A 60,948-nucleotide genomic window follows, 5' to 3' on the forward strand; every position below is an offset into this window, starting at 1 on the left:
ATCCCTGCCCTTTGTAGGTCTTCTACTACTCCACCAGCATCTTCGAGAAGTCAGGTGTGGAGCAGCCTGTCTATGCCACCATTGGCTCTGGCGTGGTGAATACGGCTTTCACAGTCGTTTCGGTGAGTTTTGGCCCAGCAAGCTCTCACTGGGGAAGGTGGAGAGAAGGGGGGTTTCCTCCAGGCTGGGGAGGTGCTGATGGACGCATGTCTCCATCCAACAGCTCTTCGTGGTGGAACGAGCCGGACGCAGGACCCTCCACCTCATCGGCCTGGCGGGGATGGCAGGGTGTGCAGTGCTCATGACCATTGCCCTGACACTGCTGGTGAGCAATGGGCGTTGAGGCGATGGGCGGGCTGGGACGAGGTCCTGCACGCTGCCCCTTGCTGTGGTGGCTTGGAGGAGGAGGTCTGGCTGGGGAGGAGGAAGGACTTGTCCTCCTAGAAGTGATGGCTGAGTGGTCCCCGCTGCCTCTCTCGAGGTCCCAGAAATCCAGTCTCCAGTCTGGAGAAACTTCACGTTTGTGAAGCCAGCACCACACGTGCTGGCACTACACGTGCTGGCACCACGCCAGCACCATGTGTGTTTGAGTCTCATCATCTGGGGTGGCCAGATGCTTTGTCCCCCTTCACCGAACCGACCTTCTCTCTCTCCCTTGGACTAGGACCAAATGCCCTGGATGTCCTACCTCAGCATTGTGGCCATCTTCGGGTTCGTGGCCTTCTTTGAGATCGGTCCAGGCCCCATCCCTTGGTTTATCGTGGCGGAACTGTTCAGCCAAGGCCCTCGTCCCGCTGCCTTCGCTGTGGCAGGGCTGTCCAACTGGACCTCGAACTTCATCGTGGGCATGGGCTTCCAGTACATCGCGGTAATCCTCTCCCAATGCTGGCGGTGGGGACCGGGTTGGGGGCACGAGCCTCACCTTGCACCCGTCGGGTTTGCGCCTTCTCTGGAGCCCCGAAGCCTGGACTGGCTTCTAGGGAAGAGGGATGGGGCCAGGATCTCGGGAGGGAGCGGGGAGTCAGACTCAATGATCCTGGTGGGTCCCTTCCAACTGGAGATACTCTGAAAGGGAAGGAAGACCCAGGCCTTGGGCTGTGGCGGCAGGTACGGGCCGGACGGTCGCTGGATGGTCCTTCAGCCTCAGTCTGTTGCTCCACTCGGGGCCACGGCGATGGAGCAGCGTCTCCATCCGCACGCTTACCCCTTCCTCCTCTCTCCTTCCCAGCAACTCTGCGGCTCCTACGTCTTCATCATCTTCACAGTGCTGCTAGTCCTCTTCTTCATCTTCACCTACTTCAAGGTGCCAGAGACGAAGGGTCGGACCTTCGATGAAATCGCCTCTGGTTTCCGTCAGGGGGGAGCGAGCCAGAGCGACAAAACCCCGGATGAGTTTCACAGCTTGGGTGCTGACTCCCAGGTGTAACCTGCCGGCAGCTCCTCCCGGCCGCCCACCTTCTCTCCTGAGTTCGCTGGGGTGGAATTTTTTAAAAACGCTTTGTACAGAAACCAGGAAGGAGGGAGCAGGGGGTCCGGCTCTTGTGCATACACCCCTTTTCCAGACTCCCCCACTGGTTTATCGGGGACAGACTGACCTATTTTATTATTTTTATTTTATTTTATTTTTTTTCTGCTAGAAACGATTTTTTTTTTTATTATTATTTTATTAGCTGGTTTCGCGTCCAGGATTTCAAAGCCAATAGATGGTTTAAAAACCAACCACGCAGCCTCCGCCAGCGGGAGGGCGGCTCCCTTTTTTTAATGACGCGATAGGTTATTTAATGAGAAATCACGTAGCGGAAGTTTTTAAAGGAAAACTTTTAAAGGAAAACTTTTAAAGGAAGCTTTTTTTTTTTTAATGTTCTAATCATAGAAAAATCAAATTGACTAAATCTAAACCAACGATTTTTTTAAAAGGAAAAAAAGCCAAACCCAACGAGTTATTTTTGAAAACAGTTGAATTTGATTTGAAGCCCCCAGTGGGTTCGCGGGCGGGCGTTTTCCCCGCGCCGGGGGAGCGCTGAGGATGGAGCGGTCCGGACCCGAGCAGCTGGAGAGGTCGATGGCCTGTCACCGGTTGCGGAGCGTTGTCTCCGCCAGCGGCTTTTCGTCTCCCTTCGCCCGAATTTCAGCTGGGAGGGGACAAGGGGAGAGGGGGTGTCTCTCTCTCTCTCTCTCTCTCTCTTTTTTTTGGTTTAATCTCGGCAATATTTGCCTGACGGTGAAGCGCCAGCAGCCACACCCTACAGCAACACCCCCCCTCTCCATCGCTACCCCCCGCCCCAAATCCCAGACTCACCAAAATCCACCATCACGCGGATACATCCATTTCCTGCTCTGTGTATAGACTGGAAGATATTTATATTATATATATTTTTGTTCAATGGTTGTTAATAGTAGACATTTAAGTTATAGCGTTTCTGATTTGACAAGCAAAGTACTGTAAATATTCTCGGAGTATATTCACACTGTATAATGTATACAAAAAGGTACAGACGCAAAGGTATAGTTTCTATAGCGACTAAGATAAAGCTTGTACATGGTTAGGATGACTTTTGTATAGTTCATTACCTGCACTGTAGTTGTATCTATTGCACTGAATTCCAGGCTGTAGTATATTAAAGAAGAAAAGAAAAAAAAAAAAAAAAAAAAAGAAGAGAAATACTGTCCGTTTCAAAAAAAAGTGAAAAGAAAGGAAAAAGGAAAATAAATAAAGCCTCCCCTCTCCCCGCAGGCAGCTGCTGGGGGAGCTACTGGCACATTCCCAAAGCCACAGGCAGGTTTTTTTAAATAGTACTTTTTTTTTAATTTATTTCTCTCTTTTGGAAGTGACCACACTTGCAAAAAAATAAAGGTGGGGGGAAAAAAAGTATATATATATATATATATAAAAAAATACCCTGTGATAAACTTGTTGCGTCTCTGCGCAGCATGGCGCCTGAGGAACGTGTGTGTGGTGGGGTTTTTGGGTTTTTTGTTTTTTTAAAACGACTACAGACAACTAAGTGCCAAGAGGAAGGTGTGCGGTGGTGGTGTGCTCACAATAAATGAGAATGGATGCAGCGACCCGGCCGGCCGTGTCCTGTGCCTTTATTTCAGCTTCGCCAGGCTTTCCCCTTTGCTTTGAGGGTGGGGTGGGGGGGGTTGTGCTTGGTCCTGGGATGGAGCATCGCAGCCTTCCTCCATCACTGCGTCCTCCTCATCCTCCTGGCTGTGTTCGTGCTTAAACCCGACTCCCTTTTAACTCCCCGGCAGGGCTGGGAAGAGCGAAAGCCTCAATGGGAAATTCGCTCCCCTCCACCTTGGCAACTGGTTTAGAGCCCCGGTTTTGGGTGGATGTGGCTCGCACCAGCTTTCCTAAATTTGGGGTTTGCTGGGACAGGAGCAACCCCACTCCCTCTGGAACTCCTCACTCCAGACTGGAGCCGTCCATGGAGCAAGACATGGCCAAACAGGCGGCCCGCGGTGCCTGCAGACATGCTGGTGGCCGTGGGGCTAGCGCAAGCGCAGCTCGGTGGGTCTCTCTGGCTTGGCTGGTGAGCGCATGTCCCTGCCAAGGTTTCCCTCCATGGGAACAACTTCTGGTTGTAAACCAACCCCCCGGGGTGTAGGACTGGGTTTTAATTGCCCTGAGCAGCCCCACCTCGGACCCACCGCCCTGGAGCTGGTGCCAAGGCTGGAGCCTTGACCTCCTCTGTCCCCTCGCCGGACCCCAAACCTGCCCGCCACCCCCGGCTCTGCCCATGGGGCTGTGAAGATCGTCTGCTTTGGGAGGGAGCTCCCACCTCTTGCTGCCAGCACCAGAGCAAGGCAGGGAGGGAGGTTGCTGCTTCTTGGCGGATTTTCTTTCTCCTTGAACTGACGAGGTGCCAAGAGCTGCAAGTCTGAACACTTTCGGGCAAAGAAACGCTGATCTTGGTCACTTCGGGCTTTTTTCTATTTATTGAAATGTCTCTTTGCCCTGAAGGGCAGGCGCTGGAAACGGCTGTTGCAGCGTGTCGTGTCATAGGAAATAGCTCTTGTAAAATCTTTCTAAAGCTCCCAAAAATGTTTCTTATTTGCCCGGGGCTTTCTCATTGCCCAGGCTAATGTTTCCACTCCCAGCCCTCGCCCAGCCCCGCTCCTGGAGATGCTCAGCCCTATGCAAAGTTAATTTTGACGCCATCTTTTATGGCACTAAACAGCCAGGAGCAGTGACACCAAGCCGCCGGCCTGGCACATCACACAGGCTCAAGCCTGGCTGAGGAGCATCCCGAGGGATTACTGCCACGATCGACCCCGCAGCTCCAAATCCCCACGGTGACCCAAATCCTCCGTGCCCCGAGGCACTGTGCCAGCAGGCACAGTCCCCCCCGCCCCGGCTCCCGGCATCCCCCATCCCAGGGAGGTGGTTGTTCCAGCCATGGAGAGACCCAGTGAGGGTGGACATGTCCGCCAGCATCTCCCCTTGGAGTACCGGGAGGTCTCCCACCCGTCCCCCAAGCCTGTCTGCCATGGGGCCCCTCGTGCACTCCCACCAGCGCTATCCCACGCCCTGCAATGGAACATCAGCTGAAGCAGAGGCTTTCCCTTTACCAGCAGCATCAATCCCTTCTAATTGCTCAGGTCCCAGCTTGACAAAGCATTCAAAAAGCGTACTTGACTCCATCCCAATTCAGCAAGGCAATTAAATGCACTCATAAATCCTCCTGAAGTAAATGAGACTTAATCGTAGGCTTAAAGCTCAGCTGCATTCAGACTTTAGCAGCAGGGCAAGTTTCCCTTAACCTCTTTCCCAGATGTGCGAGGCTGTCACATGCTTTGGCCTCTGAACAGAGCTCACCGCACTGACTGTGTCCTGTGTCGCTCTCCCAGGGTCTCCTCCAGCCCTTCTCCAACGTCCCTTTACCTTCACACCGAGGGTCACGTGTACCCTCTGCCCTGCCAGTCTTTGCTCTCCAGGGCAGAAGCCCGTGAGAGCTGCAGGTTGGGGGTGCGCTCGGTGGAGGTCCGTGGACAGAAGCGCATGGTGACACAAGGGACTTCCTCCTCTTGAGGTTGGCATCAGAGTTAGCGGGATGCCTACGTGCTGGCGAGCTCTCAGCTGTGAGGAAACCACATCTCCTTTGGGTTGGAAGTTCTGACTGGAGCTAGCTGGCCTTTTAATCCTTTCCCCCCCAAGACTGCTTCTAGTCCCTCATGCTGTTCTCGTGGTCCCTCCTGGATGCAAGTTCTTCCTTAAGTGGAACAAATGAGTCCCTCGGTGCCCAGAGCTACAAGACTCCTCTAAAGCTCTGCAGAGAGAACATAGATTTGGAGGTGGAGGGGCACTGCAGGGAGGTGCGGCACCTGACTGAGCCCAATCAGGTCCTGAGGAGGAGACGACAACCACCCAAGTTAGGTACACAGTGAAGACCTTCTCCATGCCCCTCCCGTATCCCTCCCTGGTATCTCCCTCATCAAACTGAAAGGCAAATAGAGGAAACAGGTAACAAACACACCTCAGCTGGTCTTAGCTTCTGGACAGACAATGTGAGGACGTAAGAGGCTGTTTGCTTATTCATAAATCATTAGATAAGGATTTATGCATCATGTGTTGGTTGTGCTTTTGTTTCCCACCCTCACGCTGTTATTCCGTAACAGGCTACAGAGGTTGAGCAGCACATCAAAATTAACTCTGTATACCAAAACGTTTAATTTTCAAACACCTTGAGACAGAAAGGAACACATCTGGAAAGATGGCAGCAGCGGGAAGGACCTACGGCTTGTAATGCTTTTTGTTTTCAGCAACCTAATTAAACAGATAACCTAGCCAAACACCTGGCTCTGGTAGAAAGAGTTCTTTATTTTGTGTAGGAAGGCTTGGAGTTAATCAACTTTAACAAACGACCGATGGCTTCTAGAGACTCTTGTTGGGGCAGTTGTGTCACCAGCTCAAAGGCTTTCATCCCCACCTCACGAGCCTAGAATGAAACAGAAAAGACCAACTAATTGTCAGGAATTTGCCTTTTCTCAAGGGGTAGTTAAAATACCTGCGGAGGCTCACTGGAATAGCTGCACCGGAGCAGATCCAGGCTCCAGCCACTCAACTGCCTGCTTCAGAGGGTGACCTGTACAAGCTGCTTTACAGGAAAGAGTAAAGCTGCCAGGTATCATGTTCAGGATCCATTGGTGCAGACAAGAGATTACTAACCCCAGCCCCCCCGCGCTGGAAATCATTGCCTCCCGTCTAATACAGCAGCTCATCTGAACATTCCCAAAGCTATTTCAGGAAAAAAAACTAGCTGTATTGACTCAGTCTGAACTAAATCCCTCATTTCCCTTGGTAGCTCTTCCAGGGATTAGACATTCTCACAATTATAAAGCTTTGCTTTTTTTCTAATTTGAATTTGTTTCTTTGTGTCTTCCAAACACTGACTCACATCATTACGGCCTTCTCTGATCCAATGAAGAGACCATTAGTAATCTGTATTTTCACCCTCCAAAACACAGGCAGAAGAAACTCGGGCTTTCGAGCACTTAGCCCAGACAAAGAGGCCTGATTTCCAGATGGCTACTGCTCAGCACTTCCTCAAAATAAATTATTTTTAAAGCAGAGAATTGGGCACTCTAACGTTAGCAGTCACATCTGAAATTTTTAGCCTTAAAAATACAGGGGTGCAAATTCAAAACTGAATTACAGGCCCCAATAGAGTGAATCTACATTAACATCATGGTCATTACAGGGAGTCTGGCTCACAGACACGTGCAAGGCCCACGTCTTGCTCACTGCATAACATCTGACCCCACGTCTAAATACAGCTTGTGACAGGCAGCTCCACTGCCAGCATATCCCAGATAAAGGATGAGCCCAGAAAACGTGGATAACTACAGGATCCACTGTGGACGGCCTGGCAGAGAACAAAACAGATCCAGGGGTCTTTATTTGCCTTGACAGGGTGCAGATAGCGAGCTGCAGAGCTACTGAGGCAGCTTTGTCCTTGCTCATCCAGTGCTGCGAGGCTGTTGCGGATTCAGGAGAGGTGCCAGGTGAACAGAGGCAACTGGCCTCACGGGATGGGGCGAGCACTGAAACAGATTTAGGCAACCCTCCTGGACCCTTTCACCAGACAAAACCTACCTTTGATAAGTCCATGATCAGGTAATAAAGCATGGCAAGAGCATGCAAAACTCTGGCAGTTTCCCCAGGTCGTTGCTTTGGTGCCTGTTCTCTGACATCTAACACTGCATTCAGTACTCGGATTGCTTCTGCTTGCTGGGCTTCAGCTGCACCGAGAATGAAATAATCTTGTTGGATGTATGCATGCATGCAAGATAATATATTCAAAACTGTCCAATTATCTCTTCTAGACATCAAAGCATTTCTACTACAAGCATCAACGCAGTATCCCAGCTCCATGCAAATTCCATACCCATTAACAGATATCTTTTCATCCAGTCAGTAATTGTGTTGATTAGCCTTTAGTAAGGATGTGGAGTCATAACAGCTGCATGAAAAGGGCAACTTTCATACTCCTGTCATAACTGAAGATGGTATCGTGCAGCCCTGTCTTGGTGTGGTTCCTACTGCAGCAACTGCTGGTGGAGACGATGCCAGGTAATGGGATTTACAGAAATGTTTCTCTTCTCCGACAATATTCTCATTAGCAGAGATGGTAGAAAGAAGACAAGGACCAGAGTCCAGTCTGCCTTCAGAGGAGCATAGGGTAGTACCATGCACACGAGCCTATTTCCTAATGCTTTATGCACCTTTATGTCCCAGTGAGAGATTCCTCAGCTTCTCTCCCAAGAGTATTCTCCAGATTAATACATCCAATTATCAGTACACGCTATGCCACTGTATCCTACTGCTTCAGAAGATAGAGTTGTAAACCTGCCTAAGTGAGATGAAATGTCAGTTTCACATAATTAAATGGAGACAAAGAAGCTGCAGAGAAATGAGAACGTTGAAGTGGAATTGAATCGTGAAAGGCAAAATCTTATAGTGTTAAAGTCACTGCCAAGGGTGCTGTGAAAAGGAGCATGTAAACAAAAAGGGCAAAGCTGTGTTTCCACTTGAACACCCTCATTCCTAAAGCGGCCCCGTTTGTTTCATCCAGTGCGATCTGCTGAGCATGAACATCAGAAATACCTGTGATTCCAACTAAATTTGGTCTACGGAAATGCCACGCAAAACCCAATGCTGTAAATATGAACCGTAGGATGTATGGATTCTTTAAAACCCCGTCTTCCAAATGATTCTGCGCAATAGTGGTGCTTACTCATACGGTCTTTGCTGACTTCCTTGTCCTCCGTGAATGGAGACATTTCCGGTTGTGACTTGAGAATTTGCTCCTGTGCTTGAACTGACTTCAGAAGAAAGGCATGCCAGATATCGGTTACCTGTCAGGAAGCAAATGAATTATTTCACTTGTATGAATACATGGGATTTAGCAACTAGTTGTTCTATAAACAATGTGCCCTGCAATGCACGTCCCTACCACAATAACCGGAGTGCCTGCTGGTTAGTGAGCTGGCTGCTGCCAAGCTGGATGTTTTACGTAGAGATCTGACCGCTCCTCTCCCAGTGGTGGCCCTAGTTGGAAGCTCACTTCTCTATCTGACTATTAATTTTCATCAAACTTCAACAAATCTAACTAAATTGTTAACCAAAAGCAGATTTGGTTGAAGTTTGCGAGGGGAATGGAGGCAGACTGCAGCTCTGCCACAAAGCCTCCTTTCAACAGAAAATCAAGCTAAACAAATGAAAGCTCATTTTTTCAGTTATTGGAGGGATTAGGTAATTGTTACCTCCCTTGCTTGATCATTCTGTTCTGACAATCTTTTATCAGGGTGACCTTTCATTGATTCTCAGCATCAATTTTACATGGCTCGTTTGTATCCCACTGCTGCTCAGCAACTCTTCCCTGGCCATGGAAACTCCTTGGTGACCCTCTCTACTTGTGGGACTCTCTTTAACCTCTGGCACAGGGTATTTGGTAGCAAAGCTATTTTTTTAACAAGGTTTGGCTGCCCAAGTTGAAGACAACTTGAACAACAATCTGTAACCAAGTACAGAATTTCTATCCTGGTCTTAACTCAGAGAAATATTTAAGTATGAAAAGGGTTTCTGAGATTGATCCTAAAAGGCAATGCTGGCACTTGGTATGATCGCCATCATATTAAAGGCAGTCAGAAGCAGGAAAAACATTGGAAAGAGCACAGAAAAAACCCTGAGAAATATAGAGAGGATGGCCATTGGTTTTACCAACCTCAGCATAGAGTGAGTTTGCTATGTCCATTTTGTTCTGGCGAAAGAAAACATTAGCCATGTGGAAATACCCTCCAGAGGTCTCAATAGATTTTAGTCCAAACGTAGAACTAGCAAGATAAATCTGAAACCAAGATTAAAAAAAAAAAAAGTTTAATGCTCACATCAAACCTGGGAAATTTTTCATTATGGATTAATAATATTGCAAGTATTCCCTTTTTTTTTTCCTATGTAACTATAGCATTAGTTATACCTGATTACGACTGTAAAATGTGGTCCTAAAAAAGCTGTATTTGGTGTTTTATGCAGCAGAATGCAATTGCCCCTAAATCCCCTGCTCACTGGGGCAGTGGAACCCTTATCACAACGTGTTACCCCACTGAAGCATGGGGTAGGTTTCCCACATCTCCTCCTCTCACTGTGCAACCTGTATGTTTCATGTCTTCAAAAGCACAACCTGCTGCCACTTTTCAGCTCTCCAGTCCTGCCCGTGGCGCCTGTTTCTCCCCCCGAAGCCCCAGCCAAAGCCAGGGGAGTGGGAAGGCAGTGGAGCATTCCAGCTATTCTGAGCCGGCGTGTGACTCTCAGCAGATCTCAGACACGCAGCCAAAGTTCAGGCAGGTCTTGGGCTGCTCTGACGTAGACCAGTGACTTGCTAATAGCAAAAAACCTATTACCTGACGCCCTTTCAGGCATGAGATTTAAGGTACCTAAAAAAACAATTGCACAGCAGGGAATCTCCCGAAAGGTTTACAGACTAAGCAAAGACAGGGCTGTATATATTATAATAGAAAGGATCTCACTCTCCTCAACCGTATGTCATCATTTACACCCACACAAAGCTACTATCAAATTCAACAGTGGTGGGCATACATCACTCTGCACTGGATAAATTTAGTCTATGTGGGACATAAATAGGATGTCGCGGAGTTCATCTGCCTTTGGGAGATCAAATGACAGGCAAAGCATCCTCAGGAACACAGCTGGCAATAACCACTTCAAATCTGACAAACTGCTCTTGTGGCTAAACAGATTGAATCGAGGAAAACGCTATTGAACTAGACATTTAAAGAGTTAAATAAGGCATTCACTAAATAACGGCTGACAGAGGACTGCTATCTAACAGAAAAGTATGGAGGAAAATGACAGCCAAAATATAAAGTAACTTATCTGTTGAATAAAAGGCAACTACACCAATTTGGGATAGGAATGTCTGTTCATCTCAGGACCGTAACCAAGCTGATAGATAGATAAATTTATAAGCAGATGCAGTAAGGACAAGGTTTGCGTCACTTCAAGGGAATAAGGATAACTGGTAAAACACAACTTTGGCTAACACATGGATACACAGGTGTCTTAGACCTAGACAGTTCAGGTGTTCATAACATGTATCCTCTCGGTACCTCAAACCAGGATTACAAACCTGTCTGCTGGGGTTTTCGTATCGATTTGTAAGTGTTAGAGAAGGAAGAAAAATTGAAGTGTTTCTGTATTTGAGTTGCCTTACATCATTCGCCAGGTGATATAAAGCCTGTTCAAAGTTTCCTTCAGCGGCACAGAAAAGCCCCAGACTACGATGTAATTTACACTGCACAGCAACGCTGCAGTCTGGAGTTCTGAGGACAATCCACTGGGCTTGGGAGAGATACTTAGATGCCTGCGGAAGATGGCCAACACCTGAAACGACACGTAGAAATAAGCAGGATAAAGACCATTTTTTTATTTAGAAATTTAGACAATACTGCCTGCTATCCCTTTGCAGTAGTTTGATACGGAGACCCAGCTTGTGGATTCCTCACTTCTCTCCCAAGTGCTCCTTAGTCGAGCAGGTGTTCAAAATCTAATTTACAGACAGGCTGAATGTCTAGAGCTACAAGAGAAGCCAGAAACTGTCTATTGCATTCAGTATCTCTGAAACACGTGTTCAAAACAGGTTAGCTACAGGCAGCCACTAATGACTCGTGTATTATCACACTAGAATTACTCATAGGATTTTTTTTTCCCTTCTCTTGCCACACTATTTACGACAATCCTTGAGATAGCTCAATTCTGCCAGCAGAGCACTGTGTGTACTCCAGTAATGGCAATGATTTACAGTGATTTTTCAGTCCTTTACGTCTGCAGCTGAGGAGAGCAGTTCTCCACATGCAGAGTCCTAATTTGACAGTTTTTATAAAGCATACAGTCAATGAGAAAAAGCTCTGCTTCAGGCAGAGCGCGCTTTTGTGAATGAACTGAGGCATTCCTCTGATGCAATGGCCTCAGAAATGTTTGCTGGTTCCCTGAGATAAGAGCGCAACCAACCACCCTTGGGAATTTAATGCTTTTGAGAGTCATATGAAGCCACAGAGGTAAAGAATAGATCTTCATACTGCTTCTCTTGTGGGAATCGGTGGAGATGGAGAAAACATTTCATTTGCTTTCATTGATCTCTCATCACCGATGAGCGATTCTTTTTCCCCAGACCCACACAGAAAAGGGGGGCGTGTGTGACTTCTCAAATCTCTCTGAAATGCCCTTGAGGCAGGGCAGAGACATGGCACAACGTTGAAACGAAGAGCTGGTCCTTCCCTGATAAATGGTAAAAGGAAACCAGAAACCTGACCCAAGGGAGGTCTTGCCCTTGCCAGTGTTACTATTTAGACAATACTTACCGGTGGAGGCTTCAGCCAAGAGGAGATAAGCAGGCACCAATTGCACAGAACTCGAGCCGTACACTTCAGTACTGAAACGCAGTGCCTGCAAAGCTGCAGGTATCGCTTCTTTATGCTTTCCATCCAAAACAAACTCCTGGGCTGTGCTGTATGCAAGATCAATGATGTATTTCTGCAGGGAAACATAGTAATGGGACAGAGCGAGCAAAGGGTAAGAAGAAATGAAATGCACAGTTTCTTTTTACATTCAAGTTTGCAAACTGTAAAACAGTGATTGTAATGTTCTTCGTGTCTGTAATTAATGGATGGAAATTAAAGCTGTCATATTAGAGCCTGGCTTTCATTCCTACTTCTAGCAGGAACAGCTTTGGACATCCTCTTAGGTCATGTGGTGTCTTATGAGACGAAGAATCCTTTACGCCTACGAAAAAGGGCTAATAAGGCTGCAGCAATAAAAGCTGTGAAGCACAGAAAATGATCATCACAAGACCGTAGAAAAGATTAGACAAAGAGGCTACGGCGGGGTTTTGCTGACGGTAATAACGGTGACTCATAGCAGGCAGTGGAGCGTATGGTTTGCCAAGCTGGTGCCAGCATGGCACACCTCCAGCTGCAGGAGACGCAGTCTGGAAGCAAGGGGAGCGCTCCTTACATGGAGCTGCAGCTTCCTCCCACCCTATCCTGGCCAGTTCTGGGCCTGGCATTTTGGGTGCGGAGTCTGGAAAGCCGGTCAAAATCAGAACACCCTAATGCGCTGCATTACACTTCCGTATATCCATCACCCAAGCCCGGTTTGTTGGTCAAGCAGCTTCTGCAGCATTGCTGTTTGTTGTCAGAATCCATAATATTTCCTGTACGTATAGTTGCTCCCTGCCTTTTACTACTCCTAGCAGTCCACACCACATTTGGTCTTTTCACCCTTCGCAGCATCTGATCTATTCACCAGCTCCACAAACGCGTCCCCGTTTGAATGCCTGTTCATAGCCAAGAGCTCTACAGCAACTGTAGATGCTGTGCCCTTACAATGCGGTGAGGGATGCCAGTAAAAAAGAGCCAGTGTGCTTATTTACCTATTTCTCTTTGCTTTCAGCGTAATCGTTGCCAACTCCCAATGCTTCTGCATCTGCTTTTTGCACAAGTGGTGCAGTGGGAAAGCTGCCTGGAAAGAAATCTTGTTGCTGGTATGCCTAGCAGTGCTGCCATGGTAAGTCAGCAAGGCACTCGCTCTTCTCTTGCTAGGAGGCACGGGCAGGCCTGTGCAGTGAGTGCCGGCAGAAAATACCATTTTACCTCTTTATTGCCTTCTGTTTTCCAGCTGTGGCTGAGCAGAGGGCTGAAAAAACAAATCCCAGTGCTTTTGGAGGCCAGGCTTTGGCATTTTGTTGAGCTTTAAGTGCTTAGAGAGAGGCAGAGAGAGTCATGCTGTGGGTGAAGGAATAGCTCAGGGATGGGGAACCTTAAGGACAACCTGCTTTTCCTGGAGATCCTGGCTGAGATAAAGGGACATCCTTTCTGGATAAACGAGAGCTTCGAACAACACACCCCAGAGTGATAGCACCCTGCTACAGCAAGGAGAGCCAAGAGCTAGAAAACACAGCAGTCATCCCCTCTCTAGCCCCTGAGCTACCCCCATATAGTGAGTGAAAAAGGGACGCACCAAAACCAAGCCGTGTTGGGGGAGCATGTCGTGCCCAGGAGAAAGTCAGCACACGCTCAGGGCAAGGAGCAAGAAAAGCTGTTATTTATCAGGCTGTCTTTTCTGTCCATGCCACTCTTTCTCTGTTGCAACCGGCACTGTTTTTGGTACGTGGGTATCAGGTGCTGGAGATCAGCATCATTCTTTTTTTACTCCTTGTCTATAGGATCATCGCTGCTTCCCATGATGTAAGCTATCTTAAAACATCTGCAGTGAGGACAAGCTACAGGTTACACTCTTGCAGAGCTCCCAGGAGAAGAAAGGGCAGGAGACAACAGAAGCCCTGCAGCACTGAATATTTAAGACTGTGCAGTTACAAGCCTTGGGGGGATCGTTAGCTTTGGCCCTGCACTGTTTTTCATCTTGCCCGTAGCCCCACGCCCCCGGACCCGCACACTTTGGGCTCTTTTCATGTGTGTTGTAATTACAGAGGTTTCTCTGAAGATGCCCCCACGCAGTTTTCCCCCAGTTGGGGTTTGAGGAGGCTGAGGACCCCAGCTCTGCTCCAGGTGGGAGCAGGGGGTGGGGAACCCACTTGGGGTTCGTTGCGAAGTTCATTTACTCACTCACAGGCACCAAAACTGATGGCGCACTTGAAGAAATGATGATTTAAAGAGGAAGGCAGGCTTCCAGTTAGTTTGAGTTGAAACCTGCAGTCGGTGGGGCTAGCATTGGTGCTGGAGGACTGCTGTAGCTGACTGAGGCATGGATCTTTTCCCATACCCAGGGGCTGCAGTAAGCTGACATCACGCAGGCAGGTGAGGCTATTCTACAAACAGAAACTTGGAGTTTTGTCAGTTTGGAGGTACTGTCTGCAGGCACCCCCCCGGCTATGTTGACAAAAGCAGATTTCTATCAACAAAGCTTTGGAGCACAGACGAGGTATGAAACTCATAACCTCCTGGCTCTCAGCTTCATGCACTTTCCCTTAAGCCACAGGGCATTTTGATGTGCACAAGCTTCCCTGCGTCCTGACTAAGGCTCAAGCTGTGTGTTTTCTAAACAAACACCATGCAGGAGTTTGTGAAGTAAAGCAGAAATGTTCGAAAAATAATAAACCTATGGGCAGGCTTTGAGCAGAAGGTTTTTTCTCTGATCGTCATGAGACTATGTAGCTTTTCCCTGAGCTCCAAAGGCCTTCTTTAAAGCATTTTTGTTGGCTCTGTGGCTAGGAAAAGGATGAAGCCACCAAGACGGGGCAGTAAATAATCTCACCCTCTCCACGCTGCTCTTCCAATGCTTGTCAGCCAGTCTAGGCCCGACGCTGTCTACCCTATACCTTGCTGTACATAAAGGCAGACTTCATTTGTGGCTAGTCTTGCAGTGAAAGCAAGCAGGTAACCAACAAGATGTTTCTGCTTTTTCACTCCTTTCTTAGGAGAGAAGGAAGACAAAGTGTCCCAGCACATACCGTTCCCAGAATCTATTTTATTTAAATAGTCTGGAGACAAAGGTCAAAGAACAAATGCAATAGGGTTGTTAAAGATCCTATAAAAATCTCTACTTAAAAAAAAAAAAAATTGGAGTCTGCTCTCTATGACTTTTCACATGAGGTCACTCTAAGCCTCGGGTCAAGCTGCAGGTTTGCAGTTGCCGTCTCTAACCTAGGTGTGCACTCCAATCAAGAGGAGTGACTTGCCTTTCTCCACCAGCCCTGTCCTCCTGCTGTCTTCTCCCGGAATCCAATAAAAACAAATGATTACCTTCCAGCTAATCAAGGAGTACTTCCTTGATCTGGCAGTCACGTGGTCTTTTGTAATGTATATACCATAATTTTAGCTGCTATGAAATCAATGATGCAATAACAGATGTTTTCAACATCAGCGTTCAATATGTAGGTGAAGTTTCTTGGAAAAGCTTTAAGCAGTTAAGGATGCAAAAAAACCCCTGCCGCCACCACCCCCAATGAGACCAATTTTAACTTGGCTTCTTTGCAGACTTTGTAAAAGATCAACTTAAACGTAACCTGGAACAAAGGAGCTTTTGCATTTTTCCTGATGCTTCTGGGACACACTGTTCCAACAGACCTTCTTCGGATTCTGGTCAACAATCTTGCCTGTGATTTTCAAACAGATGGGATTTTCAAAACCAAACTGGGTTGTCAGCGCCCAATTCCTACAAAGCCTAAAGGAATCTGCTGCCTAAAGCCTGTCGCAAGCTTTCACCAAGCAGGACTTCTGGCTACGCAGGTCCTGCCCCTTTTAGACTTTCTTTTTCTGGATGCTCCCAGGAAAGACCGCAGCAATGAGCCAGTCACCAAAGCACTAGCACCTGGCCCAGAAACAACCTTAAAAATAATACGTGATGTGAAATCCAGATGATTAATGATATTCTTCTCAGTGGCACCGTTTGATTGTTACCAGCTCACTTTCAGCTGTTCTGTTGTCCTATTATTCTGCGATTAGGAGTTATGCAACGATAGAAGGATAATTTATTTTTACAGGCAAGATTTTAAGTAGCAGATGCATTTGGGTGGGTTATTTTTTATTTTATCAACATTGTGGAAAAGCAGATCCTGCCACTCCACAAACAAACAACAACAACAAAAAAAGAGTTGAAAACCACTCGGGCTGGAAAGGAGCTGCACATCTGCACCACCCACGAGGCCAAAAAGTGGAGATAAAAGACCGTACTTAGTGGGAAAGGGCGTTTAAAGTTGGCCAGGTAAACAAAGGGAAGGGACTTTATTCCTTTGCTCCCTTGCTTTGAGAAAGGGGAATCCCTCTCATCAGCGAAGGATGAAGACAGCCCGTAAGAAGCAAAACTCAGCTGGATCCCAGACTAACTGGGGAGATGGACTAACTACCTGCCAAGGCGGGAGATCCAGGATTGCCACTGCCCGAGGAAGCTCAGGACTTCAAGTAAGGACCACAAAAAAGGCAAGTGGCTCATAGAATCAGAGAGAGGATATTCCCACTCCCCTTATTATAGAGGTTTTTTTTAAAAAAAAAAAAATTAAAGCTCTGCAACTGAGTGCCAATCAAGCAAAAGGGTGCCCTCCCAACACTACATACATCAAAGTATAGGAAGAATAGATCTAATTGAATCTCACTGGCAGCACTTTGAAGTGGTATTCATTTTTCTTGTACATACCTGCCTCTTCACCAGCTGTTCCATGCCATGTTTTCTTTCCTTTTCAGAAAGGAGACAAGGGAGGGATGTACGGATTGGAATCAGCAGTGGGCATATTCGCTCGTGGATACTAACCCAGTCAGCTTTTTGATGATCTACATTACTAACAAAATAAAGAAAGAACAATATTTTTGTTTGCTTGGACATGATGTAAGGAAAGATTATTGCCTGTTGTGTCCTCTGGACTTTCACTGCAAGAATTACCCACAACAGCCACCAGTCCTTAGGCCGCTCACAGAGCACCTAATCAAGTACATACTTGATATTCCCTGAGGGGAACACAGTGCTGTCCTGGCAAGTCACCATGATTCTGTATGTTAAAACCTTATTTAAATCACTCACAAAACCCCCGATACAGTTGGGTTTGAGCAAACGCCCAGCTTTCAACACTGTGGTACACAAAAAAAAAAAGCCCCAAAGCCAAACAAACCCCAAGTCAGGGTGAAACCAGTGAAACTTATCGTTAACATACGACCTCACTGAGGCCCCCCGCGTACGTGAAGGTATTTGTGTAAACATCTAGAAAGCTCACTGCACTGCACTCTATTTGATGTGGGCACTGTTGGAAGTGAGGAGGAACGCTCTGGCCGAGCAATTGCCAAGCGCGTCCGCTCCAGCTCCAGTTCCTGCTACCCTGCCTGCTGAGCTTCGCCCTAGGCCTTCTCCCAGTCTCCACCCTGGCCCTCATCCCTGCTTGCTGAGCTTTGTCCCAGGCCTCGTCCCTGCCACCCGGGCTTCCTCCTACGCATCATCCCTGTGTCCTAAGCCTTATCCTGGGGGCTTGCCCCTGTGTCCTGAGCCTCATCCCGGGGCTACTCCCTGCCTCTTGCCCTGTCCCCGCGTCCCAGCCCGCTTCCCAGGCTCTGTCCCTGTCTCTCAGCCCTTGCCCTGGGCCTGCCCCTGTATCCTAGGCCTGGCGCTGCCTCCTGGGCCTCGCCCCGGGCCTCCTCCCTGCACCCTGAGCCTCGCTCCGGGCCCGTTCCTGCCTCCTGCGCCTCATCCCGGGCCTCCTCCGTGCCCGTGCGTCCCGAGTCTTGTCCCGGGCCTTCCCCCCTGCCTCTTGCCTTGTCCCGGCTCTCCTCCCGGGCGCCCTGCACCCCATCCCTGCCTCCCGGGCCTACACCCGGGGCCTGGCCCCTGCTCCCCCCGCAGCCAGCGGGGCTCTCACCAGTAGTGCGTGAGGCGGCAGCGGCGGCAGCGGAGCTGCCCCGCCGCCCCGCACAGCTCGCAGCGGCGAGACCCCTCCAGCGCCTACCCAGCCCGCCCTCCCTCGCCGCGCCGCCGCGTTGCCGCGTTGCCAAGGCGACACTTCCGGGTAATGGCGGCGGCGGGTGGGCGGGGCGCCGCACTTCCGGCGGAAGGGGCGGGGCGGGCATGGCGGCGGCGGCGGGCGGCGGGGATGAAGCGGCGGCGGAGGCGCGCGTGCGGGCCTGGGCGGCGGGGCAGGCGGCGCGCGGGCGGCGCGTGGCGCTGGTGACGTCGGGGGGGACGCAGGTGCCGCTGGAGGCGCGCGCCGTCCGCTTCCTGGAGAACTTCAGCAGCGGGCGGCGCGGCGCCGCCTCGGCCGAGCGGCTGGTGGCGGCCGGTTACGGCGTCTGCTTCCTGCACCGGGCCCGCTCCGCCTTCCCCTGGGCGAGAGCCCTCCCGCCGCCCGGGCCCGCCCTGCTCGACGCCCTCCGCCTCACTCCCGGGCCGCCGCCCGGCGTGGCCGCCGACCCCTCCGCTCTCCCCGCCTTCCTTCCCGCCCTCCGCGACTACCGCCGCGCTACCGAGGCCGGGGCGCTGCTGGCCATCGAGTTCACCGGCCTGGCCGAGTACCTGGCGCTGCTGCGGGCCGCCGCCCGCGCCTTGGCGCCCTTCGGTACGGGGAGGGGACGGGGCGGCCCCGGGAAGGGGGGGGATCCGTGAGGGGACGGGGCGGCCCTGGAGAGGGGGTGGGGGGCCATGAGGGAACAGGGTGGTCCCGGGGAGGGGTGGCCAGGGTGAGAGGGGTCGGGGCGACCTCCCCCCCCCCCCCCCGCCCCGGGGTGTCGCCCTGTGTGAGGGGATGGGGCAGCCCCGGGGCCCAGGCGGTCCCAGGGCCCGTGGGGCTCTGGCGTGAGGGGACAAGGGGGGCTCCAGCACCCCAGTATGAGGGTCTGAGTCATCCCTGGGGGCAGTGGGGGCTTGGTGTGAGGGGATGAGGTGGCTCTGGTGGGTGACAGTGTGTCTGAGGGGACCCCGGTGTGGGGGGGTCAGCACTGCTCTGCTCAGGACGGCACTCGTAGGTGATGGGGGGACTCTGAGGGGGGGCCCTGGGCTCCCCTAGTTGTTGTTGTTGTTGGGGTTGGCAGCCCAACCGGCTCTGGTCCGTTCTGGGTGTCCCTGGGGTGAGAGGAACAGGCCGGCAGTGGTGGGTGATCGCAGTTGTGTTTCTCACAGGCTCCAGCGTCATGTTTTACCTGGCAGCTGCCGTGTCGGATTTCTACATCCCCGCCTCGGAGATGCCTGAGCACAAGATCCAGTCCTCGGAGGGGCCCCTGCAGGTGAGGCTCCTGTGGGCACCGGCCCCCTCCACCGCCCCTTCCTCCCCTCCTGACATCCGGGCCGTCCCAGTGTCCTGCTGGGGTCACGGCTGCCTGGGGACTGGCTGTGAATAAGACCTGGGAAAAGTTGCAAAGCAGCGGCTCGCTGGCCTAAGAAGCGTGTGTTTTCACTGGCAATGGGATGGAGAATTTCCACGGGAGCAGAATCCTATGGAAATATCCCTTTAAAGCTGTATATGCTGACAATGTGGAGATGAGTAGATGGTGGGTCTCAGCGGAAGAACGGTTGCTGCTGGAGTACTTGCCTTGCCTTCTTTCTGCTTAATGCTGGCAACACCCTGAAGGTGCAGCGTGTGTCTCTGGTGCCCAGGTCCCTTTCAGCTATGGGAGCAGGTGGATCTACAGCTCTGTATATAACAAATATAAATTTGTTTAGTTTAGTTAGCTTTTAACAAGTTGCTAGCCTTAATTCTTTATCCTTAGCGTAGGAAGAATGAGACCCTCCCTGATTTCCAGTGGCAGACCCAGAGGTTAAGAAGCCGGAGAACAGAGACTCCTACTTTTTTCTCTCCATGCTTTGGCATATTTATGCTTCGTGTGCCCTAAAGAGTTGATGGAAAGAAGGGTTAAGATTTGATAAGCTGCTTGGATTTTGGAGAGCTGAAAACTCGGACTTCTGCAGTTGTAATTCTTTTTTTAATCTTCCTCTGCTTAGGTTTATATTCCCAGAGTGGTTTTAGCACTTAAATAACAAAACGTTTATGCAGTTACTGTGGGCCTGCTTCATTGCTTAAGAACACCCTGCTTATTGTTAATACCAGACCGATAACTTAATTTAGTTTTACAGTGCATGCCAGTGACATTTTAACCTTGTTTGGTGAGATCTGACCAAGTACCGCCTTGGAAAACTTCCCAGTGTAAATATAATACGAACTGAAGCTGGAATGTCCCTATCCCTCCTCCCCCATCTCTTCCTAATGTTGTAATTAGGAATAGTAATGTTTTTACTGAAACTTTTCTCTACTGTCTTTTCCCAATGTAGATCACAATGAAGATGGTGCCAAAAATGCTGTCTCCTCTGGTCAAAGAATGGGCCCCAGAGGCATTTGTTATTTCCTTTAAACTGGAGACGGATCCCTTGATCTTAATCGATAAATCACGGCAGGCTCTGGAGAAATATCGTCACCAGGTGGTGGTAGCAAATATCCTGGAGTCGAGGAGAACCTCTGTTATTATTGTAACCAAAGACTCACAGACTCCATTATCTCTTTCTGATGAGGAAATAGCGCAAGGCATGGAGATAGAGGAGAAGATAGTGAGCTATCTTCAGGGCCAACATACTGCATTTATAGAGAATGAAAGTCTGAGGACCGTCTCTGAATGAAACAAGTGAAATTGTACTAGAGAGGGAGTGGAGCTGGAGCCATTCTCTATCCCAGGTAAATAAAACAATCCTCAGTGAAACACTGTGGGAAAGGCTGCCGTCCAAAACAGTGTAACTTTTCTACAGCTCAGTAATGGTTATTGTTGCTTGCTTTGAAAAAGAAAAATACACTGAAGTGAAAACATTCCAAAGGATGATATTTGTTCTGGTGTCTAAGGAAGGAAAAGATATGTTGCTTTATTTCTGTCCCGTGGGCTGGGAGAACCGGGAGGTGGAGAAATGGTATGTATGTCTGTATATAAAAGACTTTCTTGAGTCTGCCTCTTCAAAGTTTCTTTTTGAATTGTTGGACGGAAGGAATGGCGCTTTGCAGAAAATAAGATGTGTTTTTATGACTGGAGTGGAGTGACAGAGCTGGCAATCATCTGGTATTGAAAGTGGATGGTGAAACAAGTGGGGCAAAAGGTGAAGGCGAATGAGGTGGTAACAACTTTGGAGAGCTTCTGTTGCTCCAGGGGAGATCCAGTGGACCTACGCTTCAGGAACTCCGCTCAGAAACACGGTTCAAAAAATAGGTATTGTAGCAGTGTCCCTAAAGCAGCTGTTTCACAAAGGTTTTCCTTCCATCTTGGGTGTTCGTAGGTTGCTGGTGGGGGATAAAGGCAAGGAGGTGTGTGGCATGGAGCACAAGCGGTGGGTGGTCTCTGAGCGTGGCTTGAGGACAAGAGGTTGGAGAAAAGGAGTAGGCGGTGAGGGTGGGGAGAAGAAAGCGGATGGGGTAGTGGTGATCAGCCTTGGGAGGAGAAGTGCCTCTTGGCTGTTTGCATGGAGTTAGAACCGGGATGTTCCTGGTTTTCTCTAAAGCCTGCTTCCATACGATTACCAACTTCTAAGCATATATTCTCGTGCTTGCAGGAAGCAAAGTGTGTAATTTTGTGGTAAAAAAACTTAACTGCAGCTCTCCCGCTGTCCATTGTATGCCTATTTACACGCTTTCTTTGAAATAAATTTGCTGGAAGTCTGTAAAGACAGACAGTAACGCACAAGAACGCTGTTCTTGCACTTGAAGCCTCTCCAGAGGTGAGACTGTGCTCTATTTAAAACTACCGACCATTCAAGAAGACAGCGGTACTTTTGTAGTGATTACGATCACCTGAAAATGAGGTATGCTCATAAAATGAGGAAGAGAAACCCAGCAGAGCGAGGAAAGAGCATGAGGATGGGCTCAGCGGATCAGGAGGGAGCATTGGAACACTAAAGGAGTATGATATGTTTAGTGATGGGAGAAACAGTCCAGATGAGTCAGGAGGGCTGAGATCCAGCTAGTAACTGAGTCAGGAGAAGGAGCTAATGACTTCTACATGGCTGGGACTGACACCTGCAGAAGGTGGAGAGAGAAGTGCAGCGGAGACTGTTGTCCGTAGATGTGGGAAGTGCCTGTCGGATACGTGCAAATAAGGGAAGGAGAAGATGGTGGAATGTCCTGCGCATGTTTGATGCGCTCACGGGCTCCGAGAGCTGCCTGTCTCGTCTTCCAGTATGTAATTGATGTGCACGCAGAGTCCTGCTAGTTTAGGGGTTTCTGTTGTCTTTATTTGGAGTCTCGCACTTCCAAACAGGGGTGGGCCAGCAAAGATGAGAGTATAAAAACTTGTGTAAATTGAACGTGCCCTTGCAGGAGTGTTGGCAGAAGGGGTGGGAGAAGTGCAAAAACTGCTGTCTGGAGTATTTGGGACTTCCTCTGTCAGGTAATTGTGAAGGAGAGAAATAATCTGGACTTTTTGTGGAGAAGACTCGGGCATCGGACCCTGCAGGAGTCTCAAGGGGCTGCACCATGCGACTCAGGAACAGGGCTGCGGGCTTCCCTGCGTAACATCTGCCCCTCCGTCTTCAGGAGGGTGCTGAAGCCCAGGCTGGGGAGACTTTCAAAGCTCAAACTAAGCCACAGCCATCCCAATCCGGTGTTGGTGATGGTCCTGTTTGGGAGGATGGGAGCTCCCATCCCACCAACATCTCTAGCGCTGGCAGTGTTTGGGCACCAGCCCTTCCCTTTGGGGATGTCTGGCATAGTACCATGAGGAGGAATTGGCTCCTGCAGGTCCAGGACCATCTCTACGTCGCTTTCTGAGGATCCCAGGCTCTGCTCCGTCGAAGGTCCTCACTGTGCCTCCTCTCCATGTCTTGGTCTTTGCCTACCGTCCTCCTGCGCAGCGCCTTCAGCTGGTGAGTCAGCTCTGCAGGACGAAGCCTGGACAGTTTCTCCATCTCAGTTTCATGTAGGTGCTCACTTTACCTCAGGGGAAGCCAGTCATCTCCCGCAGCTTCACGTGGGCTTCCGAAGAAAATCGGAAAAACCTTCAGCCCCTTTTGCTTGGTTTTTGGTGCTAGCCGTAAGCGTTTCGGTAGATCCCTTTGATCGTGCGGTGGACTTGAAGGGTGGGTGGAGACAGGGAGGCCCTAAACACCACCGGTGTGGTGGCCAGGAGTGGTGGAAGGAGAAGACATGTCTCCTTCCTTGGTCACCCGAAGGAGAAGAGGGACCCTGGCTGCCACCGCCCCGTGCCTGCCGCGAGGGGGCGTGTCCCGACGAGCGGAGGGGCGTGGCTTAGGCGCGCGGGGCGTGGCTTCGCTGTCGCCGGAGGGGCGGGGCGTCCGGTCCCCGCCCTCCGCTGCCATGGGGATGGGAGGGGCCGGGCGGCGGCCCAGGCCCGCCCCCCATGGAGGCGGCCGCCGCCGCCCCGGTGGGTGCCCGGGCTCGGGGAGGGGGGGGGGGCGAGTGGGTCCCCGTCGCTCACGGTTCCTCTCGGTTCCCCCGCAGGCGGAGGCCCCGGTACCGGCAGAGACCGTCCGCCGCTGGCTGCGGGCGGAGGGCGCCGACCCCGCCGCCCCGGCCGAGGAGCAGCTGGGCCTGGCCTGGCGGCTGCTGCGGCGCGCCGAGGCCCGGCTCGGCGACCTGGAACGGCGGCGGGCCGAGGAGATGAGAGACGTAAGGGTCGGGAGAAGGCGCCAGAGTTACCCTTCGGTTTTTAACCCCTCCGGGCCCAAACACGCCCGTTTCCCCCTCTTTTTTTGCGGCAGCAGGTTCACGGGTGTTCCCAGCCAAAAGCTGCTTTCTCTTGCCCTCAAGAACTCACGGGTGTGCAGCCCAGTTCCTCGTGTTGGGGTACCAACAAGCACCTAGAGAGCCCAGTGTCTCCCACATCCCAGCACCTTTGTACCTCCATCCCCTCCCGCCTTCCAGAACTTTCAGTCAAGTTTTTAACATCCCCAGATGTTACCAAGGCATAAAGAAGTAGTGTCCTACAAATGTGTGAGTTTATCCTGTAAACGTAGGGGGATGGAGAGCTATTTGTGCCAACAACTTGCTGGCGAGGCGTTGGTAAACACACTCAGGTATAGCGATGTCTTCTTTTATTTCTAGGTGGAAAGCTATGTGGGTCACGTCCGTAACCTGACGGAGGAACGGGATGCTATCACCACCGAATATGAAAAAGAAAATGAACAGCTCAGGCTTGAGCTGACACGGCTGCAGCTGCAGCGGGGTAATCCTTTCCCTCCAAAACACGGTCCGAGGAGATGCATTGACAGGTAGTGGTGTACAGGTCTTTCAGCAGAGCTGGTTTAAAGCTTCTTTGAGAGGAGAGCAGCCTTTCTCAGTGAGTTCTGCTAGACCAGTGTGCGTGGTATGTTGTTTGGGAGGTTGGCAGAAGTGTTAATGAAATACTAGAACTGATTTGTAATTGACTTAAAGGTTCTTGTCTGCTTTTACTGCCTTTATTCAGTGAATCGGACAGTTTCTCACTTCATGTGGCTCCGTTGTTGCACTAAGCATCTTCCAGAGGCTGTTTGAAGAACAGAGTTCATGGTGCTGTTTGTTTTCAAACTCTGAATTATTTGACAGTGACTCCCCAGGTAATGGAGCGTTGAGCTGTGTTCCCACTGAAGTCAGTGAATTTGCTGTTGGCTTTGGTTTAGACTTGAAGGACAGCGGTGTGTTTGTGATGGTGATTCAAAACTTGTGTGTGCTTATTTTAGTATAGTCATTTTGTTTAAAAGAAGGTATTTCACTTATATTTCACTTCAGGTAATTTGCTTTCCTCTTAAACCCTGGGGTCCCTTCCAGTAAGGGCAGATATATTTTACTGAGTTTAGTTCTTGATTTTCTTCAGTCTTCCTAGTCTTCTGTTGTGCTTTGAGTACTGTTAGTAGCACGCCATTCTCATTAACTCCTCCTTTTGTGGTGCGTATTATCCCGGGCCTAAGGTAAAGTTGGGGGTGATAGCACAGCTTGAACAGTTTCTTTGTTAACGCATGCTTTATTTGGAGCAGCAAATGTAGGAGTTTGGGAAAATCAATTGCAGTTTTGAGTCTCTGTTCAGTCTTGGCCAGCCTGTGGGTTTCAGGTTGCACATCTGCTGGGAGAGACTTTTCAAAGATGGGTGTGCTTAAGCACTGCCTGAAAATCTGGTTCCTCTGGGTATGTAAAGCCATCGTTTAGTGTTGAAAATGCTGGTATGCAAGGGCTTAAATGACTAACGAGCCTTTGCGAGCATAGCTGTGGCAGAAAACTTCATTACTGGTTCTTCTCTCATCTTCCCCACGAGGTGGCAGGCGAATGACAAAAATGTCCCAAAAGCTGGGTTTCCATTTATTTCCTCGTAGTGGCTCTGCTGCTTTGGACTTTTCCCATTTTTTAGGGATTCTTGTAGCTGTTGAGCAATGATTAACACTCGAATGGAAACAGAGATCCATGTCTATTACCCTAGTGGGTTGCTAATTGCAAGCAAGCCATCCCTGAGGGGTTTTTGTGGTTCTGCGGTGCTTTGGTGTCATACGGTGTTTCTGTGCAGCTTTCTGGAGGAATTTGCTTTCCGATATTGCTGTCAGACTTTGGTTTTTACGACTTGTTATTACCTTACTGATGGCATTAGCTGCGGTCCTGTGATATGCATTGATAATTTAGTGATCTGGGCAGTGGATGAAGCCTTGCCTTCCGCCAGGCTGTCCTCTGCAGTGAGGGATGCCAGCACTGGTGTGTTTTGGGATGCTTGTAGATTGTTTTCTTGAGGGACTGGCTTTTTGCTTCGCAGGTCAGCTGCTTCACAAAAAACCCCACTGGCCATGTCTGGCACAGAGCACATGGATGTGCTTGTGCTTTAGCTACTGCACTTTCTCAAAGACTTTTGTCAGGCTTTTGCCTGCTCCAGGTCTCTAATGTACCTCTGCTGCAGAGTTCGATGCTGCATCGCTGTGTCTATTCCCTGGGCCTCTGCTTCTCAGCAGAGTTTGTGCAAACCAACCCAGAGATGCCTCCTGAGCCCTGTGGGGTGTAGGACAGGCTGAAAGTCTTGAACTAGAAGTTGGTTGTCCTCTGGGTCTTTACCCCCCTTCTTATTTTTGCAGGGCAGCTGGTTGTCTTTAGCAGGGACAAGATGGTACTGCAGATGAGGCTGGAAACGGGGCTGGAGAAGGCTCTTGTGGAAAGGCAGACCCTGGTCTACTGGGATTGTTAAACAAAAATGTGGGCAAGGCAAGAACAGAGAATGGTGGTAGGGAGCTTTTGGGAGGCTTGAAATGATAATGAGTTCAGATGGGAAAGGGCAGCTGAGGACAGAGGCTGGTTCAAGCCTGTGGTACAAAGGAAGGGCCTGACCTGGGAACGGACAGGATCTGTCCTGATCTTGCTTGTAGTGGCAGCTGGGAGTCCCAGCTTTGGGGAGCTGAGAGCTCAGGAAGGGAAGGGGCAAAGACTCGGGTAAATGCAGGAGATCACTTGGGTAGGCTCTCGGGGCTGAGCGTGCTCCCTCTTCCAAAAGCAGCCAGACAGATCAGAAGCTCTGCTTGGTCTGAGGATTGCTGGGAGCAATTCGATCTGCTAAAACCTGTTTCTGATGATAAAAAGTAAGTTTCTACTTACACATTTACTTCTTGGCTGGAACAGGCTCAAAGGGTTACTGCAGAGAGCAGCCACTTCTGGTTTTATGTTGAGCTATTGATCTCAGCTTCACCTCATTTGGTACCTCTGCCCAGAGTGAAATTTTTCCTTTGCTCGAGGCAGTTAACAATCCGTTTCCGATGGTTCTTGTCGAATACGCCTCAGTGTTTTTGGAGGGCAGATCGATAACTCGTGTGCTGCATTACCAAAAGCCTTTCTGAAAAACAAATGTAATGGCAGTAAAACACAATGCTTTTGGGGGCTTGCCTCAATTTGTTTAAAAAGTGAAACAAAAAGAATAAATAGTTGTGGCCTGAGCTTGTTTATTGTAACAGCTGTACTGCTTAAACGTACCCAGCATGGACGAGAGGATGCAGCTTCTGTGGTGGGTGAAAGGATACCGGTGAATTGCTTATTTCTGAGAAACTTCCTGGGGTAAGACACCTTTGCAAATACAAAACTCGCTTCCAAAGAAGCAACTGCAGAGGTGGCGCAGGAGATACTTGCTAGCGGGAACACATCAGTGCACTGGTATAACACTGCTTGTACGAGGCATTTGCTGTTCTCAAGTAGGACATGTTAGATGTGGTAGGGAAGGTGTTTGAGATACTTGTAAGAAATTAGTGGGCTTTTAAAAGCAGGTAATCTGTGCTGTGTATGGCAGGCTCCCTTCATCCTCACAAATCTTTTTTCCTCTTTAGCCTGTGGAAAATTTCTAGGTTCTGTTACCCCAAACTATACCGCTTAATATTGTTTTGCAGGTTGGGTGTAAGGGAAGTACTTGCAAGCGAAACTGTCAATGCAGAAGCCAGCCATGTGAGTTCAGACCATTGGTCCTAAAGGGAGATGGTTGTCCCGTTTCTGGCCATAAAGCAGAGCAGCTTTTGGCTTATTTTAGATGGGATTTGGCAAAACTGTGGGAGGAAACTGCAAGGTAGGTTGGAGGCAAGGGGGAGTTCAGTTTAGTATGAGCTGTGGGCTCTTCATAATGCATATGGAGCAAGTGGCCAGCTACTTTTAAATTGCAAAATGCAATGTTTTGCTCAGCTTCATGCAGGAAAGCTGCAAGTCAGCCATGTTTGACCTCTTCATTGAACAAGCTGTAATTTATAACCACAGGGGAAGGTGAACGGGAAACCGCGGGCTGTTTTCCATCCACAGGGCTGGACAGAGCTGACTGCAAAATGCAGAGTGGAAACATGCGATTGATTTGAGCCTTAGGATGTGATTGCACTGGGTCCTCTGTTAAATCCAGTGTGTGGAAATGAGGAACAGACTTGTCCAGAGCTGTGCATGTATCCTGTGTAACAGTATGAGGAATATTTGCTCTGCTTAACTTTAGATGTCTAACTCTAGCTCCCTAAGCAGTGAAAGAGCATGAATATTCCTCTTTCCTCCATACAAAACCCACAAGTCCCCCCAGTTCCTATCTTACGGCACTTGGAAACCTTTATAATCTGGTTTGGGCTTGAAATTGGGAGCAGCGTTTGTTGGTTTTCTTTTTAATATGAATTACATAGGGAGGTTTTGAAAAACCCTTCCTTAGCTTAACAAGCTACCGGATCCAGTGCACGCGTTGCTGCCCTGACCATGTGGGAGACCAAAGGTTCCTCATATTCTCCTGGCAGATAAATTTCCAACCATGCAAACGAGGGGCTCTTTTTAACAACTGTTTGTTGCACAAACACAATGATGCCTAGCCATAAACCAACTTCTCTTGCAAAGGTCGTTGTCATCTCTTTGCCTTGGAGGCCAGTACAGAGGCTTACCAGCTATAATTTTGGGATAAATGGTGAAGAATTGGAAGTTTAATTCTAAAAGGATTTTTTTGCTCCTTTAATCCTACAGGAGACTTTCAAATAACAGGTCTGTGTTACCAGAAGCAGTCCTTAGCCTGTGTTTATAGCTGGTTTTGGAGGAATGGGTCAGGAACTCTGTTCAGGGAGTGATTTCTAAGGTCATGTTTTAAGAAGTACTCTGGGTCCCTTTGTGCCCATGGGGTGCTGTTTCTCTCACTCCGCTTCAGACCCTCGTTGGTTCCTTACCGTGCTTTCCTACCATATCACATGGGATACAGCGCCCCGATCTCCCCCATGGGCTGTGCGCAATGTACCAGGTGCTGCTGCGCATCACTGCTGTGCATGGGGAAAAATAAAAGATACTCAGATCTACCTCCCTACCAAACAGTCCTTAGGAAAATAGTGATGCTCTGCTTATATGAGTGATATGGTATTTTATGTCACTTCTTCCAAAGAAAATGTTTATGTGACTGCATGTCCATCTGTTTGGTTTCTCTCAATGCCTATTTAATCTGTTGTTTTGTTTCCACCAAGCTGTATTAAGGGTTAAAAGGGTCCAGGATAACCAGGTTGGTGAAGCTTAGCTGCTGGCTAGAAGAAAATGGTCGTAATAAGTCCCCTACTTAAAACAAGGCAGGAGAACTCAGTCTAGACGTAGCAGGTCCTATCACTTGCTTGGCAGGCAGGGTAATGGATGTCAGGAGAAACATTGGAACAGATCAGAAACATTGGGACAGTGGGAATGGGGCTGAGATAAGAACAGGGGATAGGAGGCAGAAAGGGAGGGGAGAAGCAGGAGAAGAGACTACATGTTTTACGAGCTCTTGGGGAGCTCCAGGGCTGTTGTGGTGGGGAGCGTTTAGAGGAGCTAGGATGCAGATCTGGAAGGAATTGGGCTTCGTTTGTTCCTCTGCTCACAGAAAGACTTGTCTTGCAGAAGCCCAGCTGAAGGAGGTTGAGGAGATGCTGGAACAGGAAGGCTTGTCCGAAATAGCTCACAGTAATGCCAGTGAACAGATTGCTTATTTACTGGTGGAAAGAACGACGCTGCTGGAGAAACTGGAGATTGCAGATCAGAAGTTGAATTCACACAGCTACATAGACAGGCTGTGTGCGGCACACATTCAGGTACCTCCTGCTTTAGCTTCTTAGGCTGACTGAAAGCATGCTGGGGAAGAGGATGTCTCTGAGATACTTTTTAAAGTAAAAATATTTCTCCTATCTATGAGGACACTGTGGATTCTTAATGCTGAAGTTCATTTCTTTATTAGTTTTCACGCTTGTGTCTTTACACTTGATTTGCTCCCACATCTTGCATAGGGATAGTGAACAGGATTAATTTTAACAGAGAACATTGAAGAGTGTGATATAGTTGGTCTGAGGATCTTCATTGAGCAATAATGACTTTCTATTCCAGATTTCCTGATGATCCAGTATTTAATTTCAGGTGACCGAGTTCCCCTGAAAATCATTAATTTAAGAAAAATCTCTTCCCTTGTCTTCTAGCTGCTGAGCTAGAGGATGGAAGTTAAGCAAACCTCTGCTTACAAACTGAGTTCAGTAAATAAATTTCACAGCATGACTTGATGATTGGCAGGTTAGAGAGGACCATCCATGTCTTGACTTTTTGCTTTCTGAGGTCGAGATGAAGAGCACTGACAAATGGTGGAGGAGCAGCAGCAGCTACTGTCTGTTGGAGAGACAGTTTGTGACCTATCACTTTGCTTAGGGAGATCTCCCTCCCACCAAGGCCCCCGACTTCCATCTACTCCTGAATATGGCCATTTCAGGCAACCGGAGCCCAGGAGCTGCTGGTTCTCATAGCTGTTTCTCCCACATTGCTGTGTTTACTGGCCTCATCCATAACTTAATTCTGACAGCAATGGCTGTCAGATGTACAGGACCACAAAAATTGCTGTACTGGGCCAGGTCCAGAGCCTGTTTAGCCCTGCAGTATTTGTGATACAGTGTTAAGTTTTTCTTATTTTTCCAGTCTCCTCCTGCCGCTTCAGAAGTCGCCAGGCCAGGTTGCCCGTCTGGAGGGAGAGGGGTTGCTCCTGCCTGGGGACCCAGTGGGTGAGCTTAGGGGAGAAGGCTCCAGGCTGCAAGGGGGACACAAGAGGGCCAGGAGCTGCAGCCCCTGCAAAGTGCAGCCAGCCAGGATTCATAGGAAAGCCCTCCTGGGGACAGAGGGGACTGGCAGCGTTTGGTGACCTCGAAGTTGGAGTTGGCTGGGGCACAAGCAGGTGGAAGACTTGCAGCCAGACCAATTCATTGCTGTCTCATCTTCTGTCACTATCTTGAACTTTCTACAGTTTTAAGTTTCTAGTTTTTCATTCTGATAAAACTGGTTTGGAGTTCAAAAGCTTATTGGCCTTTTTTGGGTGAGCTCGCTGAAGGAGGGAGGCTTGGCAGACCTTCTGTGAAGCTCAGCTTGGTTTGGGCTGTGTTGTGCCATCTCACCAGAAGGCAAATGTAAAACCTCAGAAGACAGTGTCATAGGAGGGCAAATATGTTGTGATAGTTCATCACAGATGCTCTCCTTGCCTCCAGTGGCGTGCAGTGTCTGAACCAGAGGTTCTATCGTTGTGTCTAGTAGTCCTTGACTAATTTTTATCTTCCATGAATTTGGTTGCTTGTTAAACCCATGCAGTTTTCTTAATATCCTCAATATCTTACAGTGAGGAATTTCACAGTTCAGCTACTGTCACATGAAGTTCCTTTGTTTCAACCTACCATCTCCTGGCTTTGTTTGATGCTCTCCAGCTCTTGTATTAAGAGGCAGGGAACAATTGCCTTTTTGTCTGCCTTTTCTGTGCCACTTGGGATTTTACTGACCTGAAGAGCATCCCTTTCTGGCTGGAGAGCCCTAGTCTGCCTAACTATTGTAGGGCTGGGTGTCATTCAGGATTCATCCATGGTACAATAACACCTTCAGATGTAAATATCCACCTTGGAATCAAAGAATCTGTTTGCAGTGAGGCAGAGAAACTTTGCTAATGCGCTGTCTCTTGCTCTTGGATACAAAATGCCTCTCTGCAAATCCTGAATAATCTACCCGTGAATGCCTGTCACTTGGTACAAATGTTTGCTGCAAACACACCATTTTTTCCTACGGACCAGCATAATAGAAACCCCACTGTAGTTAAAAAGGGGAGACAGAGCTGTAACCTTCCAATTAAGTGCCAGTTAACCGTATCTGCTACCGAGCATTTACCGGGTGTGACTGGATTTGCTCTTCCTTCAGTGCCACAGCTGAGTAAGGGAAGTAGGGCCAGGGCAAATGAAGGATGCAGATGCCTGCAAGTCTGGTGTTGAATCCAAACCTTCTTGCATGGAGCTTGTCCTTCTGAGGATGCAGCTGACTTCTCCTAGCAGTCCCTTCTCAGGACCATTCTTTCTAATGATCCTGTAATGAACATGTTTCTGTAACAAGACTGGTCTTGAATGCTGGATAAAGATGGAGAGAGTGTTGTTGCACCTGGGCTGGGTGAAGGACAGAGCCCCAAGGCAAAGTCTTGTATGTGGAAATAATATAGGCTGTCTATGTGTGAAGAACAATGTGGAGTTTACTTGAATTCCTCCTGGTACGTGGTGCCAGAGTCCCCTAGTAGGTAGACAGGCCTATAAATACCTGACTTTGACCCACTTTTCCTGCAGCTGTTTAGAGGAATGAGACTTATTAAAGGAAAATGTATTCTCGCATGATCAAAACACATTATAAGCTTAATGCTCCTCATTTCTAATCAAATGCAACTTCTCTGCAGTTCTTATACTGGGCACCTTGTTTTCTGTATTTTTAAAACCAGGTGAAAGATACATTGGAGATCTATTTTTCAGGAAAACAGTTCCTCTAAAGCGGACTGTTTATTCTCCCCAGATGATGTCATTGCTGTCCACGCTTGTGAACTAGAAACTGTTGATTAAGCACTCCATTGTTTGGGGTAGCATCACACTTGTTTTACAGAATCATTAGAGTCACAGCAGTGTTACAGGTTAATAGGTTAATTGCTCTTGTTACTCTGTTTACTGGAACGTGTAGCCTTTCTTATTCGCAAATGACCTGTTACGTACTTGTTTCACTCTTAGACTGGAGGTCCAGATATGTTCCTGTCTGTTACAGAAATGAATGCAGCTTTTAGCTAGACTGCTCAAGCATAATTGATTTTTTTGATGCATCCTCGCTAATGTAAAAAGCCAGGGTACAAACATGCATCTTTGTGTAGTCATCTCTAATATATACGTGGGGAAGTGCTTTCTGAGCTCTGGTAGAAGGCATGGCATGTACAAGCACACTCAGCTCTCTAGAGCCAAGGTGCAAAATAATGACAACCAACTTCCTGAGCATTAGCAAATCCTTGATGCTGGTTTATGTGTGCAGGCTGCAGGGGAGCAGGAATCCATTATCTTGATAAGTGGTTCAAAAGAGAGGGACATGGGGAAGTAACCCAGGGTTACTCTGATAAAGTGAGTCAAGCATGCTCAGCCCCAGTACATTTCTTTGGGCAAAGCTGAGCCTACAGGCTCTAAAAGGAAGATGTCAAGGAGATCACAGGTTTAAAAAAAAAAAAACAAAAAAAAAAAACAGTGAACCTATGGAGTTCCCAGTACTAGCGGAGACAACTGAGGGATTTTCACAAGGATTTGGGATAAGTCTGGTTGAAATGTTCTCTTCAAATATAAGGTATGATTACAAAACCCCTTCTAATCAAGATATGTTGAAACTGCAAATCCTACACACTGGTGTTGAGGGATACATGGCAGCATGCTTTCTGGTGGTGGTGATTTATTAAAATCTCTTTCAGTGCAAGGATGAGTTTGGTCATGTTCATCAGTCACTAGAAGATGAACTCCAACAACAGCATGAATCTGTGCAGCTTACTGGAGAGACAATGAATAAGGTAATACGTATGCACAGTTTCTTGCTGATGACATGGCACGTAGTTTAGAATTCAAGCAGTGGGTCTGTTCTTGAGCATGCTGTGAGGGTTTTTTATTGTTTTTAGCTGATGGGATGCGAGTGAGCTCTGAACTTCAGGCTGTGCAACCACATGAGCCTGGTGCTAAGCATGAGTTAATTGCTTCTGCTGAGAGTCAGGGTTAACATCTTACCAGCTTTGGGTCAGGGCTGGCTTGTAAGCACTCACCTGCCTTTAATGGTATGGAGATGAGTGGACCAAAGTCAAGGGGGTGAGAAATAGCTCTTTTTATATCAGCTGAAATGACTTTTCTGCAGAATCACAGGTGAGTGGGAGCAGTGTCTTTCTCCTGCACTCTAGGATCAAGTGCAGACTGGAAGAGGAGGTTAGCAGCATGAGGCTGGCTTGGGGCTAGCTCTCACAACAGCCATGGGACCACAAATGTGCAGAATTGAATTGTCCTTGGACTAAACTGTCACGGGGTGTGGTGGAGCCCTCTTCTTGGAAAACCTCATATATTATGTGTTTGAAAATGCATTGTAATTAATGGCATTGTCTTGAGGAGGGAAAAACAGAGCCTTGTGTAGGAAAACAGCCACAGCATGCTGGTCTGCACCTGCTTTTTGGCATGTGTCCATGGTGAAGAGGGTTATTCACTGCGTGTCTGTCTCTTGCCTCTGCAGTGGCTTCCCCGAGTTCACCTGCTTTCTGTTTGTGTTGCTGCCCCTGTTCTGGTGGGCCAGGAGTAGTGCAGAGGGGGGACCTGCCTTGTGGTTGCATTGCCAGGAGGGTTATCTCATTTCTTTTGGAGCATTAGCCCCTGTGTTTCAGTCCTACAGAGAAGAGCTGGAGAGGGAACAAGCATCACGTGCAAGAGTTGAACGAGATCTGGATGAGGCCACACAGAGGCTGCTGATGGCCCAGGATGAGATCCGGAGGTTGACAGACGAGCTGGATGCACAAAGAAAGGAGCAGAGCAGAATTGGTAAGTGCTTATTTTGTGGCTGTGTGCCACTCCTAATTACTGGCCTGCATTTAGACCACCCCTGGTTAGTGTAAGCCTTGGACTTCTCACCCAGGGGAGTTGGAGGCAGGCTGTCCTGTGTCCTCTCTGCTTGTAATGTGGAAAAATCAGTGTCAGATGTTAGCCTGAGATCCTGTACCTAGGATATCAGAATGCAGTCGTTAACAGTCACAAATCAATCAATTCTGAGTGGGGAAAACTGAGACATGGGGTTATCTGATCTGTGATTACAGCAGCAGGGTCTTGACTTCCTCTCCCTGGCTCGTATGCAGGGAGAAATTCATGCCCTAGGAGGGGATGGAGAGGAAATGATGACTTGGTCCAGAAGCAAAGTAGCTGAAGTATATTGTACACAGTGGTAGCACAGCTGGACCGCTCACTCTAGGTTCTTCAGATGCTATGTTTGGGATGCTGCCTTGTTAGGAGCCGTTAACAAGTGCACATAACTGGAGCTTATCAGCAGTCTTGAAGTGACTAGTTAGATTCTTATCACTGCTAATATTTGCTTAACCTCCTTATTGAAATAACTGTTGTTGACCAGCCCTTAAATATTACATTTATTTTTAAATACTGACTGTAAAAATAAACAGTTTTCTGGTGGGAAATCAAACTACTTGATAAAGCTCCTATTGGAGTGGTCCTTAAAGCCAGGTGCTTCACTGCTACCTCCTACAGGACATTTCCCAAGCAAAACACTGATTTCTGGATGCTTTTTCTCTGGGTTACTTACGTTGTCCCAAAATCCGTGATGCAGAATTTCAGTGGAGAACAGCAAAATGTGATAACATTCCTGCCCCATGTGCCTTTGCAGAGACTGACTTACTTATGGAGACTGATACCACCTGGGTAGGGTTTATGTGTGAATTGCAGGTCCTGATGCTGACCTCAGAGCTCATGCCCAACACTCAGACCTAGCTAAACCTTCTAGTCAGCCTCCAAAATCATTGTTTTCAGCCTTTTAATCAAAGGCGGGGAAATGAGCACTCTGTGGGCATCTGCTTTGTGTATCGATTGATACACGTGCGTCCCTGGGGATGGAGCGAGCATTGTATTGCAGCCTCCAAAGAGTACTGCTTCTCCAGATCATGGACGGGCTGCAGTGTGCGACTCTTCTCAGTGGATTGTAGCCTGCGTGTTTTATAATCTTCTTAAATATCAAATGAATATAAGGCTTTCCAAACTGTGAGTAAGGGTTTAATGCTTGTTATGTCTGTGTGGTTTATTATGCTGCAAGTATTAGTGTGCAAAATTAGTGTTACAACATCTTAGTGGCTTCCTTGATGATGTATATCTACATGCCTTCTCCTCCTGATGAGCTTCAGAGGCAACTGCTCTATAAATAAATTGATTTTCTAATACAAACTTAAAATGAAATCTCTGTTCTTTAGTAACACTCCACTTAAACAGTGTATTTTCATTCAATGATAACTTGCAGCTGCTTGCCTGTATTGAAGAGAAAATACAAGATTGCTCCTGGCCAGTTTGTAGCCCAATTATTGGGTTTTCAGTGATTAGAGATTTTAAATTGTGTGTCTAGCTAGCCGCTGCTTTTTTTTTTTGTTTCATTTTCCTTCAACTCTATATTTAACAAAGTGCATTAAAAATGTTGCAGAGTTTAGCGTTCAGCAGCATACAAATGGACTGCCACAGCAAACCTGTCTCTTTATTATCCTTGTAGAATCAGCCTCGTGGTCAGCCCTGCAAGCACCTGAGAGCCGGGAGGAAGGGGTGAATGAATGGAGAGAGAGTGGTAAGTCACACTGTTTACAAGCGGAGAAGATCCAGAATTTTATCAAGGCTTTCTGTAGTTGTAAATGGGCTTTTCAGCAAAATGAACAGTTTGGTAGAAGGGGTTCCTTGCCTTTTATTTTAAATTACAAAACTGAAAATCCAGTATCAAAATCCTTGTTTGAAACAGGGTTGGGTTCCCCACCCTCTCCCAACACTGGGACCAAGAAAGAAGATATGTTTTTATTTTTGCCTAAATAAAAGTCAAATTTAAGCTGAAATTTCCTGTGCCTAGCATTAAGCTGAAATGGGAAAAATCTTTGTTCACCTTTTCTGTAAGAAAAACTGTCTTCTCACTAGTATTTATTAGGATACCACTGTATATTTGGACATGTTTATGTCAATATGCTCTTAATACAAACATCTTTTCCTATTTCTTGCACTTGAAATACTAGGTAGTCTGCATTAATTGGTGTGACGGTTGCATATGTTTATTGATTCAGACTTGAAGGTTGGTGTGCAACCATAATTTTTACTGTACAGGCCATTTCATAAATATTAATGCTAGCACAACACTGATATATTAACTGTGATTGTGTTTCTGCTCGTAGCAAATAATGAATTTTAGGAAGAAAATAAGAAATGTGGCTGTTTGGGTTTTTCAAAGCTTACCCTAGTTGTCTGTCAAACCCATACCTAAATATCTGAGGTGAGGCATTTGCCATGATCTAGAGGTAAACTGAATCCCTGGAATAACTATGGAGAGACTGCTGTGCTCCTGTAATAAACATAGCACTGCTGTTGAATCTGGATCTCCAGAAACATAAACCTCTACTATGTGAGTAAGAATGTGTTCCAGTATGTACGGGGAACTCCCCTCTGTGCTGTTGCACACATACGCCTGTGCATAAGGGCAATGCAATTTCAGAACCCTTATTCATGTGTTAGCTCCCCTCTGAGCTTGGTGGAGGTCAAGGTCCAAACCAGTGTTGGTGACCTGTTTTTTCTGTTCTGTACAGACAGGACTGAGCTACAGAAGGCCATGGAGCGCAACAGCAGACTGGACAAGGAAATTCTGGCACTGCGAGCACGGGTCCAAACACTCGACTTGGAGAGAAAAGCGTTCCTCGATCTGGTGAGTACCCATCTCCTGCTGCTGGATCTCCTGGTTTGCCATGGCACCAACGAGCCTCTGCGTGGCCAACAGTGCTGGGCTGGCTCCTGACATTCAGTCCTACTCCTTAACCTGCCCTGCCTCTCTCTTTCCCCTCTCTTTTCTATAGCAAGTCTTTCCAGAGCTGTGGTTCTGATCTTTCATGGCTCGTGGAGTAATAAACTTTGGGAAACAGGCAGAATAAATATCCAAAGAGTGTTTTAAAGCATCTGCTGTTACTGCAGCCCTGAAAAAATTCAGCTCTCATAGCGTCCTTCAGTGCAGGAAGAGTTTGATGCTTCACTGAACACGGAGGGGACTGTGCGTGCTCAAACTGAGCATGTGCTTTAGGGATTGCAGCGTAGGGCCCTGAAATACATGTTTTCCTGTGCCCAGTGTACAGGATCAGGTTGATGCTTTCTGTCACTAGCCAACGTTTGCAAAAAATCAAGTGGGTAAACAGAATAAGCAACATTTCTACCTTTTCTTGAGGACTATTATTAAAGATAGCAAACAAGTGTAGTGTAAACCCCCAAACTAGCTATTTTTAAAACAATTTTAAATTTATGCTCATGTTTTGATACCTCTCAGCCTCCTTGGATGCATTAAAATGTGGTTACGTTACGTTGATTTGCTCAGTAGAAGATAGACTTAATCCTTTTGATTTTGTGTGGGCTTTCTTAAGTGAATTACTTACATTACTATTAGTTAAATGCTTAGTGTTACGTTACTAGTAGTTAAATACTTGATGTACTACATTTAGGATTCTCTGAATGCAATAATTTTTATCAACAAGATAGTTCCTTACTGAGATTGCCAATAGTGAATATAACAGTCTGTTTCCCATTAAAATGTGTCATTTGGCACAAATTCTGTTTCTGTTCTTAACTCTCAAATTCTTTATATCAGTCCTTCAGCAGCCAATAATTGGTTGCCAGCAGCCTATAATTACTTACACCATCACAGCACAGATACCTCAGCAGCTGCCTTGCGGGGCTCTTGGATTAAAATGAGTATTTTTAAAGTAATACGAGTATCTCTGAGAATACCATGCCCATCTCATTACAATAATATCAAAGATTTACTTCATTGAATATAATTTATTCACATTTGAGGATTTAAAAATTTTAGTATGTAGTTCTGTTCCTTGCATTTAAAAAAGTTGCTTGTTCTTCCTTAGCACAGCATCTAAGCATATCTGTAATCTCAAACCTTGTATTTACAGGACAGTCTGTTTCTGGGTCTGCAAAAAAATATTATGTAATTTAGTTCACATTCCTCAGTTTACATTTTTTTTTATTCCAAATAACATTTTCTTTGCTTTAGGACATTGCTTCTTTCAGTCACTATGTATACATACACCTGTATATATATATTTTTTCTAAATATATATAAAAAAGAATTATATATACACAAAAAAATACACAGATACAAATAAGGTATTGTTTTCTCTGTACAGAAAAAAAATATAGCCAGATCGAGATAATTTCCAACCAACCATGTTGTTAAGCTAAAAGCAAATTACCTTTGTTCCTTAGGAATGAGGTTTAACTGTTGGTATAGAAGTTAGAAAACCATGATTTTTAATTTGTAGAAGCTGAACATGTACCTTATTACAAGCCACAGAAATTCTGCATCCTGAAGTCTTTTTTTCTGCCTGCGAGTTATGGACAGCTGGCTGAGGAGCAGGCTGGCCAGTTGACTCTGGTTTGGTTGTCTGTGGGAGACCGACCTCGTCCCTACCATGTGCTCCACCAGTTGGAGTACTGAGCCTTAACTGTGCAGGATTCGGTCGGTGTCTGTGTGGCGTGAGTGAGTCTGTGTGAGTGGGCTCTGCAGGTGCCTGTGGGTGTGGATGGAAGCTGAAGAGACTGAAGAAAGTAAAAATGCATGCCGAGAAGGTGGTGTGTGAAAGCTTTGCAAGGGCTGATAGCTCCAGAGACTAGCAGTGCTGTTAAATCTGAAAAAAAAAAAAAAGATAAACCTGGGACACTAATGGTCCACTGAACCTGTGCAAGGTTCCTAGCATCGACTGCGTGAGGCTCAGATGGCATCCACATGTGCTGCTGGATACGCTTGAAGAGCACAGGATTGTATCTGCATCTGATGAAGGTGAGCACTGTCTGCAGGACTTCATGAACACCCATCCAGAAGCCACTGCGGTACAACCCTCCACTTCCGAGTAAATGGCTGGGGTTGGCCTCCCAGCTATTGCTCCAGCCAGTAGCCAAGAGTGAGTGTGCGAGTGAGTAAGTGACTGTGTGGTGTGAACAGCTGCCTGCTAATAATAATATTATATTGGTCCTATCGATAACAGCAAAGACTAAAAATTGTCTTCAGAAGTAGTGGTTGTGATCTGTCTAGCCCTTTGCCTTCAATCCCATTTGGTAAAAGGGGATGTACAACATGTGCATGATCAGTAACTGAAGTAAATGAAGAAAAATTGTTTACCCTTTAATGCAGTGCGACATTCCCCCTTTTATTGCTCTTTACCTCCCTAAATAGTCTGAGGCCACCCAGCTGGAGATCTCAAACAATCCATCAAGCTGAGTGGTTAATATTAATAAATCTGCAGTTTATCTACAGCAAATTTGAGGGGAATTTTAATTCTCTAAGATGGCAGGATGAACGTTCACCAAAAATAAAAGCAAGTGTTTTCCTTTTGAAGGTTGAACAGCTCAAAGAGGAGATCTGTGAGTATCAGAAGAGTGAGAAGCAAGGACTTCCATTGCCTGCGCCAGCCGAGACTGAAGAAGTCGCTGCGTCCTCACTGCAGGTAGTTTCAAGGGCTTTTTGTTTGCCATTCTAGAAAGCAAATTGAGCAAACAGGCCCCCCTCTGCATTTCAGCCCCATGCCATAAATGAAGATGCATGGCTTGTAGTGCAGAAACGCATGTGTTCTTCTTTCTATGTATGCATGAGTGCATCCTGTGCAGGTGTGATGTAGGATTTATGCTGGGCCTGACAAATACACTAATGGGTAGAGCATGTCTCTTGGCGTAAGCTAATACCCACTAGTGCCTTCATATTATTATGGGTCTTGGGTGGGTTTTGCTCCTACGGCCAGTGGATCATCTAATGCAGATAGATGTAGATGATGTAGCTCATGTTTTCTGGTTGTCCTGTTTATTTATAAGAGACTCCGGTAGCTTTGGAATCACATTGTGCTAAGATTTCACTCTTAATTATGTGCTAACTTTTCATTTTCTCTTGAGACACAAGGCACAATGGATGAAGGGAGGATTGAAGGAGACTGCGTTTTAGGCAAAGCTGGCTCAGATCAAGAAGACAGATATCAGGGTAGTGAAACATTTCATAAAAGGTGAGCAGTGTAGAAATCCTTCATCTGTTGTATTTTCACAGTGGCTTATCTGGCACTCTGGTTGCTGGTATTCTGTCTTGCAGGGTGGATTTAAGTATTGGATTCTTTAGAATACTCTTTGGTACTACCTTCGTTCCTCTGCTCCCAAATCAGAAAGTTTGGAGGTAATGCAGTCCTGAGTGGGTCTGTAGCCTTTGGTATCAAGAATGCGGGCTGTTTTCTGACACTTTCTCCAGTTTATGGCTTTCCTAGAAGAATAGGGTTGGGCTTTTGTGGCTCTCTGCAGACAACAGTGTTGTCTTCAAAACTGTTTTGCTGCTGGCAAGATTTCTCTGGATTTGGTTGCTGTCCAGGGGTGTACTAAAACACTTGGCTTTCAAACTTAAATATGTAAACTGTGATTTTTAGGGGAAGTCAAAGCTTCGTTCTCCTGTGGCCTGCTCGGGAAGCTGCTCTGCCTCTTCTAGCAGGTTCAAGGAGGAAAGGGTGTCTGATCCCATGTCATCTCTCTGACTCTCTTTCCCTTCAAATGCCCAAGCCTGTTTCTCCACCTCAAGCAGTTGAATTTGCCATTGCCTCTCTGCTGTTAGCATCCTCGTGTCTGACCAGTTTTCTCCCCAGACCTTCATCATTTCTTGTGTAGAGCCTGTCACCACTAATTCCCATGCATCACCACCTAAATAGGAGCAGGCACAGGTCATGCTGGATGTGAGACTCAAAATTAGCAGGACAGAAATATTCCATAGTGAAAAACACAATGGCTTTTCCTCACCAGTGGTAAGCAGTTTGGATGTGTGTCAGTGCGTTTACATAGCAGTTCTAGCCTTGGTGATGTCGGTCTTTGGTGTGTAGGTGCCGAGAGGCGATTGAAAACACCGAGGGCAGGAATTCACAGCTCCTTCACAAGCTGCAAAAACTGAAGCAGGAGCACGAGGATTTGGTTGAGCGCAATGAAGAGCTGGAATCAATTCTGGGTGAGACACAGATCCAAACCAAGCAGGAGAAGGAACAGTTTGAGAGTGAGGTGGAGGGACTTCACCGGAAAGTAAGTAAGGAATGGAAGAAATATGGTTTGGTTTTGTTTAATTCTAGCTGCTTTTCTCTCTGCACATTGATTAGTAAAATAAAATGATGTTTGACCTAAAGCTGCATGCTGCTTTGTTTAGTTTGACAAGAAATACAACTAGCAAAACGTCCCAGCTTCAGAAAAAAGGGGAAAAGAAGGAAAAAATTCCAGCAGTGAGTAAATGATGCTTGCTTGGAGGTACAGATTTCCCCAGTGTCACAGCAGCATTGTCTTTTCCAGCTCCTGTCCCCACTCCTTGGTGCTTGGGCAAGCAGAGTTAACTAGCTAACGTACCTCCTGCATCCACAGGAGCGAGATCAGGCAACACTCTCCTCCCATACAGCCTTTCTGTATGTGTGGGCTGTGCACCCTTCAGTTTCTTGGCTGAGCTGAAGCAAAGCCTTTTAATTTCAAATTCAAGTTGCATCTTTTTTCTCTGGAGCTATTTCTTCTGAAGCTTTTGTAGCGTAGAAGGTCTGATTTCCCCTGAGAGGCTGTCTTAGATGGCATCAGTGCTCCTGATGGACTTCAGCGTTGGTTTCCCGCAGGAACTTCTTTTCCATGTTGGATGGCTGTTTCTTCTGCCTGTGGTTCCTGCTGAAGAGCAAGTTCCAGGAAGCCCCAAGTCCTCCTGAGGCTCAGAAGAGAGGCAAGAGGTTTTCCTGAAGCCTGTGAGTTGTCCCTTAACCTGGCACCCATGATAGAAGTCCCTGCTTTGACCTGAATCCCTAACCCCTCTGCAGACCTGTCCAACGGATGAAAATGGTCAATGTGGAACACTGATGCTCCTTGATCCCAGGAAAGGTCACCAGTTGAGCATGCTGGTGACAAAGGATTGCACTTCTGGCTTTTCCCCAAGCACAGCATCTTGGAGACCTGTCAGCCCGTGTGGCAAACACCAAGGCACTTCTGGGTGTGGGGGGCCAGGATCTACACTGTGTGGGGACATCCCTGCTGAAAATACTGAATTTGGGGGGACAGTGAGTTTCCCTCATCACCTGCTGTCTCTTGCTGCAGCATCTGCTGTTGAATGGGGCAGGCATGGCTGGACACATCTTTCTGAAGAGCTGCGATAAGCTGATCAAGAAGAGAAGCTGGAGAAGCTCTGCTCAATCTTGATCAAGATATGATCTCACTAGTCTCTTCCTAACCTGTCCCCTGCTTGATTTTGGGCACCCCCCAACCCAGGGCAGTCTGAATCTTTTCCTGTTAATAGGACAAGACCATTCAGATCATCCTTTGACTTTAGGAGGTTGATAGAAAGTCTTTGTTGTTTCCGCTCATTTGCATGTGAGGGAACCTCTGGGAAATTGCAGATGTGAAGCACCATGTTGATTATCTGGTTTACCAGAACCGTGGCAACATTAGATGTTGTCTTGCAACACCTGGAGAGCCATCTCCATCCATGTTTTAAGCAAAGATTAAGTTATTGCTGAAGCTTCTCAGCCTGATGCTGCCTTTGTCAGAGTGGTCTTTAGCCTCAATTTACTGGATGGACTCTCCATTCCTCTGGACGTCGCTCTGTGAGGAGCACCTGCACTTTACAGACTGGTTTGTCACTGCTTGGCCCCAGGGAACATACCATTTGCAGCATTTGTGCAGCATCGCTACCAGGGCACATGATCCCTTGCAGACAGGGCAGCGGAAGAATTTATAGCCAGAGAGAACAAAGGAAGCCAGAAATTGGTCTTGCTAGATGGGTAGGTGGGCTTCTCCCCCAAAAGGCTGGCTGAGGAGGTCTTTTCCTTTGGCTGAAGCCCTGCAGCTTGGCCAAAAGCTCTTCCTTCCTTGGGCTGAGTTGCCCTCTCCCCTCTGTCTGAGGCTGAGATGCTCTCTGCAGTGATCATGGTCCTGGACTGCCACGCAGCAGGGCCAGTCTGCAGTGTCCCTAGAGGACCTTGGGTTTCTGAGGTGAGAAGGAAAGGCATGCAGAGGTTTTCAGTCAGGAGTAAGCGGTGCTTGGACATGACCATACGCTTGGTGTTGTGTTAAAACATGATGTAGGAAATAGTACAAGTGTGAAGGCATATCCCATGTGAACGCTGAAGCAGCCACACATCTCCAAGATGAATTGTTCAAAGAAAGAAAAGATGAATTACTTGTCAGTAGCCTCTGGCTGTGAGAAAGAAGTCTCTAAATACAGTGAAACAGACTGAAGGCATGTTCAAATACCTTAATGAAGGATGCCAGCAGACATCATGTTTCTAAGTGTGTAGCTGAGAAGCCAAGGGCAGGCGCTCTGATGGGAATGGCAAAAGGTCTGTCCACCATGACTGTGCTTTTGTTTAAGTCGGGGTTTGTTCAGCACACACTAAAATGTTTCCCACTTTCTCACTGAAGTAGAATAAACACAACCCTCCACAAATCAAAGAAGATGCACTTTAAGTTGGAGAAATCCCTTTTTCGCCCAGTGCGTTCTTAAACATATCCCTGGGAACGCTGCTTTGGGGGATGCAGGGTGAGCGCAGCAGGGAGTGCTGAGTAGCCAGGGAGATGCAAGGCATTTTGGCTGGCATGAGCTCGGCAGCTGCTGTAGCTGAAAAAGGGGCAGAAATGAGGCACACGGCGGAGGAGAGACAGGCGGATTACAGGATGGAAGAGGAGGTGGGTTAACCCTTGGTTAGATCCAGCATCTGCTCAGATGAAGGGCTACAGAGCTGCACCCTTCATCTCCAAGGGGCTTTTGGGTGCCTTGGAGGTAATGAGGGAAGGACTGCATGAAGGCAGGTGTGCTGGAGCCTGGAGAAAGCAGCACTGCTGGGTGTTTGCCAGCCTGCCCCATGTGAGAAAGACTTGGAAGTCTTTTCTGGTTTGGCACGCCTACAAAAATCTTGGCTGATTAGGCCACTGACTCGGAACGAGGACACCAGGATACAATGTGAGTATTGTTCTGCCATTGGCATGAGACTTACGAGCGCAACTTAAATGCTTAAAAGTTAGCGGCTTGGAGGAAAAATAAGCAAAATGATGGAAATGCATAGCTGGGTGTCAACTTCATGACCAAAAGTTGGCTGGGGGGTGGGGAGGGAGGTGTATTTTGCCTTTGAAAGTCTTTCCAGAACTCCAAAGTCATGTTGAACCCCAAACTATCATCTAGTCATGCAAGAGGAAGAGGGTTTATTGCTCTCTAGCTCTTCTGCAAGAGGCCTGGGTGTTTCACCCCACCGATTTGCTTTTAACACCTAGGTTGGGTAACATCATCTGTCTTAGAAAGCAGTATCACAGCAGCTTTCCTCTGTTAGAGATTATTCCTTGCTGGGAGCCTCAAGAGAGCCATCTTGTGCCTGAAGCCTGACAGTGAAAGCAAAGCTCCTGGGCTTTGATGTGCTGCTTTGTAATAATTTTAAACAGACTGGGATTGGCAGAGAGTTGGCACATCTTCAGCTTTGGCTTCCCATTGGAAAGGAATGAAAAATGATCTGCGAATGAGTGCAAACTAAGGAGGGTGAGAAGGGCATAAGGCATCTTAGATGCTTCACCATACACTCATCTGTATTGAGTGGGGCTTGAATGGGTATGGGGTATGCTGTGTACAGATTAAGCTGGAATTCATCTGCAGCTGGACTTCATCTCCTTCCAGTGTCCCTGCTCACTCTGCAGCCTTGTTCATTGAAAGCCCAGCTCAGGCAGTTGAGGAGGCCACCTTGGTGGTTTAGAAGTAAGAAAACCAGCACAAACTTTCTTCCAAGCATAAGGAGCTGAAAGGAAAGGCTGCTGAATTCTGTGCTGGCTGGCAGTGGAGTAGAGTGGCTGTGAGTGCAGAGACTGGGATTTTGCAAAAGGGTCTGCAGGAACCGTAACGGGGAGGAGAAGCTGGACTGCTCCTAGCTCCTTTAAGCCCTTTAAAACTGCAGGACTAATAATCATTCCCACAAGATCCTCCACAAGGGTACACGCCTTGGGGTGGGGGTGGGGGGATGGTGCATATGCAGAGTGAGCACTTGTCCAGACAAACTCTTGCCTGCCAGGAGAAGCACGGAGGTCAGCGTTTTGCTGGCTTAAGTTGAGAGTCCTCAGAGCCTTGCAAGAGGGAGTTACAGCCTCCTTTGAGCGGTGGAGGGACCAGGACAAGTCCTGGTGGACCAGGTCCAACATCTGCTTGAATGAGATCAGCTGCTGGGCAGTGGGTACTGCAACAGCATGGGAAAGGAGGATGGCCCGTGATACAAATCAGGGTCTCGTAGGGTCCTCCATGTTGGGAGAGCAGCATGTAGAAGGCTCACAAGCTGTGGAGGCCTTGAATTTTCGCCATAAGTCTGGGTCGTTTTTCTCCTTTTGTGGAGTAGGGTTCTTTCATTTTCTGACTTGGCCTTGGATGGCTGCTTCACCCTTTGAAGCAGCAGGATGAAAGATGTGAGCTGGAGCTAGCCCACGCTGGCGGCTGTCCACATCCCCTCCGTGCTTCCAAACATGGGGCTTATTCTGTAATAGCAGCACAAGGAGCAATTTAGTAGTAACTGTGCATTTAGTACTAGTTGTGAGTACTGGTTTGGTTTTAATTTGTGGTTTGTCTACGTTAAGATCACAAGTTTAGAAACAGAGTTACTTGAAGTGCAGAAGAACAAAACTGAGATGAGTGGGGAAGAGCAGGCATCGTCTGGAGCACAAGAGATGCAAGAGGTAAGAGGTTTTTCTTGGGAAAGAAATTGTTTTGTTTAGAAATGTATCAAATGAGCATCTCCTGTGAATGCACTTTGTCACCATCTTCTGAATATTTGTAGCCCATCAGCTCATGCAAGACAGATGGATATCTTGGGAGGAGAGTAGCTAACATGCCAATATGATCTCCATGATAACTCGTCTCTCTTATGAGATTGTCTTGCCTTCAGCACTGCAAGCTGAGGAGCTTGTTCTCTCCCTGGCGAGAGTGAAGGGTTTACACGTGTGAAGGTGCTTGACTCTTGTTTAGGGTGTAGTGAAACCTAGGTAGCGTGTAGGTACATTTACAAGGCTGTTTCCCAGCTGGTTTGGGGCTGACTTTGCGGTCGATTTGTTCCTTGCCAGCCAGTTGGATCTGCCAGTTGTCTAAGCCAGACGGAGCTCATTACATGTGGGAGATGACCTTCCCAAGGTATGTTGGGTCAGTTGGAGGCTCCAGGCCTTCAGAGATGTCCAGCCAGCCCTGCATATAAGGTATGGGAATCCTGCTGGCAACGTTTGAGAACCGTTTTCCCCAGCCTTGTTTTCCTAGAAGACACATTTTCTGCAATTTGTTTCTCTTTTGCTAGAATAAATGTCGTCATGGAAGTGACTCTTAATTTTGTTTGTTTCAGATGCTGGAAAGTTGTCAGGAAACAATAGAAAAGTTGGGAAGTCAGCTGGGAGAGCGGAGACTATGGAGAAGGCAACTTGCATCTGAGCTTGAACTGTTACGAGAAGATCTGAAGGCTGAGAAGAAGGTATTGGGCAGCCAAGTACATATAGCTCCTACAGTGGGACTCCCTGCAGGAGGCTTGCCTTTTGTGACTCCATAAAACAGCCCCAGTTGCCCCCCAAGTGTGTTCTTTGACTTCTCTTGATGTATTTCTCTAGTTCAGCCAGTTTCAAAGCCTCTTTGGTAGATGGTTTTAAATCCATCTGCTTTAATGGAACCGTCTCTAACTCTGTAATTTATTTTTCCTTTCAGTGAATCTAATAACAAAACAGTAATTCAAACTTTGTAGCCAAAGCCCCCTTCTCTAGAGGGCACAATGGAAGTTTTCAGACTTAGGTATTTATTGCAGAGTTATTTGTGACCATAAGACTCATGATCATGAACTGTCATCTCTCTGTGTCACAACATGGCAGGGTACTTGTAGATTTGAGCCAATACCTCCCTGCAGAGCAACATCACGGTTACCTGTTAGCAATGACTGCTGTTTAACATGGGTCCCCTTTAATATTAATAGTATTCTTTCTTAACCAGAATATGGTGTGATAAGAAGTCAGAATACCTAAGAGTCAGAGAAGTCTACATGAACAGCTTGTGGGGATCCCAGCGCTGCCTTTTGTTACATGCCCTAAGGACCTCAGTACACTTTGCTTGAAGCAATTTCACTGCTAGATAGACTTCTTGGAGGTTTATATCTGCTGGGAGAGTTGCTGGTGCTCTTGTCTTCCAGTTGGGCCATAGAGGAGAGAGAGCGTATGATGCCAGCAAAATTGCACAAGGACTGATGCAGACATAGGCAGGAATATGGGCTGAAAATTAGGCTGAAAATTCAGGAGAGCTGCAGATCTGTGGCCTGGATCAGGCAGACAAGGGGGACCTGAGGGAGGCTGGCAAAGGGGGGGTTACATTTATTACAAACCCCATTTTTCAGCATTCTGAGAGGCCTTAAACCAGCTGTGAGTCCTGAAACTGTGAAAGTCCTGAACTGTTGGCACAACTGCACATACACAAGAGTCTTACTGGAGGAACAGTGGCATCTAGAGGAGAGGATTTTTGTAGGGCTGTTAGGCAACAAATTCACATTGTAAAAGCTTGGGATGCAGACTAAGCCTTGCTGAAGAGTGGTTTAGCAAGGGGCTAGGTCAGTCTATGAATACGCACATAAGAAGCAATTATCTGATTTGGGGGATGATGGGGAAAACAAGAAGAGTCACTCTTTAACCTTTGCACCCCAATAATTCAATCAACTCACAATCTGGGGACCTTTTAATCAAAATCATACATTCCTGTAAGTTTGGTTGTAATTCAGCCACCAGTTGCCTGGTGGTTTTGCCTAAGGAGAGGACTATTTTTCCATGAAAGGGATCACGAGATGAAATCCAGTGGCCTGCATTAGACTGTAACAGTCTCTAAAATAGAGGACTTTGCATGTGTTTGGTGGGATTCCTGCCTTCACAAATGTGTTCATTCCCTTTTGATAGAGCAGCTGTGTTGAGACAAATTGTTTACCAACACAGTGCTGGAAATTAGCTTGGCATGAAATCATTGGGTTCTCATGGGTGATACATACCTGGAGGTCAAGATTTGAGGTTGTTCAATGTTGTCAGGATGTCCAACGCATAGAATGGGCAAGTAAATTGGATAGTATTTTGGTTCTTGTAAATTTTAATGATGTGCTATGAGCTGATGCTATGCAAAGAGCTCTTTGCATTTGTTTGGAACTCTCTTCTTGTTTTTAAGAGGTTTTTGGACATTTGAGAGGAGAAAACTTTTTCTGAGCTTGTAGTTAGGAGTATATTATGTCTGCTAACTGCTGTGGTTTTCTCACCGGGGTTGCCTGACTCAAAATTGGAGTTTACGAGCCATTGTAATACTTCCCGAGTCTCCAAAGAACATCAGCAAGCAGGGCTCTCATTAATGTATCCCATGAGAAGCTACAAAAAGATAACGCTTTGTTAGATACAGGAGTGAGAAATGTAAAGAAATCCCCGTTCTGGTGTCTGATGCAGACAGAAGCTGTGTATGTTGCTCAAATGTAAGTAAATTTATCTTGGTGTAGATAAGCATTTTTCTTGGAAGGATTTGGATTTACCACTGCTTAGCAGGAGATATTAGTCTCGATAGATTCTGGTTCTAATCCAGTCTGGGAGTTCCTGTGTCCTTATGCACTCCTTGTGCCTTCCTTTCTCGCCCCTTTTATTTTCTTGGCATCTTCTCTCCGTGTCTCAGGTTTTGGGTCTGCCATTGCCTGGTTTTGAGGCATGAGGTAACATTGGACATGGAGAGCAGCTATCCATAGAAAGTTGTTTTGGGTTGACTTGGATGGAGGATGCTCTCTGCATGAGACAGCTGAATGTGTACCTTGTGCTCGTCCTGTTTTCCCAAGAGTTGCTAGTTTTGTAAAGAGATATGGCACATGATATAAAGCCCTGAGAACTACAGATGGGCAACAGAAGGATGAAATCAAATAAAGAAATGTGATTTGATGATAGTTTACATGCAGCTACTTCCCATGCAGAAAAAAGAACTTGCACCTGTATCTTCAAGGGTGAAGAACTACAATAATTTAGCTACAGAATCACAAGCCATGTCTTGAAGTCCCCAGATTGCCTTATACTGCTCAAAAGGTTTCCATGAGACCAAAGAAAATCAAAGTCATGGTGTTTTCTGACCTTACAGGTCTCTGAACTCCTACAAGAAAGAGAACAGATTAACAAACTCGAGCAGAAACGTGAAGATCTATGTACTGATGAAAAGACCTGTGAAGAACAGATGGCTAAAGTAGTATTTTTGGAAGAACAGATCAAAAACTTGAGGGATGAACAAGAACTGCTCTGGTAAACCTTAACGAGGCCTGTGCTACTTTCTGCCCCTTACCTCTGCTGACTAATTTTTTTAGTCTTTTAAAGATGCCCATAGTGCTGCTTCTGGCAAAAATGGGCACAGCAGCTTTGTGTCTTCCTTTTCGAGTAATCATCTCTCTGTAGAGATTTTGGTGAATAAGCATTTTCCTTAGTGACATCATGATCAGTCAGGAGTAAACCTCTTTTTTCCTGCAGCTATTCTAGTTTCTGAATGGCATAAATGAGAGCTGTCCTTAGGATGAGGCTTTTTCTCTTGGGGTGAGGTAGTATTTGGACTAACATGGTCCCAAAAAGCTCCCATCATGGTCTTGGGCTCCTTGGGGCTAACTGCTGCCAGCAGCTGATGATATACATCCTGCTGTGGATTTCAGTTTTCCTTGGAGGGCAGGTGTCAGTGGGCATCAGGGTTGTAAATAAAGCTCTTACAGGTCCCCTGACTCCCCTTCTTCAGTAGAGCAATACAAATTTGGAGTTGGAGCATCCATGCTCAGGCTCTCATTAGTAACTAAAAGCTTGGATTAAATCCAGTATAGTTACAGTCAGTTTGATTACCTGGATAACTAGGTACTGAGATAAAGTAAAACCAGGATAAGACAGGTAGCTTAGCTTATGAGGACATATAGTTTGGATTGACATAAGTGAGACAGCTTGATTGGGAGACCTGAGCCCATACTTCTGTACAGCGAGGTGTTGTGCGAGTGCTTCCGTGCTGCTTGTGAGTGCAGACCCGCTCATGTGGCCCCATGTGAATATTTCCTTAGCCAGCAGTTAACCTACTCATGAATGACTGAGAGTTGACCCTTTGGACACATGTTTTTTTGTGGGTCAGTGTCCAGGGGAGAGTGACCCTTGCCCAGAACTGCTAGACCCAGGATTAAATCCCCTTTGGAGCCTCCCGAGACACTTGGACGTTGCCTTGAGTGTTTCATTGGACTCTTGTATTCCATGTTTTTCCCCTTCAGAGGGTGGTTTTCCTTGGATGTGTATAGTTATCTCTCTCCTTTACTATTTCTCCTTCAAGTTCTGAATTACTAGAAAGCAACAAGAAGAGGGAGGAGCTAGAAAAGCAGCTAAAAGAGAGCAATGAAGAAAAACGGTTGTTACTGGAAGAAATTGCCCAGTTAAAACAAGATACCCTGACTACCTGGCAGCAGGGTGACAACACGCTTGAAGAGACTTTGAGGATGAATCAAGGCATGGCGCATAGAGATAACAGGTTTCTCGTGTTGCAGAGCTCTGCAGGCAGTTTAGATGGGAGCGTTAAACAGGTATGGGCAGCTTTGCCATCTGCACCGTGCTTTATTTTCACTAATTTAGTGGCAAAACCTAATTAAAGTAGACTGGAAGCCAGTCCTGTAGTGTTAGCACACAGCAGGGAGACGAGGCTGACTGATTTCCTTGTGGAAAATATTTGGAAATTATGAATGTCATCACTTCCTTCTGTTGTGTTTTTGGACGTAGCGGGAACCTGGATAAACTGAATGGCCCCCTTAGTACACGTGAAAGAAATAAGTCATACAGTCCTTAAATGATGTTTTAAACCTTTTTGGAGGTCTTTCTCAACACCTTTTTGGAGTGTGAGTGACAGAGCTGGCTTGCTATTCCCACAGTGGTCTTGCTCTTGCTGTAGGCAGAAGCTGTTCATCTTCCCTGCTCCTCCTTGGGATTTTCTGCTCTTATGCTCCAGTGCTTGAACTCATCCCATAACTGCTGCCCTGCAGCGGCAGTTCACAAGCAGCTGGGTTTTGCTGCAGCCCTGTGCCCATGGCTCAGTTACTCTCTCTAATTGTTTTACCAGCTGGCAGGCAAGACCCCTATTTGTCACTATGTTTAGCTGTGTTTTAAATGCAATTTGTTCACCTTTTGTACTGTGTGATCTAAAAAAAGAAATGGAAGAGCAGCTAGCCCTGCCAAAAGGGGAAGAAAGGTTGGGGAGCAAGGATTATATGCAAGAGTTTAGAAGAGAAGAGAGGACAGGGTGATCTGTAGGCAGGAGAGGGCGTGGAAAGGAGAGGATCAGAGTCGTGCTGATACCAAGAAGCAGCAAATCTGTACAGTTAGAGCAGACCAAAGCAAGATACAAGGTGTAGAGGGGATGCTGAAAAGGATTCCAGTTGAAGCAGGTGTGGGGGGGAAAACCATGAAACCTAACTGATCTTGAGGACAAATGACATTGCCTACAGTGCTGGATCAAGACTTCCCAGCTTGGGAATTTATCTGAGAAGGGAAGCTTGATGTTCAGTGGATTTCATCTGGTCCCAAGAACAGAGGATGAAGACGAAAAGCAGGAATGCAGATGGCTGAAAGTAATGCTGGGAGGAAGCATTTTGGTACACCAAACATGGGAAGAGCTTTTAGTCTGTGTACAGGGCACTTGCAAGAAAGTGGGTGAACCAAAGAGCTCAATTATCTTCTGAAAGCCATCATAGACCGTTGGTGATCACCTCATGGTGTCCAGGCTGCTGTTGCATTGTGCCAGTGTGTCCATTCCTTTACTGCTGCCAGGACTTCCCTTGTTTCTGCTACCTCTGGGAGTTGCAGCTGGATGTGCCGCTCCTGCTTAGTTGCCTTAGTGAGACTCTGGCACAAGAGTTAAGAAAAACCTGGATGGTTTTGCTTTTGTTTGACAGGTTAATTTTAAGAGGGATTTGTTCCCTCATCCAGGTTATTGCATCTTCTCCCTCGACCTCAAGAGTTGTATTGGCTTCTCTGAGGGGATGGACAGGGTAGGGAGCAGGATGTAGTGTGGGGGCAGAAGAAATGCTGCCTGGCTTTACCCATCTTGCTACTTAAATGCCTTAAATCCTAGTGGCATACTTCTACCTTTCTTAATTACTAGTCTTTATCTTTCCTTGAAGTTAATTTCCATGTAACCTTTGTCATTTTGTTGTTCCTACAGAGTCTGCCCGACGAGAGATTCCAGCAGCAGGAGGAAAAAATGCAGCAACTGCGGCAGGACTTGCGTCGAGTTCAGAACTTGTGCAGCTCAGCCGAGAGGGAGCTGAGATACGAAAGGGAGAAGAACGTCGACTTACAGAAGCAAAATCTCTTGCTCCAACAGGAATGCACCAAGGTAGGAACAGAGCAGGGAGCACTGCTTGAAGAGAGCATCACTTCATTTTACAAGCTATGGGAGGTCTGAGGTGCTGATTTCAACAGACTGGACCTCATTTATGTTTGACTGTGCAGTACCTGGGGTCTCAAGCGTGCTCTTCCTCAGCTCCATGGAAATTGCACTGCCTCCAAATAAAACGTACTGTACTCGCTCCCTGCATTTCTCTTTTATTCTTGTTCACTCTCTGGTAATCCTGTTGCCCCTTTCCTAATCAAGACATTTCAGATGATATATGTTGATGTGCAAACTTGATTTCTTCTTTTGAAACTCAGGTCAAAGCTGAGCTGAAGCAAGCCCAGGCAAAACTCTCGGACACAACTGAAACATGCTCCTCTCTCTCAGCACAGTGGGAAAAAAGCCAGCAGAAGGTCAAAGAACTTGAACAAGAGCTCTTGAAGTGTTCCCAGGCTGATAAACTGCAGAGCAGTCTGCAAGAGAAACTTGCACAGGAGAAATCCAAAGTATGCGAAGCACAAAAAAAGGTAACTCGTCAGCGTGAGCTAAATTAACAGGACATAGGATTTCAGCAGTTCTGTGCAACTGTAGTTCAGAAAAAAGAAGCACTAGCAGCTCAAGAATCAGTTCCCTGAAGTCCATTTTTCTAGTCCATTTTGAGATCACTTGGCTAAATATTTTAGGAAAAATGTCTGTTATTAATGGGAGCATAATCAAGATAATAGAAGTCAAATCTGATGGTTCAACTCCTGTCTCTGAAGCTCAATATGTCTGAAAATACTGGTAGTAGGGCTGGCAGGCGCAGGGAGCTCAGATCATGTTCTTGTTGAGGAGATTTGCTGCTGTTTGCTACCTGGTAAATTGCAAAAGCTTGTGTTTTCCATGGCATTGATTCTGCCTTATTTCTGCACTAATCGTTGAATTTGGTTTTGAAGTGTGCAGGATCAAATTAGGTGCAAAAAGGATTGTTGCTAATTTATGAGATAGTGTCTGATCCAAAATCTGGTAGCTGTTGGAAAGGTTTTGCTTTTAAAGGACTTTAACACAAAGACATGCAGAAGTACTTTTGAGTAGAAGCAAGCAAATCTTTCATTCCCATGATTCAGATACTGAGCGATCAAAGGGATCCGAATCCCTTGGATTCGTATACTGGCCTGTAAATTCAGAAAGTTTAATCTGTGTCCAATTTTAATCCAAGATTTCAAAACTCCAGCAAAAGCTAAAAGATTCACACCACCAGCTCCTGCTGGCAGAGGCCCGTGTTTCAGACAAGAAACTCCTGGAGGAGGAATTGAAGGAAGCCCGAGAAAATGAAGCTCGTGTGCAGCAAGAACTTCACGAGGAGCAGCTGAAAAGGTACCCAGAGCTGGATAAGGCCTGTGCTGTGTGCAGAGGGGAGGTGTGTGCCAGCAAATGCTGCTGTGCCAGCCTGCAGCTACCTCCTGCAGCTCAGTGGCTGGCCCTAGGTGGGCTCAAGGAGTCACTGCACTACTGGTTTTACATTTTCTTTCTTTTTGACCTGCCAGTATCCCTGGCAGAGCTTCACAGGATCCCCTTGTTATGATTTAAAAGATTTTTTGAGACTTCAGCTGCCTCGGAAGGTGCGTGGCCCCTCCTGCCAGCCCAGTGATTTGGTTTACCCTCTAGATGCCAGCGGTCCCCTTTCTTGTGCAGCTGGGATTGATGATCCCAGATATGCCATGTACCCTTTCATGTGCCACTGGGACATGGGGACAACCAGGATATACTGATTTCTTTCTACCCTCAGTGTTGCCCAGGGCAGGTGCAGAGCAGTGTGATGTTCTTTTTAGATCACAGCCAGCCTTGAATTCACGGTGGTACATCAAGGGCTGGCCTCCACGTGAGTGTCTCACTGTCACACCAACATGCTTTTAGGAAGCTCCTGGAGCAGCAGGTGGAGGAGCTGCGGCAGCAGCTCCGGCATTCGAGGGAGACGGAGGCGTCGCTGGCCAAGATGCATGTGGAGCTGCAGGCCAAGACTCTGCATGTCCTAGAAGATGAGAGGAAAACTGATTCAAGCGAGGTGAGCTGCAGCATGGATGGGTCCTCCTCATCACCCAAGGGGATGCTGTGCTGGTGGCTGACTCCAGATCAGGCCACTGAGCTCTAGAGGGAAACGGGACCATCCCAGTGTGAAATCTGTACCTGGGAACTGCTGAAATAGAGTCAAATCCAGCCAGGTGCTGAGCCCTTGCAGATCCCACTGATTTAAACAGAAGCTGGAGGAAAATCACCATCCTATTCACGTAGGTTTCCTGGGGATGCAGCTCTGAGGGCACAGAAGGAGGACTTGATGGCTTCTTCCCCTTTCCCTTCCCCTTTTCTTGCAGAGCATGGAGATTTTTGCAGGAAAATTTTGGCAGAGTCTGCTGCCTGGGAGCATTACCTCTCTCTGCCCTGTTGAAGCCTACAGCCCCCCCCCCCAGCAGCACAGAAATCCACACTCCCCCTTCTTTAAGGGGAGGAGGCAGTGGCCTTGGGGGGCAAAATGGATGGATATTATCTGTAGTGGGAACCACTAAGATTTATGACAGAGAAGCTTTGGAGACCAGACTGAAAGGAGGCAGAGGGGCCCCTACAGCTGAGGACACACACGCAAATAAAAATTAGATGTTTTCCAGCAGCTCCAGCGTCAGAAGGAGAACCAGAAGCTTTCAGAGCAACTTTCACTGCTGAAGGAGGAAAACAAAGCCCTGTATGAGGAAGGAGTCCGTCTCCTGAACCAGAAGGATCTGTATGTCAGGTAATGACTGCAGCAGCAGGCAGGGGATGTGCAGACACAAAAAAAAACCTACCCAAGAATTGCCCTTTACATGCCTGGCAGCGACACTGGATTTGACTGTTCTGTAGCCTTTCTTGTCTCTCCTGTTCAAGGCATTTAGCACTGAGAGATCTGCCTTAACCTGTCACCCCTGCATTCAGTTATGTTATGTATGGCATGTCTGCCGTCATGTTCTCTTCGGCAGCTGAAGGCAGTGCAGAAAATGAGGGGGTGCCTAGGGAGGGCTGAAGGTGCTGCTGTTTAGGGTCTGGCATTGGCAGAGATGCTCCATGGAGCTGCTCATTTCTCCCCAGAGCACTTTTGATCTAATTTTTGAAGCATAGTAGCCTTTTTGTCATGAGTTTTGAGCAAACGTGGGCAAATAATCTGTTATACAGTAGAGATTTCTCTTTTTTTTGACATTATTTTCCCTTCTCACCCAACTGGATAAAAATAAACAAGAACGCTGCCTAAATGGGACAAATTTGAGGGAAAAGCAATGATCACAAGTCTCAGTAGAGACAAATATTTAACCCCAGTGTCGAAGCTCTAAGAAGCTCCCACTGAAGTAGCTCTTTCTGCAACCTGTTTGCCTGACCCTTGCTGTTTAGAATTCTTTTTTTCAGCCTTTTCCCCCCCATACACAAGTACTTGTCCTTAACCACCCACATTCCCACCCAAATAAACAACTTACCCTTTCCCTGTTACTTCCAATTTTGGTGATATTATAATCCTGTTTGGTATAAAGAGCTGAGAGGGACGAGCACAAGGATTTGTAAAAATGGGAGTCAGTTTTGGGGATGCTTTGGGTCCTTTTCCCTCAATCAATTTCCATTTGGTTGACACTTAACAATATAACCTTTGCAACAAAAAAACCCCCAAACTGATCAGTGAAAAGACATTGTCCAGAAAGTCAGTGTACTCATTCTGCCTTTAGCTGCACAGCCAAAAGGAGTTGAGTAGGTGGCTGAGGCCCCCAGTTCAGTCTTTGAAGAGCCTGAATAAATACAGGACACCTTCTGCCTTGCTCTTGACCAAGAACACAAAAGCATTTCACAGCCTGATGCTTGTCTCTCTGCCTCCTAAGGAAATATAACGAAATGCAGCTCCGCCACAAAGACAAGATCCGCAGAGCCAAGGAGACCTTTATCCATGAGGTGAAACAAAGGGACAGCAGAATTAAGCAGCTTGAAAATGAGCTCAGCGAGTCAAAGCTCCAAGTGGAAAAGGTGAGAGAAGACACCAAGGGTTTCTCCCGCAAGGGAAGGCAGGGGAGTAGGCTACAGCATGTCTGCAGGAGTGTTCCTTCTTCCAAATAGAAATGCAGTTTAGGAAAAAAGGAAATGAGGTTTAGGAACAGCTGGTTTGCATGCAATGGGATTGCACTGTTAAACAGCCAGGCAGTCAGAGCACGGAGAGCTCTGCCTGATGTGCTGCTCCCGCTCTGTGCGCAGGACTGACACTGCCCTGGGAAACAGCTGGCAGTGCCAAGGGGCTTCAGCCTGTTCTTGTAGGAACAAAAAGCCAAAAGGAGATTCCTGGCTTAAGTTTGCCCTCGGGTGAACCCGTGTCCTCAAATCCCCTTCAGAAACTACCTAAGCTCCATCTTCGTTTGCCTCCGAAATATTACTGCTGGGAAGTGACTCAAAAGCCTCTTTTTGGGGTATGTTACATCAAATAGCATATCACTTCTAGGAGTTAATGCTTGATGGTGACCGCTTTGGTAAAGCTCTCTAAGGTTTACAGAGGACAGAGAAGAGTGAAGCGTAATTGCTGGTTCTTATTTCCTTCTGCAACACTGCTCAGGGGAAGGTGCTGATTGCACAGATCACAGCTGAGAATGAGAAATTACTCCATGAAAGAAGACGGCTCCTCCAGAAGATAACTGACCAAGAGGAGACCCCTTGGAACAACCGGTCTACAATTGCCACCCTGCAGAGCAGGTAGGCACATAATGATGGTCATACACTGGGACCCTGCCTCTTCCAAGTGCTTCTCTGGTTTTATGCCTGTTTCTCTTAAGAAATCCAGAGGAAAGCCTGAACTACGCCCCAGTCATTAGTGCTGTGGCTTTTAATTGCTGTGGGATTTAATCAGCCCCTTTCCCCAGCAAAGCCCTTGGCATACAGCTGAAGGCTGTGGAGGCCAAAGGGTCTGAGTTTGAAAAAGAAAATGCCTCTTTGAAAATGTAGCGTGCCGGAAGGAAAATAACTTGTGCCTTGTATGTGTGACGTGCTCAGAGTGAAGATCCTGGACGAGGAGAATGTGCGGCTGCACGAGAGCAAACTCCAGCTCTCTGGTCACGTGCCCACCTCACAACGTGCGCTGAGGAGCATCCATGCTCCCAACATGGAGGTGAGACTCTGAGAGGGCTTGGTCTCAGCAGATGGGTTGCAGGAGCTGATGTCTTCTGTGAGTGCGGCTTGGTGTTTGTACCTGCAGCTGAGGGTGCTGGAGAAGAGCTGAATCGATCCTTAGGTTGGGATGGAAGGGGACACCAAACACAAAGTAGATTGCAGCGGCTTTGTCAGTGAGGAGGGACTTTGTGGGCAGGTGAAAGCTCAATGCACTGGCCATATCGCTTCACCCCCAAGCTGCTGCATGATGAGAGCCTTTTTCACAAGGACAGAAATTTCACTTTGGCTCTTTTGCAGATTTAGAGTTGTTAAAAGACCTTAGTTTTAAAGTTAGCTTTAAAATTAGGAGAAATAACCCAGACTAAATTGAACTGAATGAAGAAAATTCAGTTTTGGATTGACCAAGTTAAGGATGAACTTTGTGGGGAGAAATGGAAAAAAATCCAGGAAAGTAAAAGACTGTGTTTCAACAACTCTTCAAAGAAAACAAGTGGATTTGGAAGTTTATTGGTACATTTTGAAATTTGGAGGGAACCCATTTTGGTTGGAAATGAGCTGTTAAGGATGAAAGCGCTGTTTGGGGCCTGGCAGAAAGAGCTGTTTGTGTGTTCCACTGTGTTTTATCTCTTTCTGTTTGTTTTACCTGGGCTAGTTAGGGTTTTTGGTTTGGGGTTTTTTTGTTGTTTTTTATTTTTTTATAGTTTAAATTCAGACCCAAAGGACAAATCTATGATTAGTACTTCTGTGGGGCTGGAGTTCATGGGAAGAACTGTCAGTGGAGCTGGGGGCACTCTGAAGACCAAGACTGTATGTTGAAATTCAGGGTCTGACATGCACCTCCTCCTTTGAAAGTCTCTGTTCCTCCTTTCAGGACTCGAAGAGTGTTAACTTCTCTGAACGCCAACTACAGAGTAAGGTGTTGCCATCTCCCCGTACCAGGTACTGTGGGGTAAAAGGAGTAGGCAGGGAATGCCTCTGTGCACGTGGTGAGGGAGAAGTTGAGCATTTTGGCTGCTCCACCCTGTGCTTTCACCTCCAAGGGTCTCTTTTGGGGGGTTGGGTTTTTTTTGGTCAAATTACAGGGAAAATGGTATTAAAAAGACTCTGAAACTAATGGGGTGGAGAAGTAAAATTATCAAAATATGTCAGGGAACACTGGGATTTACAAATTGGCTTGGTGTCCAGTGGTTTTGGAGGAGTGTCTTTACAAAAGAGGTTATGAGGCCTAGAGGACCACTGCTGCCCAGAGCTGTATGACCCACATCCCAGGCTATGGGGCAGGAGGGAGCTTGAGCTATTTCTCCACTGGTATAGCCAGGAGCACCACGATCTGTGCCAAAACAGGCAAGGGGAAGGCAGAGAGACTCTGCAACTCTGGTCTCTGCTTGCTGGAGACCCAGCACAGCGGACTTGGTTACAGGCTTTGGGTGCCATGGAGTGTGACAGTCTGAGTAGGTTCTGGGGTAGATGAGGGCCATCAGCTGCTTGGCTGGAGGAAGAGCATTGGAGCCTTAGTCCCAGTGAAAGGCATTGACCATTGTCCTGCGCTGCCTCACAGAGATGTTGGGAGGAGCGTTGGGGCTGTGCAGGTGGTGGAGGGTCAGATAGAGTTTGCAGAATGACTTAAGAGAGGAAATCTGTTTTCAGCTTCCCATCACGAGAACCACCAGACTCTCTCAGCACCCTGAAGGCCACGCAAGACACGAAGCCTGAAGGAGAAGCTGAAAGCCAAGACTCATCCTTTTGCTTATCCCCCTCTCAACCTTCTGAGATAGGGTACTTAAATGTAGCTTCGCCTGGAGACACCACAGCCTCCCAGCTGCAGGAGGAGAGTCAGAGCATCAGCTCTGAGAACTTCTAAATGGGGGGAGATGTTTGTAAAATATTAGCTGGACTGCAAGGTTTGGGCTCCTGTTGCTGTGGGATGACAAGGACTGCAGGGGGAGAATTGCCAAATGGACTGACCTGGTCATTTCTAAACTAAATTATTCAACAGCTTTTTTTCAGCTTACCCAACCATAAATGTGTGTGTGTGTGATCCCAGATGCACCTGGAGGCTGGAATTTGTAGATAAACTCAGTAAAATGGAAGAGGGGTGGGGTGAAGCATATCTTCCCCTGAATGCCAATTCCTTGTCCAGTCCAAAACTACAAGCTTTGTAAATAAAACTCAGAGAAGTGTTCCCTTCCACCATGTGCCCACTTTTTCTCTATTCCTCTCGATCTGTGCTCAGATGCCGGTCGTTCCCCTTTTTGCATGCTCTTACCCCTTCCATTTTGCTTTGTGCAAGCCTGTGGAGGGGAACGGAGGGTATCTGAGTACTGAGGGAGGGGATGAGAACGTGTAGAGAAGGAAGATGGGGAGAAAAGGAGGGGCTCTGAGAGCAAGGATGATGGGTAAAGGGACCAGAAGGCAGATGGAGATGGAGGGGACGAGGGAAATGGAATAGGAGCAGGAGAAAGGAGGGCATCTGAACATCCAGAGAAGGAAAGAGCGTAGATCTTGTGAATGCTCACGGACAGTGATGGAGGGTCTAGGAGGATGCTTGGGTGGGAGTGGAAGGCATCAGATCATGCAGAACAGGGGTGTAGAGGGGAATCTGTGTATGCAAAGAGGGAAGCAGAAAGGATCAGAGTGTGAGCTGTGGTGAAGAGAAGGGATCTGAACGCACGTGAGTGGGAATGGAAGATCTGTGCATACTCAGGAGGACATGGGAGGAATCAGTTTGTATGAGGGGGAACTGAGGAAATCTGAGTGCTTGGAGGAGGAATGGGAGAAGTCCTGAAAAATAATGAATCAGCCTGGAGGCCATCCAAGTGTGCCTGGAGGGGGACAGAGAGGATCTGAACTGGCACAGGGGGCCACAGTGGGGATAAGAGCGGTCCCCAACAGGAAGAGAGCAAGCAAGGGAGCAGAGAATCTCTCAGGAGAATGAAGA

At 47.3% G+C, this 60,948-nt stretch overlaps 4 protein-coding genes across 19 annotated transcripts in view; 3 read left to right on the forward strand and 1 right to left on the reverse strand.

Moving 5' to 3' along the window:
• Nucleotides 1–3,072, forward strand: part of SLC2A1 (solute carrier family 2 member 1) — a 13,520-nt gene extending 10,448 nt beyond the window's left edge. For all 3 annotated transcript variants that reach the window (XM_052792113.1, XM_052792115.1, XM_052792114.1), the window contains exons 7-10: nt 18–122; nt 224–325; nt 665–868; nt 1,229–3,072. In XM_052792113.1, the coding sequence (XP_052648073.1) occupies nt 18–122; nt 224–325; nt 665–868; nt 1,229–1,426 (609 nt within the window). In that variant the 3' untranslated portion in view covers nt 1,427–3,072. The remainder of the gene's footprint in view (nt 1–17; nt 123–223; nt 326–664; nt 869–1,228) is intronic.
• Nucleotides 3,073–5,650: 2,578 nt separating this feature from the next.
• Nucleotides 5,651–17,992, reverse strand: ZMYND12 (zinc finger MYND-type containing 12). The gene is made up of 8 exons (XM_052792117.1): nt 17,880–17,992; nt 16,673–16,814; nt 11,884–12,055; nt 10,737–10,906; nt 9,231–9,353; nt 8,241–8,361; nt 7,100–7,245; nt 5,651–5,942 (listed from the first exon to the last, which is right to left on the reverse strand). The coding sequence occupies exons 2-8, from the start codon at nt 16,694–16,696 to the stop codon at nt 5,823–5,825; spliced, it is 876 nt and encodes a 291-aa protein (XP_052648077.1). The 5' UTR covers nt 16,697–16,814; nt 17,880–17,992; the 3' UTR covers nt 5,651–5,822.
• A 78-nt stretch (nt 17,993–18,070) lies between these two features.
• On the forward strand, nt 18,071–20,935 carry PPCS (phosphopantothenoylcysteine synthetase). The gene is made up of 3 exons (XM_052791903.1): nt 18,071–18,572; nt 19,133–19,236; nt 20,279–20,935. The coding sequence occupies exons 1-3, from the start codon at nt 18,086–18,088 to the stop codon at nt 20,618–20,620; spliced, it is 933 nt and encodes a 310-aa protein (XP_052647863.1). The 5' UTR covers nt 18,071–18,085; the 3' UTR covers nt 20,621–20,935.
• Nucleotides 20,936–20,975: 40 nt separating this feature from the next.
• Nucleotides 20,976–60,200, forward strand: CCDC30 (coiled-coil domain containing 30). 14 transcript variants are annotated; one of them, XM_052791895.1, is made up of 25 exons: nt 20,976–21,195; nt 23,439–23,606; nt 24,042–24,162; nt 29,292–29,482; nt 33,160–33,255; nt 34,105–34,258; nt 35,976–36,047; nt 37,045–37,160; nt 39,847–39,954; nt 40,394–40,500; nt 41,353–41,545; nt 46,088–46,186; nt 46,840–46,965; nt 49,617–49,774; nt 50,823–51,069; nt 52,701–52,874; nt 53,189–53,398; nt 54,070–54,227; nt 54,768–54,915; nt 55,514–55,635; nt 56,741–56,882; nt 57,460–57,596; nt 57,894–58,008; nt 58,882–58,949; nt 59,658–60,200. In XM_052791895.1, the coding sequence occupies exons 2-25, from the start codon at nt 23,598–23,600 to the stop codon at nt 59,869–59,871; spliced, it is 3,285 nt and encodes a 1,094-aa protein (XP_052647855.1). In that variant the 5' UTR covers nt 20,976–21,195; nt 23,439–23,597; the 3' UTR covers nt 59,872–60,200. The 14 variants fall into 14 exon arrangements, with proteins under 14 accessions (XP_052647855.1, XP_052647847.1, XP_052647848.1 ...); XM_052791887.1 differs by lacking the exon at nt 20,976–21,195 and adding an exon at nt 23,323–23,361; XM_052791888.1 differs by lacking the exon at nt 20,976–21,195 and adding an exon at nt 23,323–23,361 and having other exon boundaries at nt 55,517–55,635.
• Nucleotides 60,201–60,948: the final 748 nt, after the last annotated feature.

Source organism: Harpia harpyja, chromosome 7 (assembly GCF_026419915.1).
Source record: "Harpia harpyja isolate bHarHar1 chromosome 7, bHarHar1 primary haplotype, whole genome shotgun sequence".
NCBI classification, from domain to species: domain Eukaryota; kingdom Metazoa; phylum Chordata; class Aves; order Accipitriformes; family Accipitridae; genus Harpia; species Harpia harpyja.

Bases quoted from the DNA above. Each gene is read 5' to 3' on its own strand.
- ZMYND12 (XM_052792117.1), bottom strand. From the start codon at position 16,696: ATGGAACAGCTGGTGAAGAGGCAG. The intron at 8,362-9,230 runs GTTGGTAAAACC...GCTTCCTGACAG, and splicing joins CAAACTCACTCTATGCTGAG to GTAACCGATATCTGGCATGC. The intron at 7,246-8,240 runs GTAAGCACCACT...TTCTCGGTGCAG, and splicing joins AGTCAGCAAAGACCGTATGA to CTGAAGCCCAGCAAGCAGAA.
- CCDC30 (XM_052791887.1), top strand. From the start codon at position 23,338: ATGGAGGCGGCCGCCGCCGCCCCG. The intron at 46,187-46,839 runs GTAAGAGGTTTT...TGTTTGTTTCAG, and splicing joins GAGCACAAGAGATGCAAGAG to ATGCTGGAAAGTTGTCAGGA. The intron at 54,916-55,513 runs GTGAGCTGCAGC...GATGTTTTCCAG, and splicing joins GGAAAACTGATTCAAGCGAG to CAGCTCCAGCGTCAGAAGGA.
- PPCS (XM_052791903.1), top strand. From the start codon at position 18,086: ATGGCGGCGGCGGCGGGCGGCGGGGATGAAGCGGCGGCGGAGGCGCGC. The intron at 18,573-19,132 runs GTACGGGGAGGG...TGTTTCTCACAG, and splicing joins CCGCGCCTTGGCGCCCTTCG to GCTCCAGCGTCATGTTTTAC. The intron at 19,237-20,278 runs GTGAGGCTCCTG...TTCCCAATGTAG, and splicing joins CCTCGGAGGGGCCCCTGCAG to ATCACAATGAAGATGGTGCC.